Source organism: Strongylocentrotus purpuratus, unplaced genomic scaffold, assembly GCF_000002235.5.
Source record: "Strongylocentrotus purpuratus isolate Spur 01 unplaced genomic scaffold, Spur_5.0 spur5_contig_852, whole genome shotgun sequence".
Lineage (NCBI taxonomy): Eukaryota > Metazoa > Echinodermata > Echinoidea > Camarodonta > Strongylocentrotidae > Strongylocentrotus > Strongylocentrotus purpuratus.
The window spans coordinates 287,848-343,647 of NW_022145560.1; the positions used below are offsets into that span (position 1 = coordinate 287,848).

The window sequence follows — 55,800 nt, forward strand, 5'->3', positions numbered from 1 at the left end:
TGACAAGTATATTGATTTTGGCATCAAGGTTTATTATCCAAAGAGGGATGAATAGATTTTGAGTGACAACTTAATTATTCGGTAATGTAACTGCCATCATATAAAACGTATCCTGTGCATCGTTTCACAAAACCGTAGTAAATATAAGTTAGCCGACATTGCTGATTTTAATGCACGCGTTTCGATTGGATGTTAATTTGCAGAATGTACTTACGATGGTTTTGTGAAAAGCTGCTTATGCCCTCCTATTAAAGCGAAGACTAGTTGCATGATTAATACAGTGCGTCCCAGAAAAACCAAGAATTATCAATGTTTTATCGTAATGTAATCACAATTATAATTAATAAATGACAAATATTTGTAAAGCTTAGATCCACCTCTTTCATTTGATGCAACTCATATGATGCATATTTCACGCATGAGTGATTAACAACAATTTGAAGAGAGGAATCCAAAAAGACATTTGGCGGGCGGTATCTGAATTCCAAAGGGATAATCATTTTTCCAGAAAGTTCAGTGTTTGTCCGTTCATATGACACCTCGATCAGGAAAAATGAGCAAGGAATAACATAGTTCTGTTTGTTTCAAGTGATGCTTGCATTTCCATAATTTGATTTTAAAAGTTCGTTTTCACTGGCTGCCTGCCGTAGCATCAAGCAGAATTGACAAAAGACTTAACTCATTTTCGTTAACAATCAGCCATGCATGAAGTCTTTCGTCTTTGGCTGATCGTCAACGAAACGGAGTTAAGTCTATTGTCAATTCCGTTTGTTGTTACGGCAGGCAGCTAGTGAAAACGAACTCGTTTAATGAAATTATGGAAATGCAAGCATTACTTTAAATAAATAGAACTTCGCTATTCCTGGCTCATTTTTCCTGATTGAGGTGTCATATGAAAGAGCAGAAATTGGACTTTTTAGAAATGTGATTTTTTTTCCCCCTTGAAATTCAGATACCGACCGCCAAATGACTGTATAATGACAGATTCATCGGCTCACACAGAGGCCGTCGGCCCCCTGGTTGCTTTACTTACAATCATACACATGTTTCTTGAGCAGTCAGGTAAACCAAACGAAACATCATTTATTACCACGACTTCCTTAGCGCATCAAGATCATTAAATTTACTTTATAATAATCATGCAATTATCCTTCGGTTATGAGGTCATGGGCAGCTTCTCACAAAACCATCGTAAGTACGATCTGCAATATCTAATTCAAACGCGTGTATTAAAATCAGCAATATCGGCGAATTTATGCTCACGACGGTTTTGTGAAACGATGCACAGGATACGTTCTAGATGATGGAAGTTACAGTAGTTAAATTGTCAATCAAAATTTATTCATCCCTCTTTGGATAATAAACATAATAAACATGCCAACATCAATATTCTTGTCAAACTTGGTATTGTTAATAAGTCACTACTACCGTATACACAGTGCATGCAGCTCACACCCCGTATTGATTGGCAATTACCGACGAGGACCGGATGGCTCCTGTATATCAAGACGTAAAGAGATGGGATCATTTAGTAATGATGTCGGTCAACATGACCACGATGCCTTTTATGAACATTTAAGCTTAGACCTGCTGGATGGAGGAGTAGCAAAATATATCGTGTCAATTACTGCCACTGGAACGGGGAATGTTTGTGTTGTATGACTACAATATTAGTATTACTAAATAGCTAATTTGGCATATTTTTGACAGACAATCCTATTTAGCAATCGCGTTGAAGATGCAAGGAGCACACCGCCGATCCGGGCGGTAAATTAATCGCTTTGAACCAGAATTGTCTGTAATATACGGCGGAAAACATACGTATACGACTTTCATCCAATCTTGAATTATTACAATTTCTGGCAGTTCGTTTGAATTTGAATTTTTGAAATTTGAAATTTTGAATTTCTTGAAAATGGCTGAAACCGGAGAAACGATCAACATAACCAGGAATACGAATGCTGGCATGGACGTTGAGCATTATGCCTTGAACACTCTGACACTTTTCATGTGTGTGATCACAAACACCATCGTCTTGTTCGTAGTCCGACGGCAAAAAGATCTCCAAGAAGTGATGCGAGTTCTTTACCAAATTCTTTCTGTAACTAACGCCGTCTTGGGTATTAGTTGGAGCTTTTGGAACATTATGTATACAAACGCAAGGGGAGACAACACGATTTGCACCTTCATTAGCATGGCGTTTCCATTTGTTTTCTACAGCTCTTTGTTGACCAAAACCTGTTGTCTCTGCGGAATCAGCGTTAACCTCTACATCCTTGTCACAAGTCCTCTACGATATTACACGATTGTAACGAGAACGCGGTTTTACATCGTACTTGGAGCCAGTGCCATCACGATCATTCTGGTATATGGCGTATATCTGCCCATCCCAGCTTCGCCCTTCATAAATCTTTTGACTTACCGTTGTATTTCCCAAAATTTAGTCGTCAGCTCTCAATGGCCATCCATAGTCCACACAACATTTGCGCTACTTCCCGTTGGCGCAACTATGTTAGTTACAACAGCTATACTCTTCATTGTGCGCCAACTGAAAAACGTTGGCGCCGTTCCTGGATATCCTCGCCGCGTCTACGTCAATCATATCGACATCGATAGGCGCCCGACTCGCTCTGATGACCGTGGTCATGAAGAGCCACCCACCAATGATGTTGTTCGCGACCACGGCGTTATTCGTAATCGTCCACGTAGGAAGGGATTGAGAGGATTGGTCACGGTGATCCTCCAAACAGGCTCCTTTTACATCATATGGACACCTTACGTTGTATATTTTGTGATACCTGTTACATTGAAGCAGGGGCTTATTATAGATAGGGTGGTAGGACTCAACTCCTGGGTGCAGCCAATCATCTATCTGCTCACTAACCCAGAAGCGAGAGGGCTGTGTTTGAAAGCTATCCGCCAATGCCGTCAAAAACTGAGATAATAATAATAATAATGATAATAATAATAGGTCCATTTTTAGCGCCGCTACTGTATGAATATACTCTACTGCTCTTTAAGCCAATCTCTACTAATTTACAGGAGGGATTATTCCACCCTGCAAGGTCACTGACAGGTGGTTATCTCATCAAATCAACCCTCAATTAACATAAGAAAAAGAGGATCATTGGGGACCAATGGTCACCGATTAGGCATTGTTTGCTATATAGAGGGCGCAAGTAGCTTAAGTAGAGCAATGGGGCTTTCATACAAAATATCTTATTATTACTCCGGCTGTAGCTGAGCCGCTATGAAAAGGCGCAAAAGCATTCAAAGAATCCTTTCCTGCCGTGGACCCATTTACTTCACCTGGATGGAGAGTGGCAAATAAAGATTAACGTCTCACCAAAGGACATTCTGGCCGCGGTGGGACTCGAACCGCGAACCATTGTGATCCACAGTCCGGTGACATATCCACTAGACCACGAAACCTCAAGATGAATGATGATCGAACTTTGATCAAATCTTGAGCGAATTACATATTATAATAAAATCAAATTTATATGTGCAAGCTCGCTGATACTACATTAAAACCCATTGGTGGTGTCGTGGTTCATTCACTTGATTCTCAATCCATGAGTTGAGGGTTCGAATCACAGCCCGGCACTAACGTCTTTTGGTGAGATGTTCATCCACGTTTGCCATCCTCCACCCAGGTGTAAATGGGTACTTTGTAATCACATGGGTAATCGTATTGCTCCGATTGTCTCATTTTCGCTCGCGTGAACATTGCCAGCACAAAACACTGACCTCTACCTCCTGGACGGATCATCCCCCATTCCCATTCACTATACGTTACGTACTAAAAGGCTGTATTGTCTGACCGTTCATGAATATTCATGTTTTTGTTAAACTGGGCAAAATGTTTGCTTTTACTAAATGGAAAAATTACGGTGGGGGATTTGATGAAATGGACATAATGAACATAGCAGAAGTGATAATTGATAATTCATGCTTCTTATCATTCGTGTGCTTGACCTATAATCTTACAATCACTTGGCAGACTGAGTCCAAAGTTCGATTTGTTTCACATGACTGTGTATTATAGGCAATGGCGAGCTTGCAACCTATTTTGAAAAATTACGGTGGGTGAACTTTCAAAAGTCAATGAGACATGAGGGCTCCAATGAAAGAGCTAGTGATAACGTACGTCGGGTGGATGTGCTTTTCGTTTAAACAAAAAATGAACATTTAACGATTTAAAAAACAAACGTCCATAGGCTAACTTGTATGGCGTTGTGAAATGAATAATTCCATGGCCCTCAGGAAGAACAACATTACAGCTGATGAGGCCTTCCTTGGTTAACAATATTATTATCAGTAGTAGTAGAAGTAGTATTATTATTAGTATTATGGTATATTTTGAGTGGCTGGGTCAAAATAGTACTACTATGGTACTACTTTTATCGTGTTATTTTGAGAAAGAAAAACATCTTTTAAAAGATAACTGTTCGTCAGTACTATACGGTACTAACCTAAACAAAATTTCTGTATTACTTTTTTTTGACCTGAGAGCTTTTTTTCTTCTTTTTCATGCAGTAGTAGTTGCAATGTGAAATTATATATAATTATATATATGTTTTGTTGATTTGTTTACTTTTAATGATTTATTTTTGTATCTTTTGTACCTTTTTTTATCTTGTGTTTTATTGGCCCAGTGGAGGACCCGCAGCAACAATATACTGTTGCAGCTGATTTTGGGTTAAAGACGATGGTCCCGTACATATTATAATTGGCTAAAGATAAAATAGTAAAAATAGAACGAAAGCCAAATACATCGCGCAACTTGTGACACTTTTGCAGCAGAAACAGTTCCAATCACATATTGAGGCACGATCTTAGTAACGTTTATATTTTATGAGGCAATTGAATAGGGTTAATTGAAAAACAGATTATTATGTCTTTACGTCATACTGTCCGATTTATGTTATAATTTGAGTATTAAAAGGGGAGATACTCACATAATTAAGACATACGGAGATGGCCTCCCTAATGGCTAACTTTTTCACAAAATATCCCTAAACATGGGTCCCATTTTTAACAAAAATACCCTTTAAAATGGGTCTGTTTTTTCAAAAATTCAAAATTTACAAGAACTGGCACGATGCTTGTACACAAACATCGTAGCCCGTGACCTCCGACGATGCGCAACAAATCGTAGACCAATTTATAATACGGTGCCCGAGGGAAATGTAAACTACCCATAAGTTAATTGGTGCTGTTCTGGTGTGAAGGGTTCGCATACTAGTAAATGAAATAGATTTTTCAACCGCTATATTTTAGTACATTATACACATACTTTTTAATAAATGAGTTACAATTTTACCCCATAACATATTTTTCACCAAATGTAACTTTTACCTTCTCGACTATGATTTCCCCTCATTGAAAAGTAAAGGTTTTGTTATTGAATTAAAAAAGTCTTTCCAATTAAGCCTTGGGCATGATACATGTACAACTCCACCTGGTACGTCACATTTTCAAGAAAATGGCTGCGCCCATGTCATGCTAAAAGGCATTACATCATGCCAATAAATCTTCATTTATAAATCTCTTGTACACTTTCGTAAGATTTATTGTACACTGTTGCTCATAAAGTTAAAATTTCTTTTTGTTTACCCCAATTGATGGAATTATTTTGACAAGGATTTATTTCTAATATATATAAAAAATCCTTTGTACGGCCATGCATTATGGCTCAAGGCATGGCACACAGAAGATTTTTTTTCTGTATATCAAAAGGCAGGAATTCATCTCTTTAAAAAAAATACTTACACTTATTCTTTGGGGTTAGTTCTTTTTTAAAAGCCATTATGTGTTGCTTATCATTTCTCGATATACATGCAATTTTCGTAATTTTGGATAAATCTATAAGGCAGTGTAACCAATTTTTTTCGGGAAGGATCTACTTTCAGTTCACATCTAAATTCTTTTCTTATGATATCCCAGAGGGAGCCACCCAGTTCCGCACTTGAGCGAAACCCTCGTGATCAGACGAGCGGGTGTGTCAGGATGGTGCCGAATAAGAAAGGACGGGATAATAATAATTACATGTTTGTTATATCTTGGAAAAATAAAGGATACAATAAAAATTATGATAAAATAGAGCTTGAGGTGAATTCATTCTTTATTATTAAAGTTCATGAAAAATTAACAAAATATTAAATTTGGCTGATTGCCATATAACGCTAAACGCAACAACCAAGGGCGTATCCGGGTTTTTTCTTAAGGGGGGGGGGGGTTGCCCAACTCGTGAGAAAAAATTTAAAGGCGAATTAGCCGGGCGGTGAATAAGCGGGTGGGGGGGGGGGGGGGGGGTAAGGAGCATTTTTATTTTTGTAGCCCCATTCGTTATATAATATTTAGCGGCGATTCAGCAGCCGGCAAATAAGCGGGGGGGGGGGGGGGTTAGGAGCACTTTTGGGCTCAACAGAGAAGGGGGCGGGGGAGGGGAGTGAACACTCCTTTTTTCCCATCATTCGCCCCCACCCCCTCTTGAGCAAACCCCCTGTTTTTCCCCCATTTATAAACACCTGAAACACAGATAATGTGTGTCTTCTTTACAAAAAAATACCCCCTTTTTGACAGGGGGTGGGGGGGGGGGCCGGGGGGGGGGGCAGTGTTTGAACATCCAATACCCCCCCCCCCCCCCCCCCGCTCTATTTTGGAAGATGCTCCGCAGACCTTGCATTATGCTAACTTGGTGGTGATGCAGATTTTGTTCCGGTACTGGAACTTGGACCAAGTTTATTATTATGAAGAACTTTTTAGCATGATTATTCTATTCATCGTAACAAAACAACGAATGGAAAGAAGAAAAAAATACTAATGTCTTGATAAAGACTATAGCCTTGATTTCTTTACCACGATATTTACTCTTTGGCTGTGTATCGAGGCAACAAGATCACGCAGGTCTAGCTCACACACAGGAGAGCGAATATTTAGGAGAATCGCGAAAGTTCAAAAAAATATTTGGCCTTTAATTGTCCTCAATATTTGTGTCAACCGTGCCCTCGCGCCGCGCTGCTAGCCAGAAGGTACATGTGATAAAGTACTGCATGTACATGGAGCATTGGATGTCAACTCCGCGGTTCTGCCACCAATGCACGTTTCGTGTGTAGCCTGTACGTGGTCATTGTACCCATGCATAGGATGATGTAGCATGTTTTTCACGTCGCTGTGCCGGCGATTCACACGATTGCACATATACAATCACATGATATTAAACCAAAAGGTCTATGAACTGACGGCCCAAACTGTGCATATAGGGGTGTAATGAAAGGAATGACATGTCATATTCTCGGGTTGAAATGCAGTAGTCGCAGCAGAGAAGTGTGAGTGGAATGATGCAACGTTTTACTGAGATAAAATGGACATGCTTGACGCAGTACTATTACAATACTAATACGCACCACTTGTCATCTACAGGAGCATACATGTAACTTGTACGCTTTAATTCATCTCTAACATTGACGTTACTAGGGACTTTTAGATTTGCGTGGACTGATACGTGTGACGTCCATTCAAGGCAGTGCATCAAAAGGACGTCGATCGTACCATAGACCTATTGTCTTCGTGCGAATCTAAAAGTCCCTATTGATGAAAAAGCAATGACGAACAAGTCCGACTCGGTTGATGGAGGCTGGGCCTGGTGTGTTCTTCTTGCAACTTTCACAAATCAGCTACTCTATGCTGGGGCTGTCCCTTTAGTTGGGATATACTTGGTTGAATGGCAGGAATATTTTGGAGTTGGAGCAGGGTCTTTATCTTTCATTGCCACTGAACTTACCTTGGGTTTACCTGCTATTGGTAATTATTATTAGTCCTTCTTTATTTAAAGATGTGATCATGTATTTGAAACAAGATCTTAGTGAATTAACATAAACGCTTCTTTCAGAACTAACTCACCACGCTATGAACTGCATTATTAAGATGACAAATGGATAGTGCCAATGGAAATGTATTTGACTTGCACTAGCTTTCTACCATTTTAGTAATAAATCGAAGTTTGGCTTTTGGAATTAGATACTATATTAAAGGGTAGGTACAGGGACCCTTAAGCACATTTACATAATTTGTTTAAACATGAAAAATGTTACACATACAGAGAGTTTTGTATCCTCTTCAGTAGCTTTTTCTCTTTATTTGGTAACAAAATTGTGGGCATGATGTAACTGATTAATAAGATAACAATGATTAATGACGTCAGCACCAAAGGTCTCTCACTACCTTTATGTGCAGGTAATAACGGACAGTTCCAAATTAAGACATTTTAAATACAATTTGAATGAAAATGGGATTGTTATGGTTTGTTCAAACACTTTTTGAAAGAGATATAGCAGCCAATGAACTTACTGTAATTTTGAGACGATTCTAAAACAATGTGGCCCAACATATTTCTGTATACGGACATTAACCAACCAACATCGGGTCATTGATTGTCCTCGGCACACTCTACATTCACAACAAACGACCCCCATTTCTCTCTCTTCAAACTTCTCTCCTTCTTTTTTTCTTTTAACCTTCCCTTTTCTCTCGTCTAGCATGTACTTGTATGATGATTATTGTTGTCTCGCCGAAATCTGCAACTGATATCCCCCTTCTTTTCTTTACTTCTTCCTCAATTTTCCTTTCCTTTATCTCCTCTTCAGTGACTGGTCCCTCAGAAACTAGTGCTAATTCAGTCACAGAGAAATCATGATTTCAACTGATGCCTGTCAGTGCATTGTAAATTTGATTTTTCTACAAATTTCATTTGAAAATCTTTTCATATTTGATAAATATGGTGCATTGGCATGTGGGCTATGGTTGGAGCGTTGGATGCGTTGAACAGCGTTGGTGTATTATGTGGATTTATCATATTCATATTCTGAATATTTTCAGCGAATTGAATATTGAAAAGGATGCAATTCATAGTTGTACTCGATAATTCTCACTTAACATATTCTCTCTCTCTCTCTCTCTCTCTCCCTGTCTTGCATAAAGAAAATATGAAAATAATATTTTGCCTTGATTAAGAAAAATTGAAAATTTTATCAGTATTAAACAGGGAGAAGGAAAGGGGAGGAAATTAATCAAAACAAACATTGAAGAATCCAATTCAGTGTTCTTTCGTGATGCATAAGAATGAAAGTACTATGTGGCGGATACGATTCGCCACCTTCCCAGTCTGACACGTAGTATTTGTCAGGATGCCCGAGTCTGGCCTGGCGCTCCCCGTCGTTCGTTTGGACAAAATATATGCCCGCAGCTTGATGGCTGGAGTTCTTTCACTGCTCACGTCACAGGGCGTATTAACAATCATGCATCCTTCGACTGCAATCGGCCACCAATCGTTGTGCACAGCAACAGTCAATCGAACATCCTTCGAGCAATCAATCAATCAATCACCATGCCTTGTCAACTCCTGTCACTGATTCTCGATCTTATTGTCTAACTACGGTTTCACTGTTCTAAGAAATCAGACCAATCATGAGTTGCATGTTGAATTCCTTTAATGCAAACCAACCAACATTCGGGGTAAACTTGATCAACACAAGTACAAGTGTAGACTAGATGTAAGACTTAACTAAGGGTTGGGCCAGACCAACTATCAGGCCAGCCTCGGTGAGGCTGGCCTGTATCGGATACAGTGCAGTGGAAAGCCCTAGATACACAATCCTGCCCGTTCTAATAATTTCCCTATACATAACCGTAAAAAAGGCAATTATGTCCTCGTTAGTAAAACAACACTTCAACACAATATTTCTGCTAATCCCATTAAATCTTCACATATAATCTTCAGTATCACCCCTTATTTCTAATTAGATAACTACTATACAAATAATATCCCCAAAAGAAACATGATAATTGCACCAACATGATTGTTATATGTAATTTATGCTCATTTTCCTTCAGTTTGGTAATTGCTAAATCAACGATGCGCCATATTGCTATAGCGCATGCGGGTACAACAGAAAATGCTTAACCTTCGTCCAATACTAAAACCCTGATTTGTTACAGTACATTAAAAGATGAAATAATAAATTGAAGTGCGATGATAAATCAATTCTTTGACGTTGATTGATTGAATAAAAAATAATGAAACAATATGGTCTGAGGGTCATATATCTTCGAATATTAGAAAGTTTCATCCACCATCGTGTTGTTGAACACTATTTGCAATTTAATTTTAATGCGGTGACGTGTCGGTTACGAGCAGAAGGTCATATCAGGCTTCTATATTTTATAATACTATCAACAGATATCTGGATAGAGACACTTCGTCACATCAAGCTACGAGAAAGTTTATCATCATCTCACAGAATTCTACTCGAACACCGCATCGAAATTCTTTTCACCCTTTTTTTTTCTTCTTCCTCTTTTTGGTCCCTTTTAGCTCTCCTTTTTTCCTTTTCCTTCCTTCTCTCTCTCTTTTTTTAGCGGGGGCGGGGGGAGGCAAAGGCCTTTTGCCCCACCCCCATCCGCAACTTTTTGGCGGGAAAATTGCAACTGCATGATATCCCTCTTCTTTTCTTTACTTCTTCCTCAATTTTCCTTCATTTTATCTCCTCTTTTCCTTTTTTCTTTCCATTTCCTTCCTTCCTTCTCTCTTATTTTGTTTTATTGGGGGGAGGCAACAGCCTGGGAGGCAAGATCCTTTCGCCCCCCCCCCCCGATCTCCTAGCTTCCCCCTTTTCTTTTCTTCTTCCTCTTCTTTCTTTCCCTTTCTCTTCTCTTTCCCTTTCCCTCTTTTCCTTCTCTCTCTCTCTCTTTCTCTCTTTTGCGGAAAGGGGGGGGGGGCAAGGCCCGCTCACCCCCACTGGATCCGCGGCTGCATCTACCTTATATCTACTAACTTTAGACCCTAATAATGGATCTAGAAGATTGATTGACCTGGTCTCAGTGACGGGTAAACTTTTGTTTTCTCAATTACTTGGTCTAACCATGAAAACCGTCTAATTTTACTTTAAATTTTAAACAGTAACAGTTACGACCTAAATTACGGTACGCCCCCCCCCCCGGATCTGCCACTGATCACGGGGATAAAAGTATACAGCTATGTAACAAGTAAATTTCTAAGAGGGAGAATGCCGACTTAAATAAATGATAATGATAAAATACCAAGGAATTTAGGAGTTTCATGGGTACCAATCAAAAGGAAATTTGTATTAAAATAAGAGCCCCCGTCAGCACTAAAAGAGCCCCCGTGAGAAGGTTCACGGGGGCTATTTGTTTTTGGAAGAGCCCCCGTGGACAAAAATTTAATTTGAGCCCTGGTAAAGGTACACAATAATTGACGAAGAAAGATCAAATTGAGTGAAGTGAAGAAAAAGAAGGACATTTTGGCTGCACAGTGTATTCGTAGTCTGTGGCTAAACCAACTCTAAATATGACCCTTTATGTTTAGGGTTAGTGTGTTTGAATGTTAGGATTTAGGTTAGGGGTTAAATTTAGGGTTAGAATTAGGTTTAGTTTTCATCAGAAGAATTGGATACAGACCCAATAGATCGTAAGACCTGAGGGATGTGGGAATTAAGAGACAGAACCTTGGTATTACCTCGTAAGACTAGCGGAATACCTGCTTTTAGTGGTAGTGAATGATTTACAAGAGGGCATCACAATCACACACTGTTTCCCAAAGATGAATTACCATTATCGCATTTTGTACTATGAATACACAATTCTGTTTCTCTCCCAGGTTTCCTCGCAGGGGCGTTATGTCAACGCTTTGGATGCCGTCTTGTGATGATATTTGGTGGTGTTATTGGTATGATTTCTACCTTCTTTGCTTCATTCTCAACACAACTCTGGCATCTCCACATTTATAGCACACTCGCAGGTAAGTAATCTACAAATTTCGTTTTTAGAATTCCATGCTCCGAGCCGCGCTTCCACTGCGGTTTCGTTTGTTGGAAGTAATTTTTGGAATATGCTTCCTACTGATCTAAGAATTGAGAGATCAAGAACCTCTTTTCGTAAAAAACTTACAAAATTACTCTTAAGTGAAAACCACGAATCATATCCTCGTAACTATATAGTTGTACATAGTAACCAGTCTCATTTTAATATTATACACAAATCTTATTTATAAGATTTGGAAACCCATCATGTATTTTTAAATTAACTTTATTTTAGGCTTTAGATAACGAGAGTCCCCCCCCCCCCCCACTCCGAGAACGGACGGACCGCATGCGTGTTACCAAAATGTCCTTTCGTAACAAAAGAAAAAGGTCGACCCGTATTGACTTTACACACCGGACTTTTGTTGAAAGGGGGGGGGGGGGGTGCTGAAAAAGGCTCGTATAACAAAAGAAAAAGGTCGACCCGTATTGACTTTACACACCGGACTTTTGCTGAAAAGGGGGGGGGGGTCGATTGGAACACGCATATGCGTACCCTAAATAATACTGAGTGGGGGGGGGGGGCGGGCGAGAGTCAGACTCGACTAGCACATGTGCTATTTTTGACTCTATTTTACCATCGATCACAAAATCATTGTAAATAGTCATTTATTGTTTTACTCTTGAAGCAAAGTTTACTTTATATTTGTCATAATGTACATGTATATCGCTGTAGAACATGTATTTTTTTATAATTCATGTCAAGCATTTATGTTATATTGACATTTATGTTATATTGACATTGTCATTGTACATTTATCTTTTGTTTCAATGTTTTCAATGGTGGTGAATAAATCAATTCAATTCAATTCAATTCAAAAGGAAAGCGGCTTGATTACACTCCTTTCTTTCACCTTCCTGGTGGAGCGTAGGGACAATGCGAACACCTATAGCAACACACCGCTATTTGGGGGGGGGGGGGGGGGTCGGAATATCGCTATTGGTCGCGGGACGAAGAGACATGTAGACGAGATGTCACCGTCCCAGTAGGAGGAGAAGGCAAGTTAAGCCATGATCATCAAATAAACTTACTAAAACAACGAGAAGCAATTAAGGTCCCGAGAAATGGATCTTTTTTTGTAGAGCTCTATATAGGAGCGAATTTGACAAGAATCGTTATTTCTTGCCAAACAGAAGTCAATTTTTAGAGAAAAGTTGTCGTTTTGGGGGTCAGTTAAAAAAATTGTTTACTGAACGTATACATTTGAATGAATTTTTCCCTTTTTATTGTATATCACGTCTGAGATAAAGACAATTAGCCTTCATAATGTGATTTTTGTTCTTGGCCTTTTATATAGGTGTGTTTTACGGCGCCGCATACTTTCCCAGTGCAATCGTGATACGTTTTTATTTCAAGAAGCGGCTTGGATTCGCCAATGGGATAACATATGCTGGTGTGGGAGCTGGTTTCTTTGTGATGTCTCCCTTGCTAGAGACACTTTGCTCTGAGTATGGATGGAAAGGTGCACTGATGATTCAGTCTGCTATCAATGCAAATTTCATTGCCCTTGGAGTGATCTTACGACGGACTAACATGGAACAGACGATCATGACTGCATACAGATCAAAGCCGTTAACAGCCAGTCATCAAGTCTCGGATGCCAATGACTTGTCAAGGGCCGAGTCATTGTGCAAAAGGATCTTACGAAATATCGACGAGACCTTTGCCATCTCTCATCTGGTCAAGAATGCATATTTCATTACCTTATGTCTGGTGTCAATCCTATCTTTCGCCAGTCATATATCCGTGCTAATCTATACAGCGCCGAAGCTGGTCGGGGACCTTGGTCTCTCAAAGACCACGGCCAGTCTGGTGATGTCGGTATACGGAATCTCCAGTCTTCTTGCGAGAGTTCTCCACGGGTTTCTTCTTGATTTTAAATGGATCAGCACCACCAACCTGTACATTCTATCGCTGCTCATAGCAGGAATCCAACCATTGTTCAACCCTCTGGTCACCTCGACTGCGGGACAGTTTGCGTTGATAGTCGTCTACGGTATCGGTGCCGGAATGATGATACCCATGACGATGCTAGTCTGTAGAAAGTACGTTGCGATTAACATTGTTTCCAGTGCCATTGGACTGCTCATTACAGTAGGAGGAGTAGGAAATATTCTTGGCACACAGTTAATGGGTACGTATCATGCTCCTAGTGTGTCTTTCACAAAGACTAAGGTCGAATTTAAGTTGGACTCAAGTATGACAGGCCTTTCATACAACTGGTTGTTGTCACCATTGGTCTCTCAATTATGATATTTAGATAATATTTTCCACGATTCGTACCTCCCTTGAGAAACCAATGCCAGGAGTGGTTAGAGGAACTAGTGGCATGAACAGCCTGCCATAGTTTAGTCCAACTTGAAGTCGATCTTATTCTTTGTGAAACATTCCCCAGGTGAGGTGGTCCGACATTTACTCCTGCGACAATAATTGCTCATGGCTTTATTCCATCAAAGGTAAAGGGTCAGGGTCAGGGTCAGGGTTAGGGTTAGGGTTAGGTAGAGGGTTGGGTTCAGTATTGAAGATAGGAATTTGGTTTGTATAAGGAACTTGACACGGAGCGCTTGTCGCAGGAACAAGTTTCCTACAGCCCACTTGGTGATTTATCCCAAAGGAACCAACCAGACATCATCACAAACCGATGACGTCGTGTTCCAATTGGTAACATGATTGTCAATTTAACAGTTTCTTAAAGGCCCACTGCGCTACTTGTAGCTACTTGCGCCCTCTTACAACAAACAATGCCTAATCGGTGACCATTGGTTCCCCATGATCCTCTTTTTCTTATGTTAACTGAGAGCTGAGTTGATGAGATAACCACCTGTCCAGTGACCTTGCAGGGCGCTCTAATCCCTCCTGTAAACTATGGCAGATAAGCTTTAAGGAAAATAAGCATGCTTAAGTGTAAAGGGTGGATCCATATTAACATTACTGGAACAAATATCTTCCTTTTGAGCCTAAAGAAGGTAAAGAATACACCCACAAGAAAACAAATCGATGAAGAGTGTAGTACAAAAATAGTTAAGCACCCTCTTAGCGAAGCATAGTACGATTATGTTCTTGCCCCATTTTCTCTTACAATCACAGGACAATTGTCTGATGCCACAGGTTCTTATGCAGTTCCGTTTTACGTGTGTGGTTCTTTCTATTGGTTGTCGGCCATAGCAATGGCGTTGATCACCAAGTGTAAACGATTCAAAGACGGCAATCAGCATGATATAGCCGGAGCCATTCCGGACGTAGCTGCAACACAGACTGACTTTGATGATATCCCTAAAGACACCTCGAAGGCCACGACCGGTACAGGTTATCATCAAGTTCCTGGAGATATACAGGAAGGATCGGATAATTGGGAATCCGCGGTGTAGAGCACATTGTATCAAAAGGAGCTCTTTTAGTATGCAGTATACATGTACTACCACAGGACTACATGCTTTGGAAAGACTGGCAAATATATTTATATATATATATATATTCTCTGAAATATATTTTCATAACTCTTCACTTGGTTAAAGGACCATTATTGACAGTATTAAATTGATCATTGTGCAGTGTTGTAATCATCAAGATTGTTATCGATTTTGGGGAAAAAATTACTTAGAATATCTCGGTCTTAAATAATGATAATTGTTTCACACATTAATCTTGCCTTGCTCATGATGTGTAATCACGCTGCCAACAGCAAAGTTAACATTCAACCAAAGACAGATAATAAATTTACTTATATATAATTACATGTGTTTATGAATATCTCTGATCTCTGTGTAATTGAAAGTATAGATATTTTCATCGCTATGATATGCCTAATGCAGATCTGAATTGGTAAGCCGTGGCGTTTTTGTTAACACTGTGTACAACGTGTACAAAGAAGTTGAACTTTTCGAGTACATGTAGTAGTTGCGTTAATTCAAGTCCCTTCCACATCGGATCTGCGTATAGTTGCGTAGTGTGGCGTATGAAATTACGCTGCGCATTCATGAACGAAATGTTGCTTCGGCGTAGGGTTGCGTAGGTTTGCTTAGGCCTGGCGTAAAGGATCTAGGACGCCTTTATACCCTTTACTGCTTCGTCGGACTGGCGTAGGGTAGCATACCATTGCGTAGGCATGCCGTACAGTAGCATATAGTATTGCGTAGTTATGTGTAGACTTGCGAAAAAGTGCGTACTTCTGCGTCTAGTGTCTACGCCGAAAGTACACGAAAAGAATTAAACATGTTTAATTTGTTGCGTCCATCTCGCGTACCCTCTGCGTCCCCCAGCATATAGTTATTTAGGCCAGCGTAGGCGGCGTACGCTCGGCGTTGGACAGCGTAGGCACGGCGTTGTTAGCACGCAACACTACGCAACTCTACGTAAGGCCCGGTGTGAAAGGGGCTTTAGCTTTGATTAACCTATATACATTATAGTTTTTTCTTTTGTAAGTCTATAACGGCTACAATTAAGCGACTGAGGATATTTAACTAGATGTGTTTAATCGTATCAATTATATGTGTTGTATGTATCTCTTGTTTCAATCCCCATTTGACAATAATGTCAAATATTGTCATCGTTTAATGTTATATTTATCTGACAAATTTCTTTCCGCCCCCACCCCCCCCCCCCCAACAATAAACAAAATGTGAGTGAAGTGAACTTTAACTCATTTACAGTGCTAATGTCATTATTAAACCTGATCACAGGATACATTAATGGCTTTTGACGCATTAAAATATTCCTAGCATCGTGATTAGCGCTGTACAAAGGAAGTCGTTTATTTCTGGTTGATCTCTAAGACAACAACAATCGTTAAAATCGGCAAATCATGAGCAGACTACATGCAATATAGGCAATTCGGTGAAAGGCCATTTGAGGTGACTCGGCAAGGCAAATGCACAACCATAATTTGTACACGGCCCTATTGTATCGAGCATTGAAATCGTGTTCATATTACGAAATATGCCAGAGGAACCTATATTATACAAGCCCTGCTTTTTAATAGGCTCCTCGCATTCTACTTTATCTATTATATGAATTGAGAATCATTGACATGTGCTCATTTATACTACAATTGTAATGTATAATTTGTTACTTTTATTTTCGTATGTGGAACATTAAACTTGAACTTGAACTGTCGCGTTCGTCGTTTTAGTATGTGAAGCACTAGGCTTTGGAGAGCGGCTCAAGTTGATATTTTTCTCAAAGTTTTGCGATCGTCTACCACTATCATTTTCTCAGATAAAATTATGGCTGTGCATTTGCCTTGCGCACCTCAAATGACCTTTCACCGAGTTGCGTAAGGTCATATTTCACATTCTCCACCAGTATAATCTTGATTCTCGAACTTATCTGCCCAGTGCATGTTGTATATGGGATGTTTGCAGTGCGTAATGTCCCGACACTGGTCATGCTGTACAATTCTATTCAGAAAAGTGTTTGCCGGAATCGCGCCCATGTTTACCAATTTACAAATAACCTTTATCCGACTTTCTAAGCAAAGTTGTTTCCCGTGAGCCTCATATCAACACAATACATTTAACGGTTATGCGGTAACGTAACTTGGCGAAATGACCTTAATACAGCTATAAATCATGACGTAGTTTCTCTGTGAACAGGTTTTTGAGCAAAGGACTGCAGATACAGACCATGGTATGAGAATTATATTTGTTCCCTCGGGCAAAGGAAAGACTAGTCCAAGAACAATTTGCTGTAAATAAAGCAGAAACATCAAACTAACATAATTATCGAACAATTGATAAAAAGAGCTAATTATAGCATATGATTTGTTTTAATGACATGGAAAAACCATGGAAAACTACCGTCAACATCACTTTACAATTGGCGACTTGGTTGTGAGCTGGTAAATTCACTACCTTATTATATACAATTTTGGTTTGCTTTATCTGTTTTTCTGTTTACCAGTCCTTACCTTCTTTTTTTAAATCCCGAATTGCATGTGCCTTCCCAAAATCTTTCATGAACTTTCAAAAATCTGAGACTATTCACCTCCGAAATAGTTTAAATTAAAACAAAAATTTTTTTCATAATTTTATAGAAAGAAAAATACAGTGAATACCCCCTAATGCAATTGACTCTTACTGGTTTAAGCTACATGGAAAACCGTGACATATTCTTTGATAGATGGGCAATTATATCATATACATAAAACAATCGGTGAATACTGTATGACCGTGCCAGGTATATTTCACATCAACTTCTAGGGCACAACCTCGCATCCTTCCTACACATAAAACTTGTAACTAAAATTGAGAATCGTTGTTATTTAGAGTGGTTGGCCGGTACCGTTTCATGGACTTTGGAATGCCTTTCATATTGCTCCGATAATTGTCTCATTTTCGCTCGCGTGAACATTGCCAGCACAAAACACTGACCTCGACCTCCTGGACGGATCATTGGCCATTCCCATTCACTGTACGTTACGTACTAAAAGGCTGACCGTTCATGAATATTCATGTTTTTGCTAAACTCGGCAAAATATTTGCTTTTACTAAATGGAAAAATTACGGTGGGGGTTGGATGAAATGGACAAAATGAACATAGCAGAAGTGATAATTGATAATTCATGCTTCTTATCATTCGTGTGCTTGACCTATAATGATTATAATCTTACAATCACTTGGCAGACTGAGTCCAAAGTTCGACTTGTTTCACATGTGTATTATAGACAACGGCGAGCTTGCAACCTAGAAAAATTACGGTGGGTGAACTTTCAAAAGTCAATGAGACATAAGGGCTCCAATGAAAGAGCTAGTGATAACGTACGTCGGGGTGGATGTGCTTTTCGTTTAAACAAAAAATGAATTTTTAACGATTAAAAAAAAAAACGTCCATAGGCTAACATGTATGGCTGCTGACTCTAACGATAGGGGGCGTTGTGAAATGAGACTAAACGGAGCTATATGTCTATTCGCGCTGAACCTATTTGTGACCATGCATGTCGTATATATGTAAGAAGGGTTGGACAGAATTTACACATGGAGAGAGAGAGAAAGAGAGAGGGAGAGGGATAGATAGAGGGAGAGAGAGAGAGAGAGAGAGAGTGGGAGGGAGGGAGGGAAGGGTAGGCAGAAGGGAGAGTGTGTACATGGTGAGGACGTGGAATAAAGGAGGGGAGGAGAAATAGGCGTACAGAGAGAGAGAGAAAGAGGGAGGGGTGGGTGGGGTGTGCGAGATAGATGAAGGGAGGAAGGGAGAAACAAAGGGATGGATGGAGGGTGGCGAAAGAGAAAGAGAGAGATCGATGGAAGGTGTACGGCGAGAGAGAGAGAGAGAGAGAGAAAGAGGGAGGGGTGGGTGGGGTGTGCGAGATAGATGAAGGGCGGAAGGGAGAAACAAAGGGATGGAGGGAGGGTGGCGAGAGATCGAGATCGATGGAAGGTGCACGGCGAGAGAGAGAGAGAGAGAGAGAGATAGGAAAAAATAGGGGGAGGGAGTACAGAAGAACCCCATGAAAGCAAAGGAAAGTAGGAGAAAATTTTATATAAAGATGTAATGAAATATGATAAAAGATATTGAATTGAATGAGAGGAAAAGACATTGAGAAGGATGGAATGAAATATGATAAATTTCATCTGGGCGGTAAAATGGTCACACTTTCAAATATTGTATATGAGGCCTCAAGCAAAATACTTGTTACCATAGGAGTGTGTTTTTAAGAGCAATGTTGGTTATGGAGTACATAAATTGGACATATCAAGAAAAATACTTGTTATCATAGGAGTGTGTTTTTAAGAGCAATGTCGGTTATATGGATAACATAAATTGGACATATCAAGAAAAATACTTGTTATCATAGGAGTGTGTTTTTAAGAGCAATGTTGGTTATGGAGTACATAAATTGGACATATCAAGAAAAATACTTTTTATCATAGGAGTGTGTTTTTAAGAGCAATGTTGTGTTGGTTATATGGAATACATAAATTGGACATATCAAGAAAAATACTTGTTATCATAGGAGTGTGTTTTTAAGAGCAATGTTGGTTATACTTAAGGTACACAATAATTGACAAAGAAAGAACAAATTGAGTGAAGTGAAGAAAAAGAAGGAAATTTTGGCTGCACAGTGTATTCGTAGTCTGTGGCTAAACCAACTCTAAATATGACCCTTTATGTTTAGGGTTAGTGTGTTTGAATGTTAGGATTTAGGTTAGGGGTTAAATTTAGGGTTAGAATTAGGTTTAGTTTTCATCAGAAGAATCGAATACAGACCCAATAGATCGTAAGACCTGAGGGATGTGGGAATTAAGAGACAGAACCTTGGTATTACCTCGTAAGACGTAATAATTTAATAGCGGAATGCCTGCTTTTAGTGGTAGTGAATGATTTACAAGAGGGCATCACAATCACACACTGTTTCCCAAAGGTGAATTGGCATTATCGCATTTTGTACTATGAATACACAATTCTGTTTCTTTGCCAGGTTTCCTCGCAGGGGCGTTATGTCAACGCTTTGGGTGCCGTCTTGTGATGACATTTGGTGGTGTTATTGGTATGATTTCTACTTTCTTTGCTTCATTCTCAACACAACTCTGGCATCTCCACATTTATAGCACACTCGCAGGTTAATAATCCACAAATTTCGTTTTTAGAATCCAGGGCTCGAATCTATAAAACCTTACTTAGGCTATTTTGTACTATAAAAGCCTCTGCATTTAATTGACAACTAGCTTAGTAAAGTGTATGCATAATGGCCCTCGTTTATTAACTGTACGATCCAACTTGGGAAGAATTTACAATTGCATTAGATGAATATTCCAACATGTCCAATCATAATTATATGATACGGGCCCGACCCCCTCCCCCCACCCCTGGAACGCAGGTACGCACATGCGTGTTCCCAAAATCTCCGGCTCGTAACAAAAGAAAAAGGTCTACCCGTATTGACTTTACACACCGGACTTATGCTAAAAAGGAGGGGGATGCTGAAAAGGCTCGTATAACAAAAGAAAAAGGTCTACCCGTATTGACTTTACACATCGGACTAATGCTGAAAAGGGCGGGGATGCTGGGAACACGCACATGCGTAACCTAAATAACACTTAGTGGGGGGGGGGGGGGATACGGGTCATACAGACTCATAAGATCTTTTTAAGAACAATAAAATAAGATTTGTGGGGCAGCCAGGGAGGTGAAAGAAAGGAGTGGAAACTCTTGTAATTTATTCAAACGCATTCGTGAGTTCTAAAGCGTAACAATGGTATGTGTAACATTCCATTTGGCTTTGAAGTTTCATGCTCCGAGCCGCGCTTCCACCGCGGGGAATTTCGAAGGCCAGGCACCGGTTTCACATTAAATTACAACATATTAAATTACCGGCAAAATTGCAGTGTAAATTATAAACTTTATATGGGGATTGTATTGGGAATAGTGCATCAAACGGTCTTTTAAATTTAGTGCTCCGCCCTTCCTATAATTTGTGCGCCAAAGTTGGTATAAGAAAAATTAGATCCTGAAAAAAACTCAATATTTAAGACAATGCGCTAATTTGTGCATGTTTTAATGTCCCATTATTGAATCCATGAGTTACAATCTTCGATAAATTTAAGTTTGCTAATGCGTGTTTTCGCGTGTTTTTCGTATTTTTGCAGTTGAAAAAAGGATGAAATTACACAAGTTTGTGTTCGCTTGTTCTACTCATCACACATGCAACAATTGATGAGTAATCATTGAGAGGGAAAGCGAACAATTGCTGGGATACTATTTTCTGATGTAGGAATTATAAATCCTGAAATTTCATGCGCTCTTTTATCTCACCACCTGGTCAACAGTTGCAGATTAGCGCATAACTTTTCGGCGGCTTGGAGCATGGGGTCAAAGGAAAGCAGCTTGATTACACTACTTTCTCTCACCTTCCTGGTGGAGCGTAGGGACAATGTGAACACCTATAGCGACAAACCGCTATTGGGGGGGGGGGGGGTCGGAATATCGCTATTGGTCACGGGGTGATCGAAGAGTAGACGAGATGTCACCGTCTCAGCAAGAGGAGAAGGCAAGTTAAGCCATGATCATCAAACAAACTTACTAAAACAACGAGTTTTTCTTTGCGTACACCTTGGTAAAACTTGGTACACCTCAGTTATAAGTGTACCAATGACGTAACTAATGCGCATCGCCAGAAAATTCTGCATGAGTGGAAACGGGCCTTTGTTTGATACCTTGCAAAGGAAAAATGAGATTTTATACTAAGTTCTCCTTCTAAATTCTGTATTCATAATAATAATAATACATAAGATTTATAAGGCGCCAAATCCACTTGACAGTCAAATGCTCAAGGCGCAACCGGAATTATAATGGAGTGGCAGCTTGTGTTCCGCACACGAGCCCTCCGCTCCCCATCTCTATTTTAATGCATTCTTCTAATAAAGTTTTTGTTTTCGTTTCTCCTGTATATCATTCTCTCTCTCTCTCTCTCTCTCTCTCTCTCTTTATTTGCTCTTCTCTCTCTGTTTTCTTCTTCTTTATTCTCACTCTTAACCCCTCCTACCCTCCTCTCGCGTGGTCTCTCTAATTAACAGTTTCTTACCACTCTCCGTTCACTGTCTTTCTGTTTATAATACACTGTTGCCCATGAAGTTGGAATATTAGTTGCTTACATCTTTTCATGAAGCGATTGCGACATTATGGTTTATTGTAAATAGATAATGTTTATCAGTTTCTCAAGACTTTACTGATCATTCTTAATGACTCTTTAAATTATCTACACAGTTCTGGAAAGATAAAAACTTATCTACAAAAGTGAACCGTAATTGTGAGAATGCCCTCATAATAAGAGGTAAGAAAAAATATTATAACTCTGTGGGCAACAGTGTACATGCTTATGTGTATGTGTCGCAGCTCTCTTACCCCCCTCTCCCTCTCTCTTTCTTTAAAGAGGGGGTATTTGTGTAGTATTATCGATTTCATGAAAACTCTCATCCATCTTATTTCCCACTCTCTTCACTTTTCTTTTATTTAGGGGTTGCATCACGCACACAGTCTTATTCGAGTAACAATTTTTTGGATCGACTGAGACTGGCAACTGAATCTCGATAACAGTTAATAAATTTCTATAGCTTTCAAGACTAAAACTTTATTGAGAAGAAAAAAAATCATATATAAGGGATTCATAAATACTTCACACAATATTTTAGGACAATCCCACAAAATCAATAACCCTAAATAATGTTATGGCACAAACAGCAATATCTAACCTTCAAACCTTTGATTAAGAATGTTTTACAACACGACAGAAATGATTATTATAGTCTTTCAAAAAAGATTTTCTTGAATACAGTTTTCTAACTGAAAAGAATTGTGTTGAATACTCATGTGATCAAATTTCTTAAGCAAATATGACTTAGCAAGCAGCGCCCACATCATTTAATATTAATAACAACAACGACAACAATAATAATAGTTTATTTTATACAGCGCTTAATACGATTTGCAGAAATATTATTATCCTAGTCATCGGATTCAGGCATGTCCGCTCGCATTCCAGCCAAGCGTCATTTTACAGACGCTCACAATGCTGAGCAATGTACAATGAATTTCGCATTCTAATGGGATTCGAACCCTCAACCCTTGATTTGAGTGTCAAGCGAATGAACCGCAATACCAAGACACCTCCACATGAAGGTCCATTAAACAATCAATCCTCTATCTCGAATTGATGTTATCTTTACCAGCAAAATTTGAAATATACAAAAAAAAATGACTATAGCGAATTTTGTAAACATTTTGTTCATAAAAAATACACACCAAGATTAAATTCCTATTTGCATGCTTCATTAGTTCAGTTCAAGTTGTTCCACACACAAAAGGAATCAAAGCTTATGATGATTCGTCAGGAATCTGTTAAAAAGCATAAATATAAATTATGTATAGACTATACGTATTCATCAGAACCCTGAACTTAAAGTTTGAACTATAACCAGTAACATTGACACATGGATTCACATGATTCACAATCAAAGTTTACCTATATAGGGAGATCAATAATTTTTTTTTTTTTTTTTTTTTTGGGGGGGGGGGGGGGGTGACAATCGACGAGCAGAAAAAGGGATGTTTTTACTGTCAAATGCATTACTCATATTTTCATTTATTTTTCTCATAGGGATCAGATTTACTTCCATTAACATTTTTAAACTGAAATTTTTTTCATTAAAAATTAAAATTTCATGATACATGTACCAACCAATCATTACAAATAAAATCGAAATGAGTTTATTTCAAGGTCAAGCACCGCCCCCCCCCCCCCATGAAGGCTAGTATCTTTTACAGGAATATTGTGTTTAAGTATTTATATTTCTTAAATCCGTAATATTAAACTTATTAAAAGTTAAAAAAAAAAAAAAATATTACAATTCTTTTTTAATCTAAAAGCGATTGAGAAACATACTAAGTGCAAGTGCCATGATAAACAGTGCCCTCACTGGTGAGATGGTAACTGCACATGACTGCTGTAGTAGATTTTGCGGCCATTCAGAGGTTGGATGTAACGGTAATTGTCGACAATTTTGTAATTGCCTTGTGCGTTCAACTTATCGCCGTACAGGGTGCGGAACATGTCAAGCTGTTAGAAGAAAAACACACGAATTAATTATCGAACTTTCAAGAATGAGTCATTTCCAAAGGTCCCTTTTTTTGGCCGTTTTTTTTTTTTTTTTATTAAAAAAAAATTGAGGGGGGGGGGGGGTCCTCCAAAACACACACATAAAGAAATTGAGGAGGGTTCGACCCCAACCCACCCCCCTTCTGCGTACGCGTCTGGGCCAAACCTCAGGGAGGTATCTGCATTTGATTACTGTCAGATGAGCTTATTTTGATACCTTATTCGTGACACTTGCGGGTCACGAATTTGCGTGAGGTACAGGGGGCAGAGCCCCCGGAGGCTCAGGGGTGTTAGGCAATAGATTACGGTCAGATAAGCATATTTTTATACCTTATTTGTGACACTGGCAGGTCACGAATTGGCGTGGGGTCCAGGAGGCGGAGCCCTCGGAGGCTCAGGGATTGTAAGCATGTAATTACCGTCAGATTAGCGCCCAGCCTCCCGCCTTAGGGCCCTAGGTGTGGCCCTGGGGGCAGTCAAGGGGTTTTCGGCATTTTATTACCGTTAGATGAGCATCCAGGTGCCTGACTTTGGGCCCTAGGTGAAATCCAGGGGGCAGAGCCCCCGGAAGCTTAGGGGTTTTAAGGCATTTAATCACGGTCAGATGAGCACATCTTTATTCATTTTTTTTTGGGGGGGGGGGCACCGGAAATTAGAAAATTACGTCGTCAGATATTTCGTTCAGTGGGGGGAAGGAACACTTTTCGTTGTTTCTTTCTTTAGCACACACACACACACAAACACAACAACAAAAACAAAAATCTTTCCCCTTTCCCCCCTTTTCCCCCCTTTTTTTTGCCAGGGGGGGGGGCGGGCCCCCGGCCCCCTGGATCCGCCACTGACTACTTCTACTTCTTCATCTTTACCTTCTTCTTTTTCTTCTACTACTAAACTACTACTTTTACTACTACTACTTCTTCTGCTACGACTACCTCTACTACTGCTGCTACTTCTATATTTACTTCATCTACATTAAGGGGAATATTAATTAAAGAACAAGAACAATAAAGTGATGGAACTTGAAGTGGGGCTAGAGGCCTTAGGTCTGCCAAGGTAGTGCAGATAGGGGGTGCTTCTCCTGTAACGGTTTGTGGATACTCAAATGTAATACTCATCAGTTTAGTAGGAGCATCAACCAAACATTTGAAAATAAGAGTATCATGCTATTTTATAGCTAAACTAATTAAAAAGGAAGTAAGAGACTGACATGATCCCGAGGTGTACAAAGTTGGTAAAAAATAAGGATCGTTGGGTGCATTAGACAAAATGGTATCCATAGGGTTAGGGTTAGACGATTTCGTCATCTTAGAACACCCCCCCCCCCCCCCCCTCGCCGAGACCCCATCCCCTTACTCACCTGAGCCTGGGAGATAGAGATCGGGTCTTTAAAGATGTTATAGATGATGGACTCGTCGCAGTTGGGCAACGCCTTGGAACCATTGTAACGGTAGAACTTGGATAGGTCAGTTGGCAAGACGTTGCGGATTGGGAACGATGGGAGGTTGCCCTGGCCAAGGGAGGTGTTGCCCGAGGAGTAATTGGCGATCTGGCTGATGTAACTTAGGAAGGGATCGAAAGCAGTGTTAGATTCGCCAACCTATAGAGGGAAAGCGGGAGAGATAGAAAGAGAGAGTGATATGGAGAGATAAAGAGAGAGAGAGAGAGGGGGGGGGGGGGGGGGGGGTTTGATTGGTTGGTTGGTTTTATTTACGATCATAAAATATGGGATACAACCATCATAACGCATACAAAACCACGTTAAAAATATTTAACAAGGACTATTCTAGAAAAATAAAATATTCAAAGTAAAATGAAGATCGAGGGATCACCCGCTTCAGATTAACCGGCAAAGTTGATCTGTTCTATCTCGGGGTGTCACACTAACTACAATAAATTGATTAAATAAATATATTTACTATAAGCATGAAACAGAGTGCGTAAATATTAATAATTATTATCATAACAATCTATTCCCAGAAACGTTAACTGGAGGCCCCATAAGTAGGAGAATCGCAAAGAGTAGGATGTAAACCGTGTTTAGTGCACCGGCCTGACCGATTTTGATTGTATGCTGCATGGCCCATTGAAGAAGAAATGATAAGAAGAAAAAAAGAACACGGGGAGCTCTTACCTCAATCATCACAACCAGTAGGGTGACTGCATCCCATTGCGAGCTGGCCAAAGCTGCGGGGCCATTGGCGTATTTGGATTTGTCATAGTGAATCATGTGCATCTAAATAAATGAATAATGGATTCATAATAATAATTGTTATATACCTCTCTTTAAAAGTCTAGCCATCTGATTGGTCGAAATTGCAGTCGTAATTTTAGCCATTTCCATAAAGAGCCGAACATGCCAGTAATGGTCAATAGAACTGTTCATGAGTGATATTCTTGTAAGATTCCGGGTACCAGAAAAATAGTTGCGATTCCCATCGGTTTACGTGTTAAAACTTAGTTTGTGCGCAGCGCGGCTACGATACAGTTTTTTTAAATATAATTTGGTCACTACATTTGCACACAGCGCAGACTCAAAGATTCAAATTCAAATGGTACCTAAATGTACTGGGAGGATTACTCTATCAAGACATATCATGAAACCCATGATTAAATATTCATACCTCAAACAATACAACTTTTAAAAAGTGGGAATTTTTTTCTGACTCACTTTGTAGACATATATTCATTTATCCAGTATGAAATGTTAGCCATGTGTTTTTCTTCTGCCAACTTTGGTCTATGAACAGTATATGGTCTATTCCTGAAACAAGAACCTTTGGAAGATAATTCCTATGATCAATTTATATAGGAATTCTTGTTATTGGGGGTACAAAATTAAAGGCTAAAATTCCAATAAAACACAATTTCAAAATGATAACACTTCAAAGTGTCAGGTTACCAGCGACAATTTTTGTACAAAAGACATACAGATAACCTCGCGTAAGTCGATCTTCTCGGGACAGAGGGAAAATGTCAACTTACGTAATCTATCCACTAAGTAACAGCCCTCAAAATTGTATTTTGAGCCCTCTATTACCATTCTCACACAGCCAACACACCTGAAATTCAAACAAAAGTTGCTGCTGATGAAGAACTCATATGGTCTAACTTTTCATGTAACAAGACATTCGATTAAACGACTTTGTGTTTCCGGGAGAGATGAGTAACACTGTGGGTAACATAGTTGCACCCTGATTGTGGCTATATCGACTACTTTATCTTCTTTTCCTTCATTTTGCTGTTCTATTCGTGATTATCATCATTTAAGGTAGTTACCTTTTATTTATATTTTACCCCCCAGTGGCGGTTCCGGGGGGGGGGGGGGGGGTTGAAACGGCCGCCCCATTTGCAACCTGCATTTAATTCATCGCTTAGATATTTACAAAACTAATTTATATTTAACGACCTTTGTTTGAACATCTAACATATCTAAACCACCTTCTTGAATACTATTTAATACATTTGACCTTTTAACCTTTGCAGATCTCCCTTTCCATAGGAAATCAAAAAATAACTTATCGAGCTCCTTAATTATCTCTTTAGGACAAGACAAAACTTGTGATGTATAAATGATTTTCGAAATTATTAATTATGGTATTAATATCATTATTTTCCCTTTAAGCGTGCGGTTTCCAAATATTTAACAGCTGAACATAAACATCTATCCATAACATATTTCCAATAGTATTTGTTGGATTGTTGGTTCCCAACCAGAGCAATTTTGTCTTGTTTTCATGTAATTGAATTCCAGAATACTTTTCAATTATGTTAATAATATTTATAGCTGTATTACCTGACATAACTTTACGAACAAATAATGTCATCTATCTATCTATCAGGCTATAGTTCATCCAGACATTGGACAAAGCCCTCCTCATGAAATTTCTATTCTCTTCTGTCTCTAGCTGTCCTAGTCCAAGCGGCCGTTCCCATGTATGATGTTAGGTCATCTCTCCATCTTCTCATAATGTCATGTCATCTGCTAATTGTACTATTTTAAATGTTTTCTCATTACAACCAACACTCAAGCCTATGACATTGTTATTTTGTCTAATCTCATTTGCAAGAGCTTCAATGCTAAGGATAAATAATAATGCAGATAGGCGACACCCCTGTCTTATACCTCTAGATGGTTTTATATCTTTTGTCAACCAACCGTTTATTAGGATATTGAGATGAGGATCACAATACATCACCGAGACACACTTCCTGAAGTTATCATTAAAACCATAGCTCTTCAAACATGTATCAACAAATTTCCATTCTATAGTATCAAAAGCCTTTTTAAAATTGGCAAATATGATTGCACCATCATTCTAATTAAATGCACTATAATCTATCATATCTTGATTAATCTGGCATTCACTGATTAAGTGTGTTAAAACTTTTTGGAGCCTGTTTGCCAACACAGTTGCAAGTATTTTATAATCGGTATTAAGCAATGTAATGGGCCGACAATTTCCTAATTCTATCGCTTCAAATTACACAATGGTTATTATCTTTCTCCAAAAAAATATTAACACAAATTGGGTAGCATTATATTGACACCAACTTTGATATCTGAATATGCATTATTATTATTATTATTATTATTATTTTTATTATAATTATTATTGATACCGTGGTGTGATGGTTGTTAATTTCTTGTCTTTCCTCATTTAAAATGCAGGTTATGTGCACCCCCCAGGTTGTTCTCAAAACTATGTATATAGTTCAAAGATCTACACCATTAAAGGTATAGCCCCGTTTTGAAAACGACCCCTCCCAAGAAATGAAATGGAAGTTCTTATTACCAATCATGTGAAAGAATACGTTTTGACTAGTACGTGATGATACAAATTTTGCCGGGAAACCGCCTACTAATTCATATATTTGGTAAATTATCATATCGATCCGGCCTGAATAGATACCGCGAATGCACATCAACATTGAACATTTGGGAATATATTTCTGCTTTATTGCGAATTTAGGTTAAATTATTGCCATCTAAAACCTCTGAAGGCAACGTTTAAACAATATTGAATGGATATTGTGCACCCAAAACCTTTGAACCACAATTTTACCACTACCGGTCTTTTACTTAAACAGAGTACGATCCCCATCCAGCCAGGCACCATTTAGTAATATTATTCTCTGTAATGGTTTATTTAGGAAAAGTGGAAATTTAATACTGGTAAGTTGTTAAATAACATCACTTAGTTTGTTTATTTATTTTTATTTATTTTATTTTAGCACGGTAGCATACTTCAGCCAATGGCTGTTCTTCAGCATGGCCGTGATTTGATTGAAGATATATCTCATTAATGAAACAGTGTAAAGGTTAACTACAACCATTAGGCCAGGCGCCAAATTTAGTAATCTTCTTTTGTGTATCTAAAGACCGAGGTTTCCCAGATTTATTTAGGAGAATGGAAGGTTGATATTGTTAAATTGTTCGATAACATCACTCAGTTTGATTTGATCGGAGAAATATCTCATTGATGAATCAGTGTTAAAGCTATATATTCCCAAACAAACCTACATCATTAAACTTAGTTCCACCTCTATTAAAGGGACTTGGTAACATCGTTCAGATGAGAGAAAATGGCGACTTCGATGCTAAATGTATAGATAATCTCAAAGTTTGAGTAAAAATAGACCATTATTAATTATTTATGATACAAATTGGGAAAAATGATCTGATCGATTTCTTAAATCTCCCAACTCTATTATAACAATTTAATTACATTTTAGGTTAATTAAATTGTTACAAAGCAATGCATTAAAAAAAGCCTGTTATGTGTGTTATTTTTATGGAAAAACGGTTGGGAAAATTCAAAAATGGTTGGGAGAATTTACTATTGAAGGGTGTCGCACAGTGGATTTTTCAGTTTTGTTTTTAATGTTAGAGAGTTTTGATATGTTGATATGTTGTAGCTAAGATAATTCTCTACAAGCTCAATCATAACCATTTTTCATTTTGATGACGTCATCAGAGTGAAAATTTCGATTAAAGGCCTCATGTCAGAAATTCATAATTTACAGGAATTATGAATGTTTAAATTTAACAGATAGGACATACATGACATATCGTCCCTATTTTCACGAAGTGACGGTAGTGAATGAAAATCGCATACAATTTGCCTGCGGATTTTCCTCCTACCGTGAAAACAGGAACGATATATTCATAATTCCTGCAAAGTTCTACAGAAGTTGATGTTTTCTGCAAAAGGAGGAGAAACATCCTGAAACTTTAACATTTATCCCCAAAGGGGTCACCCCCTCCCTCTGGCGACGCTCCTGCACATGACTTACCTCAGCGGGGTAGGAGGTTCCGTCAATTAGATGTTCTGAGCCTTGTGAGTTGATAGACCCCCAGTGGAAATGGAACTGGACAGCTGTGTAGGTAGTAGGGAGACCGCCCCCAGAGAGCTTGTATAAGTCCTCCACTTCTTCATGCAATTGGATGGCTACTACATTGAGAGGAGAAGATTAGAGAGGAAACAATCGTTACATTTTCATGGCTATTACACGTATAGCTTGTAGTCATTCATCGTAACAAATTCATTGTATAGTCATGCTGTTCATCATTATAAAGACATTTTATTCATCGTAATATAGTCATTTTATTCATCAAAATAGAGTAATGTTGCTTTATACTAAGTCATGTTATTCATCAGAATATAGTAATTTGATTTTGTTATCCTTACCTCCACGCCCGTTGTTTACCAGATCCATGTTAGTATTTTCGTCGGTATAGCCATCGAGCACGAAGGGACCGAGATCAGTTGTGATGGCGATGCTGGAGATGATATTGATGGGCGACTGGGAGTTACCATTGCACTGGTTACCCGGAAGGAGATGCCAGGTATCTTGGGTTTGGTATGACCAGCCTGTAAAGAACAACCACAGAAATAGTTCATAGTCAAGTTGTCGTATTATCATCATTTATCTTCAGTTAATTATTATAGTATTAATGACTGCTTTGAGAGAAATAGTTGTTTTTATACGCTCAAGGGAAGGTTAGAATTGTGCTATTGCCCGAGGCGTGCCGATTTTTTTTTTTTTTTTGCTGACTAGCTCCCCCCCCCCCCCCCCGGGTCCACCCCTTGGATCCGCCCTGACCCCATCAAATAAAAAAAATGGGTCACCAGACCCGCAAATATGCCGTAGACCCTGGTTGTCCCATGAATTTACCAGAGAACGGCGGAAAGAATGGTGTCCATACGATCGTGCCCTATATAGGCCTACGTTGGAATTGAAAGAATTTGTCTTTAATTGAATAAAGAGGTGACGAAAATGTGCGGGAAAATCCATTTAGGCTTAATCTATAAATAGGAAGTTTCATGGTCAGGTGGCGAGCTTAATTTATCACTTTCTTGAAGATATTATTTTTTAGATTTGCGATTGGATGAAAGTTTTTTTGGCATATATTATGCTGTCCTATCAGATTGATGTGATAATGTGTTTCATAATAATTGAAATGAGGCAAAGTCACTTCGATGTTCGTGTTCATCCATTAAGCTGGTGATACTCCTACGATCAGCCTACATGTCATTTATCTTCCTCCCACCTAGCTTCTCTCTTCTTTACTCTTCTTTTTTCTTCTCCCTCTCTATCTCTCCTTTCCTTTTCTCTTTTCTTTTCCCTCTCCATCTCTCTCTTTTTCTTTCTTTTTTGTTGTTGTTGTTGTTGTTTAGGCTGGGAAGCGGTACGGTCAATCCCGTACCAACCAAAGCGGCTCCGACGGATGGTCTCAGTCAAATATAAATACTGTAAGCATGCGTGACCAAGAAAACGCGTATAAAGGGGCGTATTTTATATAGATTGGACGCGGTCCGCACGGTGCCGCGTTAAGGGAGGTCAAAATAAACGTCCTTTTTGGGCAATTATCAATAAAAAGGGTACTTTTTCAAAATCCTGCTGTAGGTGTACACGATTAGGGATATTTTTCTAGATCCCGACTCAGAATTGAATTTCCTCGGAGAAAGGATGGCTGTGCATTAAATTCACTTTTTATTGCTTCTCTATTGAAATAAATGTTTACATTGTGAATTTGACATCAGAAGCGCAATTCGATTTACTTTACATTGTCAACAATTTAAATGATAATCCGACCCTATCGTTCTTCAAAATGCTCAAGGGATTACAATTTGACAATACTTGTTTAGGAGTAAACTTGTGTAAAATACCCGTTTGGGGTGTGAATTCGGGGAGAAAAACACGCGAAATCCTCATTTAGGGTGTATTTTGGCTTCAGAAGAAATCCTCGTTTAGGGGGTGTCTAGAAAACCTGTGGTCACACATGCTTACACTATTTCTACATGACTGAGACCCCGGGGGGGGGGGGGGTTATAATGACAAAGGCGTGGAGCTGATGGTGACAGCCAGAAACAGAGGGATAACATGACCGCCACAGCTCAGAGAGAGAGAGAGAGATAGAGAGAGAACAACGAGAAAAAAAAACGTAAGTTGAAATCAGATCCATTTTCACGATTCACAATCACGTTTGTGCTAAAATTATGAAGCTTAAAAACAATGTATCACTTACTGTCACCAAAAACAGCAGGTACCACCGCCAACAGAGCAACGCATACACACAACTTCATCTTCAAACTTATTCAACTTTTCCGCCAGGCAAGGAGAATTTCGTTCCAAAATTGGATTTTGTCACAAACCGTCGTAAATAAAGGAGTTACACCTGTTTATACCCTTGGACCAAGGTGACGAATGTCAGGTAGATGATAAGGGATGTCGTCCTTCTACGGATGAAGGGAGGAGCTGTGAATGAAGGGAGGAGCTGCTGCAGCTGCGAATGAACTGCGGATAAAATTCGGTCGGTATATATATAATTTAGGTTAGAGGTGCTATGCGTCACGATCCACGGATATCGATCTCAATCAATGTCGCCAGACTGTAGTCTGTACTTTGTTCCAATATGTTATAAATTATAATATGTAATAGGGATACTATAGTACTGCAGAACAAAATATAGAGGGGGGGTTATAACAATATTAATTCATTCAATATAATTGAGATTACTGTATTTTGTACTCTGTAATTGATGTCAATATGTTATATATTACAATTTGTATGAATTAATATTATTTATTGAGTGAATACAATAAAGAATATTACAAAACAAAAAAAAAATCAATCTTTGTTGAATGTTAATCAAATATTTATTTGTAACATTAGCACCTGTGAATGATGGAAATAAAATACCACGTAAAAAAAAAAAAAAAAAAAAAAATCCATAATTCATAATAATTGCAACTGCGCATGCGTAAGGCAAATCGTCGGTGTCGATTTTGTTTCTTTCTCCACCCCCCCCCTCTCTCTCTCCCTCCTTCTCCATCTCCCCCTCTCTCTCTCCCTTCTGTAAACGTTATATTGTCGATTCACCTTATGTGCTCCAGCAGGTAGCAAGTGGGTAGTTAACATCAATGCGTGTATCTTTTCCTTTCTTTTGCACACGGGCGGAGTAGGCCTAAAAACATAGTAATGACACCCCCCCCCCAAAAAAAAAAGACAACAAACAAACAAACAAAAACACACACATACACACAAATTGTGGTACATAATTAAAAGTTCAACGTTAAGTTAAGCAATCGAGTAAATCACCAAGGCGCAAATCCTCTATGAATATGTAAATCAATATCTTATGCACAAATGTCTCTTTGAATGCAAATTATTGAATAAAACTTAAAAGAAACTAGACATATAATACTTGTTTGGAACAAGTATAGGTGGGCTGGTCAACTAAAATTTGAGACAAAATAGAGCAAAAATAAGCGAGATACTGCTTAAAAATGTTTAAAAAACAATATGTAGATTCATGACGTGAACGAAATTCATCTTCTTTAGGCATAACACGCAAATTATGAAATTTCCGATATGTGCCCGTTAATCGTAATTTTCACTATGATGACGTCATCCAAATGAAAAAAAAGTGTTTACTGAGCTTGTAGAGAATTGTCTTAGCTACAACAATCGATCAATATTTACAGAGATACAATCAATTTTACATAAATATGCTGACGTCATAATATGCAAATTCGTATTTTGAGTTCCAAGGCCATTATAATGATGTCACGATACACTTTTTTGGCCAAATGAGACATGAAATCATATCTCCGACACATACTCAATCTAAATATGAAAAAAAAAATGAAGATCCCGGTGCATTCCAAATACTATAATGGATAGTGTATAGGCCTGTTTTCCCCCATGTATGCTATGTATTAAAAGAGCTCGCGAGCACGGACATTTATCTTGAATGGATGCTCATCCTGTTATTAATGGTCATAAAGAGATAAACATTGTATCAAATTGTTCTAAAAAATATGAGAAATATCTTGAAAAAAAAAATGACGATTCTATGTTGTGTTGTGTATGGTGTGACGCGCGAAAACGCACGCACATGCGCGGGTGCGCGATTTTTTTATAAAATGCTTAAAATGACCTGAAACGTATGCAAAATAAATTTGAGACGATTTTGAGCATTTAACAATTTTGCGCGCGCTATGACGTTTTTTGACCTAAAGTTGACCGGACTGATATTGACCTTGATTATGATAAATATGAATGAGACATAACTTTTGGTTGTGAAGTTATGATCATATTAAGTATATTTTCAGAAAATTTCACAAACTGGCGCCTAGATGACGTCATCAGTCAATGTCAAGGTTGAAAACCTTACCTTGTCTTGTCCATATGTCTATACTTATGTGTGCCAAAGGAATTTGGTTGAACCATTTCAAAGTTATCTTGTTAACTAAAAAGTGGGTCAAAATAAGAAAAATAAACTAGATTTGTAGTACTTGTTTGGAACAAGTATAGGTGGGCGGCGACGTACCCTAGCCCCCGCTGCGTACAGTCATTATTTATTGGCTAAGCAATGACCTCGTTACTGTGAGGCCCCAGAATAAAAACCGTGTCGATCAGCTATATTAGTGCCCTTTTGTGAGGCATTAATCCTCATTACTATCAGTTATGACTTAAGGACGTAGGTCCCGTAGTTGATTAATATAGTAACACACACATGCTTTAGGAGTCACGCTAAACAAACACTCGCAAATTATTATTTAATAACATTTGAGAATGTATACTATAATCTAGATCTATTACGAATAAATCGTTGTCAAAATCATTCCATAAATTGGGGTTAATATAATTATTCCACCTTTATGACCAACATTGTATATTTAGCATATGAATATTAGTAAATGAATTATCATCGTGTGAATGAAAATAATAAAGAACAAGTATACACGATTTTGTTACCTTGGTATTTAAAAAGTTGTATTTATGTTTTGTTTCTATTCTGCTTTATGTCGCTTTTATGTTAATATTGTAGTGTAAGGACCCCAAGGAAGAACAGTAGTGTTCTATAAACACTGCCGAATTGGGTTATCCACCGATTTTTGTTTATGTACATATATAAATATTTTACTTTGTATTTTTTACTATGTATAATATTTTTATCTGATTTCGGAAATAAAAAGAACAACAACAACAACAACGATCACCAATCGCCGCCTTCTTAGATTTTATATTGTCCAGAGCATGAAAAGATTATGACAGTAATTATGATTGTTATTCTTAATAGATAGAAATCACATCCACAACCAGGCGCGGATCCAGGATTTCTTAGGGGGGAGGGGGGGGGGGAGGGGGGGGGGGGCAAGTTGAAATTATGCGAGCCAAATATTGGTAAGCAATTGAGAGCAACAGTGGCGTAATGAGCGAAATGTTAGAGAGAGGGGGGGGGGGGGGGGGGGGGGGGGGGGGGGGGTGTTTAACCCACAAATGTAATAACGCCCACTAATGTAATAACACTTTACCCACAAATGTAATAATTTCACCCACAAATGTAATAATTTTGAATCACCCACAAATGTAATAATGACTTTACCCACAAATGTAATAAATTTGAAGGGATATTTTGTCGAATTTGTTCAAAACTAAAACCCTGTAATAAAGCATGGGTATAGCGCGCAGTCTTTACTGCAGGACCGTATATTTAGAAAATTTAAAAAGTCTTCAAAACTAAGACCCCATAATACTTTTCCTGTGGAATAACATGAGAATCGAGCGTAGTCTTTCCTCCAGACCCGGTTATTCAAAAGTAAAAAAAAAAAAAAAAAAAAAAAAACTTTTAAACTAAGACCCCACCATCTTCCAAACTAAGACCCGGTAATAAAGCATAGGTTTAGAGCGTAGTTTTTCTTCCAGACCCGGTTATTTCCAACAATTTTTTTTCTTCAAAACTAAGACCCCATCATCTTATTCCTGTGGAAGAACTTCTTCTTCTTCTTGATTTGATTTTGTTTGGTAATCAGTCACAGTTGACTATTTTTGCCACACGATATTTTATGAATTATTTATATACCGGTAGGGTCTATATACATTATGTACAATTTCATGTCATAAATGACTATTTTTAGGATTCTTTCTCTTTCCATCCCCTTTCCTTATGCTTATTTTATTTGTATTCCTTTTTTTTTAGAGAAAATTCAATAAATTAATAAATAAATTTGGAAAGAGACGGCCTGTTATTACATTTGTGGGCGTTAATACATTTGTGGGTGTAACACTCCTCCAAGCCACTGAACGACGACGACGACGACGACGTAATTTTTCCAATTTTCGGGGCAAAAAAAAAATGTGGAGAGAAAGGGGGGGGGGAAGCGAAAGAAGAAAGGTAGGGTAGATCAGTTGCGATTTTTCCGCCAACAAAGTGTAGATCAGGGGGGGGGGGCGGGGCACTGGCGACTTGATCGAGGAGGGGTTTTATTTCTGATTCCATAACCGTTACGGTGGTTTACACATAATGCTGAAATGACATAATTTTCCGAGATTTTTCCTCATTTTTTAGTAAATTATACATTTTATGCGTTTGTTGTAAAATGACAAATTCATAAATTTACAGCCAGTAAATCCTCCCTCTCGTTCAAAAGCGTCTATAGTTTTTTTTGTTATTAACAAAACATTAAAAAGTTACGCAAAACGTTGTTTAAATATAAAGCTAAAATCTGTCCCAACGTTGCCTGCCCCAGATATCGATTTTCACAATCATGGATTGTATGTACTAATTCCAATCATGTTTTCACTCAGATGGATTGATTATACCCCTTAGCATATAAAACAAGCTACAATAAACACACCGTTTAGAATAGTAGAATTGTAAACAGGTTACCTTGTGTTCTTGATTATGTGCATGACAATCAAACCTTTCTGATTATCATAGTAATTAAAACAGCATATGGAATAGAGTTGTAAACAGGTAACCTTAGGTCCTTGATTAGTGCACGGCAATCAAACCTTTCTGATTATCATAATAATTAAAACAGCATATGGAATAGAGTTGTAAACAGGTAACCTTAGGTCCTTGATTAGTGCACGACAATCAAACCTTTCTGATTATCATAATAATTAAAACACCATATGGAATTGAATTGTAAACAGGTACTAGGTATCTAGCTACTCTAATAGAATCGTAAACAGGTACTAGGTATCTAGGTACTCTAAAATGCATTGTTGGACACCAGTGGTGGATCCAGGGGGGGGGGGGGTGCCTGAGCGGATTATCGGCCGGCACGATTTTCAAATTTTCGGGAGCAAAAAATAAATAAATTATTGCTCACTACCCCCCCTACCCCCTTTAATGAAACGTCAAAGCTTCCGCGCTTCGCGCAGGAGGGGGGGGGGGGACTGAATTCATACAAGAATTAAGAGTCGAGAATGGTAATACGAATCGTCTTCTTTCTCTAATGATTTAATGAAAGTAAAAGTTTCATTAAATCGCGCAGGAGGAGGGGGGGGGGGGGGGGGGGGGACCGAATTCAGACAAGAATTAAGAGTCGAGAATGGTAATACGAATCGTCTTCTTTCTCTAATGATTTATTGAAACGTAAAAGCTTCCGCACTCTGCGCGGGAGGGGGAAATCGCCCCTTCCTGCACCCCCCCCCCCCACTACGTCAATGCAGGTCACCATTACGTACCGATATTTGGCTCGCATAATTTCAAATTTGGGCCCCCTATGAAATCCTGGATCCGCGCCTGGTGTAGAGCCTCTTAAGCGTTGGGAGCCCCAAAAGTTTAATGGTAAAATTTGCCTAAAAATTGTATCATAATGCGAAAGAGGATCTAATTTAAAACATATTTCTGCGAGGGTTTTAAAAACAAATGCGTTTAAAGTCGAATATTGATGAAATAATACAAAATTTAGATTTTTCTGCGTACAACAGAAAATCCTAATTATTGTTCTGCTTCTAATGAAGCTAACTTAATATCAGGGTGGACTTCCCCTCCCTGTATCCAATAATAAGCAGAAAAGTGTATTCTATTCCTTTTTCCATTAGACCATTTTTCTAAAACATGTCTCAGCAACAATTTTGTTATATTCTCTCAGCAAAATAAACCAACATTTCAAATATATAAACGGCGTCTATAGTTTTTTTGTTGTTAACAAAACATTAAAAAGTTACGCAAAACGTTGTTTGAATATAAAGCTAAAATCTGTCCCAACGTTGCCTGCCCCAGATATCGATTTGCACAATCATGGATTGTATGTACTAATTCCAATCATGTTTTCACTCCGATGGATTGATTATACCCCTTAGCATATAAAACAAGCTACAATAAACATACCGTTTGGAATAGTAGAATTGTAAACAGGTTATCTTGGGTTCTTGATTATGTGCATGACAATCAAACCTTTCTGATTATCATAGTAATTAAAACAGCATATGGAATAGAGTTGTAAACAGGTAACCTTAGGTCCTTGATTAGTGCACGGCAATCAAACCTGTCTGATTATCATAATTAAAACACCATATGGAATTGAATCGTAAACAGGTACTAGGTATCTAGCTACTCTAATAGAATCGTAAACAGGTACTAGGTATCTAGGTACTCTAAAATGCATTGTTGGACACCAGTGGTGGATCCAGGGGGGGGGGGGGTGCCTGAGCGAATTATCGGGAGCAAAAAATAAATAAATTATTGCTCACTACCCCCCTCCAACCCCCTTGAATGAAACGTCAAAGCTTCCGCGCTTCGCGCAGGAGGGGGGGGGGGGACTGAATTCATACAAGAATTAAGAGTCGGGAACAGTACAACGAATGGTCTTCTTTCTCTAATAATTTAATGAAGTTTCAAAGCTTCAAAACAAAAATAACTTAGTTCCTGGCCTCGGGTTTATAATTATAGGGTTAAATTTGAGGACATTGGAACATTGGCGTTAATATATTTGTTGGTAATTGGTGGCTAGTTCTGTCGGTAATCGGTGGCCTTTACACCCACCCCCCTCCCCCCACTGAAAAAGGTCTAGCGACGCCCCTGATAACAACACAATTCATACACTCGAGATAATTTTTGCAAGTACTACTGGCAAAGTACCAGACCAATGTCTTTGTCCATTGTGCAGCAACGAAGCATATACAACATCTCGCGACGTGACAGATCATTTTCCTCTAACTTCTAACCAATCAGAAGGCCTCGTTTTTTCAGAAAGTGCCGATGGACATTAATGCGCCAAATAAGGTTCACAATTGCAAAAGATTCCTACTCTTGGAGGGGGTAAGAGAAGGCAATTTTACGTCATATTACTCCAGGAAGTGCCTGAAAATGCGCCTAATGTGGTTCTAAAATTGCAAATGCTTCCTACTGTATTATAGGGGATTCTGACCCCCTCCCAGACCCATCCCCAACGCTCGCTTCGTCTTTCATATATTTCACCCCGTGTGATTTTGACCCCCCCCCCCCCGGTAAGAAATTCCTGGATCCGCCACTCTCACTATAGGTATGGGTTCTTCACATTGACTGAAACGCTCTAAAAGTATATAATTTGTAGAGCAATACAATCCACTAGAGCATTGATCATGCCACAAAAGGAACTATTCACACTACCATGCACCACTGCATTCAAGGCATGCGAAATTGAGGAGATGTGTAAACAAATTATGAAGTTCAGATCGAGACAGTTTAAAAAGAAGTTTAAATTTAATGTGAATAAAATATGATTTATTTTTCCTAGTGGAATTCCATTACTTCATAACAAACCTTTATTTCCACATTGTCTCATTTCCCACCCCACTTTACTCCAACTCTATTCTCTCTCCTTATTTTTTTAGCTCACTATATTTCCTATATAGAGTACCGAAGCTGTGGAAATTATTCATATCCATACCCTATTTTTGTAATATTTCAGTATGTGAAAAATTGATTTGTCCGGACTGATATTTCTTGAGGATGTGGCATATCAACCCTTTGACTACTGAATTATCTCATTCCCATAGGCTATACACAGGGACCAGGAAAGACACTTAAAACATAAATTACAAGGGTTATGAATAATATAGTTATATATATACCGTGTGAGTCCAAAAAAAATGTTACACCTAGAAAATTGCTATTTAAAAAAAAAATCATCACTTTCTTTTGACTCACACTGTATATATATATATAAATATGACGGATTCGTTGGTTCATGGAGAGGACTTAAATAATAATAATAATAATTACAGTGCTTATATAGCGCCTAACACTTATTTTGTCAGAAGTCTCTAAGCGTTCTACAATAATGCAGCATAATTACCCTGGCTTTAGCAGTGCAGCTGTTACGCGCGCTGCGTTTCAAGGAATAAATTCCTACCAGGTACCCATTTACTTCACCTGGGTGGAGTGTGGCAAATGTAGATCAATGTCTTGCCAAAGGACATTAGTGCAGCGGCGGGACATGAACCGCGGACCTTGTGATCGACAGTCCGGCGACGTATCCACTCGACCACAACACCCATCGGTCCCCTGGTTGCTTACTTACAAGCATACAGTACACATGTTTGCCTAGCAGTCAGATGGACCAAACCAACCATCATTTATTACCACATGTCGGCGAACTTATATCAACGACGGGTTTGTGAAACGATGCACAAGATACATTCTAGCAGTTGGACGTTACAGTATCGTATTATTAAGTTGTCACTCAAAATCCACTCACTCCTTTTTGGATAATAAACATTGATCCCAACATCAATATACTTGTCAAACATGGTATTGAAAAGCCACTACTACCGTATACCACAGTGCATACAGTACACTACCTCGTATTAATTGGCAATTACCGACGAGAACCGGATGGCTCCTGTCTATATAAGACCTAAAGAGATGGAAGAAATTAGTAGTGATGTCAGTTAAAATGAGCACGGTGCCTTTTAGTAACTTATATAAGCTTAGGCCTGCTGTATACATGGGGTGGCGAAATATATCTTGTGTCCTGCGATGGAATAGAGTTAGTGTAGGAAATTTAGTCAACTATTGCCACCGGAACGGAGAACGATTGTGTCGTATGACTAAGATATTATTATTATTACTCTATCCTATTTAGCAATCGCGTGGAAAAGTCAAGGAAAACCACATTTCCGGGCGTTAAATAAATCCATTTTAAACTATGTAGGATTACCTCAACTTAATTATACGGCAAAAAATATACGCAAGACTTTGTTCGAATCTTAAAATATTATATTTTATGGGAATTCGTTTCAATTTCAACCATATTTCTTGAAAATGGCTGAAACGATCAACATAACCAGGAATACGAATGCTGGCATGGACGTTGAGCATTATGCTTTAAACACTCTGACGCTTTTCATGTGTGTGATCACGAACACCCTCGTCCTTGTCACAAGTCCTCTACGATATTACACGAATATACACGAACGCGGTTTGAAATCGTACTTGGAGCCAGTGCCATCACGATCATGCTGGTCTATGGCGTATATCTGCCCATCCCAGCTTCGCCCTTCATAAATCTTTTGACTTACCGTTGTATTTCCCAAAATGTAGTCGTCAGCTCTCAATCGATATCCATAGTCCACACAACATTGGCGCTACTTCCCGTTGACGCAACTATGCTAGTTACAACAGCTATCCATGCGCGCATACTCTTCATTGTGCGCCAACTGAAAAACGTTGGCGCCGTTCCTGGATATCCTCGCCGCGTCTACATCAATCATATCGACATCGATAGGCACCCGAATCGCGTTAATGACCGTCGTCGTGATGAAGAGCCACCAGCCAATGCTGTCGTTCGCGACCACGGCGTGATTCGTAATCGTCCACGTAAGAAGGGGTTGAGAGGTTTGGCCACAGTGATCCTCCAAACAGGCTCTTTTTACATCCTATGGACGCCGTACGTTGTAAATTTTGTGATAAATTTACCATTGAAGCAGATGCTAATTCTAGATAATGTAGCAGGATTCAACTCCTGGGTACAGCCAATCATCTATCTGCTCACTAACCCAGAAGCGAGAGGGCTGTGTTTGAAAGCTATCCGCCAATGCCGTCAAAAACTAATATAATAATAATAATAATAATAGTAGGTCTATTTATATAGCGCCGCTACTTTATGAATATACTTCACTGCGCTTAATACAAAGTATCATATTATTACCCCGACTGTAGCTGAGCCACCATGGAAAGGCGCTAAGTCATTCAGAATCCTTTCCTGCCGTGGACCCATTTACTTCACCTGGGTTGAGTGTGGCAAATGTAGATTAATGTCTTCCCAAAGGACATTAGTACCGCGGTGGGATTTGGACCGTAGTCAATGTGATCCACAGTCCGGTAACGTATTCACTAGACCACGGCACCTCTAGATGCAAGATGATTGAACCTTGTTCAAATCTGGTGCAAAGTATAATTATTAATAATCATAAACAAAAAAATCAATATCAAACAGGAAAATTTAGCTGTGCAAGTTCACTGAAAGTGGATAATAACCTATAGGAGGAGGAGGTGTTGGGTTCATTCACTTGACTCTCAATCCATGGGTTGAGGGTTCGGGTCTCAGCCTGGAATTAACGTCCTTTGGCAAGATGTTCATCCACGTTTGCCACTCTCCACCCAGGTGTAACTAGGTGTTCTAATGGGTACCTTGCAGTCGCTTGGATACTAGTAATTACAGGGCACTCAGAAAGAACATCGTTAAAACTGATGAGGATTCCCCGCGTGAACAATATTATTATTATTATTATTATTATTATTATTATTATTATTATTATTATTATTATTATTATTATTATCATTATTATTATTATTATTATTATAGTAGATTTTGAATAGCTGGGTCTATATGAAACTACTATGGTACTGCTTTAAGCGTCCTATTTTGAGAAAAAAAAACCACTCAGTACTTACATTAGCCTCAACAAATATATATAATTTTTCAGGTAATTTGTTTTTCTTTCCCCTATTTTGTAGTTCCTTTTGTAGTTACGGATTAATTAATTTAATTACTCATTATTCCTTAGTATCATTTGAGGTGTTCACACTTGTACAAGCATTGCATTTTAGTGGACCCCTCTGTTTTCAACATGTATTTTTTACATTTATTTTAAATGCTTATAATTGATTTGTTGGAAACATGAATAAATTGAAATTTGAAAAATTTGAAATTTAATACTTTTTTGATCTGTAGATTTTTCCCTTCTTTTTCATGCAGTAGTAGGTGTCAATGTAAAATTATATATAATTATATATATATATATATATATATATATATATGTATATATATATATATATATATATATGTATTTTTACTTGTGTACTTTTTAATGATTTATTTTTAACCTTTGTATCTTTTGTTTGTTGCCCCCGTGGAAGACCAGCAGCAACCAAATACTTTTGCAGCTGATTTCGGGTTACCAGCGTTTCCATTAAACCTTCTTGTATTTGATTTCGTTTTCTTTTAAATTGCAATTATTTTGTATATGTGTTTTGTTTTTAAATATACGGAAAAAACAAAAACAAACGAACATTAATTTTTCCCTAAACTGTCAAACATGAATATGTGATATTTGAATTTAATTTCTTATTCGTTACGTAAAGAGTTCACAAATACATTCGAATGAAAAGATACATTTCGTCACCAATAATATGAAGCGACGAATCTGTATATTCATATATGTATATAAAGTTAACGGCTAAGTTATTCATACCCTTACCATTTTTTGGAATATTTAAGTATGTGGAAAAAATTGTTTTTAAGAATTTTTAAAGAATGTGACATAATTATTCAAGCTTTACATCTAAAAGTAATCAGAAAAATCCCTTATTCAACACGGTTCACCTTTATTTCTTAAAAAACACAAAAACTTCAAATTTACAAGGATTAGGAATAATATAGTATATCGGCTCGCAGAGAGAATTTAAAGCCATTGGTCCAATGGTTGCTTATTTACAAGTATACTACAAGTATATGGAGTCAGGTAAACCAAACAAACCACCATTTATTACTACGTGTTCCATGGCGTACACAGATCATTACATTTAATTTATATTAACCATGCAATTAGTATTTGCTTATGCCTAGGTCACATATACACCGGGACCCTTACATTTTTCCCAACCCGGCGGCTTGCCGTGGATTTTAGAGACCGTATGGGACCCTTCCGATTTTCATTTCTACGGCATGTGTGGTCACATATTCTCGAGTGAAAATGCAAGGCGCCCGTAAGGGTGCCGGTCGGCTTCTGGCCGGGTGCCGACCGGTTAGCTTACGGGCTCCGTCCGATGAACAGGCGAACCCTATGGCTCCCGGGGACCGGCCGGGGTCCTGTAGGCGCCCGAATGGGTGCCGTGCAGTGCACTGAACTATTTGGCCTCTGACATCCGCGCCTCCATTGAGAATTGACATAAAAAATCGTGGGGCCGTCCGGGTACTGTCCGGAGCCCGCACGGGACCCGTACGATGCCCCACGGGCCCTTTACGGGCTTCATACGGCATAACGGTCAGATGAAAACACCGGGAGAATTGGGAGCAGCCAACTCAGCATCCCGTATGGAGTCCGTACGGCTGGTGAAAAATGTCCCGGCGCCCGCAGGGACTGTACGGGAACCGGCCGAAAATTCCGAAAATTTTTGTTTTTACTCGCCGTACAGGCCCCGGAATATAAACATGTCTTCTAAAAAAATCCCATCGTAGGTCTAAGTACAATCTGCAAACATCCTTTTGAAACACGTGTATTATAATCAACAATGTTGGCGAACACGACGGTTTTGTGAAACGATGCACAGCATACGGTATAAAGTGCGTTTATCATCTCATTTTTGGCCTAGAATCAGCGTATTCAAACGTGTTTCAGGCAAATTTGCATGTTGATAAACGCAAGCCTGTTTCAAACGTCTTTAAATATGGATATATTTAAACGCGGAAAAAGTGCGTTTTGAACGTGAGAGTGAGCCAGAATCAAGTTTCTGAGAGATGATAATTAAACGGAAAGCTGTTTTGAAACACACATACAAATCGTACCTTCCAGGACTACCTTCCGGTACAAAAAAAAATAGCGCGCCATGTGCCCAGAGGTCTCAGTCATGTAGAAATAGTAAGCATGCGTGACCACAAGTTTTCCAGACCCTCCCTAACCGAGGATTTCTTCTGAAGCCAAAATTCACCCTAAATGAGGATTTAGCGTGTTTTTTTTATACCGAATTCACACCCTAAACGGGTATTTTAAAAACGTGTACTCCTGAACAAGTATTGTAATATTATGACCCCTTGAGCATTTTGAAGTGCGATAGGACTTATCATATGAGTTGTTGACAATGTAAAATAAATCAAATTGTGCTTCCGACCGCGTCCAATCTTTAAAAAAAACACACCACTTTATACGCAATTTCTTGGTCACGCATGCTTACTGTATTTATATTTGACTGAAACCCCCAGGGCCATGTGCTGTATCATGTTGTTGTACAAGCAGGGAATTGTAAAAGTAACTATCTGGTATCGTTCAATGTTAACGTATTATTACCATTGTACTGTCATCGCATGCATGTGCTAACATACTACTACAAGAAGATCGACAACATTTCGCCATTTTGTTATCCTTAACCTCTACCTTGTACCAGGGAGACCACTCCCCTTGGTTGTACCATATAATTATGTCTGCGAGTGCGAGTTTAAGAGCAAAAGGGTCAGATTGGGATGCCGATGAACTCGGGTGTTTGCGGCTTCTATCCAGGGAGATGATAAAGAAGGAGTGGAAACTCTTGAAATTTAGTCAAACGCATGCGTGAGTACTAAAGCGTAACGATAGGATATGTAACTTTTCACTTGGCTTTAAAGTTTTATGCTCCGAGCTGCTTTTCCACTGCGGGGAAATTTGGAGGCCAGGCACCAGTATCACATTTATTACAAAATATTAAATTACAGCAAAATTTCAGTGTGAATTATAATCCTTATATGGGGATTGTATTAGAAATAGTGCATCAAACAATTTGTCAAATTTAGTACACCGCTCTTCCTACAATTTGTGAGTTGGTAAAAGAAAAATTAGATCCTGGCAAAACCCAATATTTTAGGATAATGCGCTTATTTTCACATGTTCTAATGTCCCGTCATTTAATCCATGATTAACAATCTTCGATAACTTTAAGTTTGCTAATGCGTGTTTTCACGTGTTTTTTGTATTTTTGCAGTTGGAAAGAAGGATGAAATAACACAAGTTTGTGTTTGCTTGTTCTACTCATTACACATTCAACAATAATTGATGGAAAATCATTGAAAGGGATAGCGAACATTTGCTTGAATACTATTTTCTGATGTAGGAATTCTAAATCCTGATATTTCATGCGCTCTTTTATCTCACCACCTGGTCATCAGTTGCAGATTAGCGCATAACTTTTCGGCGGCTTGGAGCATGGGATCAAAGGAGAGCGGCTTTATTCCACACCATCTCTATCACCTTCCTGTTATATTGATGGGCAGAACTAGATATCTAAGAAGAGCAGAAATCGAAAGTACGAAAAAGAATGGCAATTTAAGGTGAGCACATATTATCGCCAAGACATTTGTCAAATATGAACAAATTTACTCCCGGCATGTTTACAAATACACGCAGACAGCAACCAGCAACCGCATTAAAAACGAGCCAGACTTTTTAAACTTGAAAGAACTACTGGTAGTTAGATCGAAAATAAGATGAGCGTGCCCTAGTTGACATCTGAGCGCAACTCTCTGCTTCCCGGGTCAAACGGCGCAAAGTGACAAGGCCTTCATTTAAAATCGTGACGAGTTGATAAACGTGACATTCCGCAAATCACGTTCGTATAGTGGGGTTCGATATGAATGTATAGAAGCGCTGATTCTGAGTGGCAAGAGATGACAAACGCACCCCTAGATGATTGAAGTTACAGTACAGTATAATTAAGCTGTCAATCAAAATCTATTTATCCCTCTTTGGATAATAAACATTAATGCCAACAACAATATACTTGTCAAACTTGGAATTGTTAAGAAGCCACTACTATATCACAGTGCAAGCAAACCACCTGTGTTAACCGGTAATTACCGGGAAGAATAAGATGATAGTCGTGTATAAAACATAAAGAGATGAGAGCATTTAATAATGATGCCGGTTAACATTACCACGATGCCTGTTAGGAATGTATAAGCTTAGGCCTGCTGTATACATGGGGTAGCGGAATATATCTTGTGTCTTGCGATGGAATAGAGTTAGTGTAGGAAATTTAGTCAACTATTGCCACCGGAACGGAGAATGACTGTGTCGTATGGCTACAAAATTATTATTACTAAATAGCTTATTTGGCAGATTTCTGAGAGACATTCTAAATTAGCAATCGTGTGGATGATTCAAGGAATACCACGTTTCAGGGCGGTAAATATATTAATTTCAAACCATGTAGGATTGCCGGAACTAAGACAGTTGAAAATATACGCGCGACTCTGATCCAATCTTAAAATATTACACTTTCCGGGAATTCGTTTCAATTTGAAGTACTAGTATATTTCTTGAAAATGGCTGTAACCGAAGAAGCAGGTAACATAACCAGGAATACGAATGCTGGCATGGACGTTGAGCATTATGCTTTGAACACTCTAACACTTTTCATGTGTGTGATTACGAACACCATCGTCTTGTTCGTAGTCCGACGGCAGAAAGATCTTCAAGAAGTCATGCAGGTTCTTTACCAGATTTTTTCTGTGACTAACACCGTCTTAGGTATTAGTTGGAGCTTTTGGAACATGATTTACGCTAACGCAAGGGGAGACAAAACAATTTGCACCATTATCAGCATGACGTTTCCATTCATTTACCGGTCGTCTTTGTTGATCAAAACCTGTTGTCTCTGCGGAATCAGCGTTAACCTTTACGTCCTTGTCACAAATCCTCTACGATATTACACGATTGTAACGCGAACGCGGTTTTACATCGTACTCGGAGCCAGTGCCACCACGATCATGCTGGTCTATGGCGTATATCTGCCCATCCCAGCTTCGCCCTTCATAAATCTTTTGACGCACCGTTGTACCTCCCAAAATGTAGCCGTCAACTCTCAATGGATATCCATAGTCCACACAACATTGGTGCTACTCCCCGTTTGCGCAACTATGTTAGTTACAACAGCTATCCATGCGCGCATACTCTTCATTGTGCGCAAACTGAAAAACGTTGGCGCCGTTCCTGGATATCCTCGCCGCGTCTACGTCAATCATATCGACATCGATAGGCACCTGAATCGCTTAGATGACCGTGGTTGTGAAGGCCCACCTGCCAATGATGTGGTTCGTGACCACGGCGTAATTCGTCATCGTCCACGTAGGAAGGGATTGAGAGGATTGGCCACGGTGATCCTCCAAACAGGCTCCTTTTACATCCTATGGACGCCTTACGTTGTATATTATATGATACCTGTACCATGGAAGCAGATGCTTATTCTAGATAGGGTAGCAGCATTCAACTCCTGGGTACAGCCAATCATCTATCTGCTCACTAACCCAGAAGCGAGAGGGCTGTGTTTGAAAGCTATCCGCCAATGCCGTCAAAAACGGATATAATAATGATACGAATAGTAGTATATCAATTTATATAGCGCAGCTATTTTTTATATATACTCCGCTACGCTTAATACAAAGTATCATATTATTACCCCGACTGTAGCTAAGCCGCCATGTAAAGGCGCTAAATCGTTCACAATTCTTTCCTGCCGTGGACCCATTTACTTCACCTGGGTTGAGTGTGGCAAATGTAGATTAATGTCTTCCCAAAGGACATTGGTACCGCGGTGGGATTTGAACCGTAGTCAATGTGATCCACAGTCCGGTAACGTATTCACTAGACCACGACACCTCTAGATGCAAGATGATTGAACCTTGTTCAAATCTGGTGCAAAGTATAATTATTAATATTCATAAACAAAAAAATCAATATCAAACAGGAAAATTTAGCTGTGCAAGTTCACTGAAAGTGGATAAAAGCCTATAGGAGGAGAAGGTGTCGTGGTTCATTAACTTGACTCTCAATCCATGGGTTGAGGGTTCGAATCTCAGCCTGGAACTAACGTCCTTTGGCAAGATGTTCATCCACGTTTGCCACTCTCCACCCAGGTGTAACTAGGTGTTAATGGGTACCTTGCAGTCGCTTGGATACTAGTAATTACAGGGCACTCAGAAAGAACATCGTTAAAACTGATGAGGATTCCCCGCGTGAACAATATTATTATTATTATTATTATTATTATTATTATTATTATTATTATTATTATTATTATTATTATCATTATTATTATTATTATTATTATAGTAGATTTTGAATAGCTGGGTCTATATGAAACTACTATGGTACTGCTTTAAGCGTCCTATTTTGAGAAAAAAAACCACTCAGTACTTACATTAGCCTCAACAAATATATATAATTTTTCAGGTAATTTGTTTTTCTTTCCCCTATTTTGTAGTTCCTTTTGTAGTTACGGATTAATTAATTTAATTACTCATTATTCCTTAGTATCATTTGAGGTGTTCACACTTGTACAAGCATTGCATTTTAGTGGACCCCTCTGTTTTCAACATGTATTTTTTACATTTATTTTAAATGCTTATAATTGATTTGTTGGAAACATGAATAAATTGAAATTTGAAAAATTTGAAATTTAATACTTTTTTGATCTGTAGATTTTTCCCTTCTTTTTCATGCAGTAGTAGGTGTCAATGTAAAATTATATATAATTATATATATATATATATATATATATATATATATATATATGTATATATATATATATATATATATATATATGTATTTTTACTTGTGTATTTTTTAATGATTTATTTTTAACCTTTGTATCTTTTGTTTGTTGCCCCCGTGGAAGACCAGCAGCAACCAAATACTTTTGCAGCTGATTTCGGGTTACCAGCGTTTCCATTAAACCTTCTTGTATTTGATTTCGTTTTCTTTTAAATTGCAATTATTTTGTATATGTGTTTTGTTTTTAAATATACGGAAAAAACAAAAACAAACGAACATTAATTTTTCCCTAAACTGTCAAACATGAATATGTGATATTTGAATTTAATTTCTTATTCGTTACGTAAAGAGTTCACAAATACATTCGAATGAAAAGATACATTTCGTCACCAATAATATGAAGCGACGAATCTGTATATTCATATATGTATATAAAGTTAACGGCTAAGTTATTCATACCCTTACCATTTTTTGGAATATTTAAGTATGTGGAAAAAATTGTTTTTAAGAATTTTTAAAGAATGTGACATAATTATTCAAGCTTTACATCTAAAAGTAATCAGAAAAATCCCTTATTCAACACGGTTCACCTTTATTTCTTAAAAAACACAAAAACTTCAAATTTACAAGGATTAGGAATAATATAGTATATCGGCTCGCAGAGAGAATTTAAAGCCATTGGTCCAATGGTTGCTTATTTACAAGTATACTACAAGTATATGGAGTCAGGTAAACCAAACAAACCACCATTTATTACTACGTGTTCCATGGCGTACACAGATCATTACATTTAATTTATATTAACCATGCAATTAGTATTTGCTTATGCCTAGGTCACATATACACCGGGACCCTTACATTTTTCCCAACCCGGCGGCTTGCCGTGGATTTTAGAGACCGTATGGGACCCTTCCGATTTTCATTTCTACGGCATGTGTGGTCACATATTCTCGAGTGAAAATGCAAGGCGCCCGTAAGGGTGCCGGTCGGCTTCTGGCCGGGTGCCGACCGGTTAGCTTACGGGCTCCGTCCGATGAACAGGCGAACCCTATGGCTCCCGGGGACCGGCCGGGGTCCTGTAGGCGCCCGAATGGGTGCCGTGCAGTGCACTGAACTATTTGGCCTCTGACATCCGCGCCTCCATTGAGAATTGACATAAAAAATCGTGGGGCCGTCCGGGTACTGTCCGGAGCCCGCACGGGACCCGTACGATGCCCCCACGGGCCCTTTACGGGCTTCATACGGCATAACGGTCAGATGAAAACACCGGGAGAATTGGGAGCAGCCAACTCAGCATCCCGTATGGAGTCCGTACGGCTGGTGAAAAATGTCCCGGCGCCCGCAGGGACTGTACGGGAACCGGCCGAAAATTCCGAAAATTTTTGTTTTTACTCGCCGTACAGGCCCCGGAATATAAACATGTCTTCTAAAAAAATCCCATCGTAGGTCTAAGTACAATCTGCAAACATCCTTTTGAAACACGTGTATTATAATCAACAATGTTGGCGAACACGACGGTTTTGTGAAACGATGCACAGCATACGGTATAAAGTGCGTTTATCATCTCATTTTTGGCCTAGAATCAGCGTATTCAAACGTGTTTCAGGCAAATTTGCATGTTGATAAACGCAAGCCTGTTTCAAACGTCTTTAAATATGGATATATTTAAACGCGGAAAAAGTGCGTTTTGAACGTGAGAGTGAGCCAGAATCAAGTTTCTGAGAGATGATAATTAAACGGAAAGCTGTTTTGAAACACACATACAAATCGTACCTTCCAGGACTACCTTCCGGTACAAAAAAAAATAGCGCGCCATGTGCCCAGAGGTCTCAGTCATGTAGAAATAGTAAGCATGCGTGACCACAAGTTTTCCAGACCCTCCCTAACCGAGGATTTCTTCTGAAGCCAAAATTCACCCTAAATGAGGATTTAGCGTGTTTTTTTTATACCGAATTCACACCCTAAACGGGTATTTTAAAAACGTGTACTCCTGAACAAGTATTGTAATATTATGACCCCTTGAGCATTTTGAAGTGCGATAGGACTTATCATATGAGTTGTTGACAATGTAAAATAAATCAAATTGTGCTTCCGACCGCGTCCAATCTTTAAAAAAAAACACACCACTTTATACGCAATTTCTTAGTCACGCATGCTTACTGTATTTATATTTGACTGAAACCCCCAGGGCCATGTGCTGTATCATGTTGTTGTACAAGCAGGGAATTGTAAAAGTAACTATCTGGTATCGTTCAATGTTAACGTATTATGCGATTACCATTGTACTGTCATCGCATGCATGTGCTAACATACTACTACAAGAAGATCGACAACATTTCGCCATTTGTTATCCTTAACCTCTACCTTGTACCAGGGAGACCACTCCCCTTGGTTGTACCATATAATTATGTCTGCGAGTGCGAGTTTAAGAGCAAAAGGGTCAGATTGGGATGCCGATGAACTCGGGTGTTTGCGGCTTCTATCCAGGGAGATGATAAAGAAGGAGTGGAAACTCTTGAAATTTAGTCAAACGCATGCGTGAGTACTAAAGCGTAACGATAGGATATGTAACTTTTCACTTGGCTTTAAAGTTTTATGCTCCGAGCTGCTTTTCCACTGCGGGGAAATTTGGAGGCCAGGCACCAGTATCACATTTATTACAAAATATTAAATTACAGCAAAATTTCAGTGTGAATTATAATCCTTATATGGGGATTGTATTAGAAATAGTGCATCAAACAATTTGTCAAATTTAGTACACCGCTCTTCCTACAATTTGTGAGCCAGAGTTGGTAAAAGAAAAATTAGATCCTGGCAAAACCCAATATTTTAGGACAATGCGCTTATTTTCACATGTTCTAATGTCCCGTCATTTAATCTATGATTAACAATCTTCGATAACTTTAAGTTTGCTAATGCGTGTTTTCACGTGTTTTTTGTATTTTTGCAGTTGGAAAGAAGGATGAAATAACACAAGTTTGTGTTTGCTTGTTCTACTCATTACACATTCAACAATAATTGATGGAAAATCATTGAAAGGGATAGCGAACATTTGCTTGAATACTATTTTCTGATGTAGGAATTCTAAATCCTGATATTTCATGCGCTCTTTTATCTCACCACCTGGTCATCAGTTGCAGATTAGCGCATAACTTTTCGGCGGCTTGGAGCATGGGATCAAATGAGAGCGGCTTTATTCCACACCATCTCTATCACCTTCCTGTTATATTGATGGGCAGAACTAGATATCTAAGAAGAACAGAAATCGAAAGTACGAAAAAGAATGGCAATTTAAGGTGAGCACATATTATCGCCAAAGACATTTGTCAAATATGAACAAATTTACTCCCGGCATGTTTACAAATACACGCAGACAGCAACCGCATTAAAAACGAGCCAGACTTTTTAAACTTGAAAGAACTACTGGTAGTTAGATCGAAAATAAGATGAGCGTGCCCTAGTTGACATCTGAGCGCAACGCTCTGCTTCCCGCCGGGTCAAATGGCGCAAAGCAGTTGCGCAGTGACACGGCCTTCATTTCGAATCGTGATGAGTTGATAAACGCGACATTCCGCAAATCACGTTCGTATAGTGTGATTCGATATGAATGTATAGAAGCGCTGATTCTGAGTGGCAAGAGATGACAAACTCACCCCTAGATGATGGAAGTTACAGCACAGTATAATGAAGCTGTCACTCAAAATCTATTCATTCCTCTTTGGATAATAAACATTAATGCCAACATCAATATACTTTTCAAACTTGATATTGTTAAGAAGTCACTACTATATCACAGTGCAAGCAAACCACCTGTGTTAACCGGTAATTACCGGGAAGAATAAGATGATAGTCGTGTATAGAAACTAAAGAGATGAGAGCATTTAATAATAATGTCGGTTAACATTACCACGATGCCTTTTAGAATGTATAAGCTTAGGCCTGCTGTATACATGGGGTAGCGGAATATATCTTGTGTCTTGCGATGGAATAGAGTTAGTGTAGGAAATTTAGTCAACTATTGCCACCGGAACGGAGAACGACTGTGTCGTATGGCTACAAAATTATTATTACTAAGTAGCTTATTTGGCAGATTTTTGAGAGACATTCTAATTTAGCAATCGTGTGGATGATTCAAGGAATACCACGTTTCAGGGCGGTAAATATATTAATTTCAAACCATGTAGGATTGCCGGAACTAAGACAGTTGAAAATATACGCGTGACTCTGATCCAATCTTAAAATATTACATTTTCTGGGAATTCGTTTCAATTTGAAGTACTAGTATATTTCTTGAAAATGGCTGTAACCGAAGAAGCAGGTAACATAACCAGGAGTACGAATGCTGGCATGGACGTTGAGCATTATGCTTTGAACACTCTAACACTTTTCATGTGTGTGATTACGAACACCATAGTCTTGTTCGTAGTCCGACGGCAAAAAGATCTCCAAGAGGTGATGCGAGTTCTTTACCAGATTCTTTCTGTAACTAACACCGTATTGGGTATAAGTTGGAGCTTTTGGAACATGATCTTTACTAACGCAAGGGGAGACAACACGATTTGCACCATCATCAGCATGGCGTTTCCACTTGTTTTCTACAGCTCTTTGTCGATCAAAACATGTTGTCTCTGCGGAATCAGCGTTAACCTCTACGTCCTTATCACGAGTCCTCTACGATATTACACGATTGTAACACGAACGCGGTTTTACATCGTACTTGGAGCCAGTGCCATCACGATCTTGCTGGTCTATGGCGTATATCTGCCCATCCCAGATTCGCCCTTCATAAATCTTTTGACGCACCGTTGTACTTCCCAAAATGTAGTCGTCAGCTCTCAATGGCTATCTATAGTCCACACAACATTGGTGCTACTTCCCGTTGGCGCAACTATGCTGGTAACAACAGCTATCCATGCGCGCATACTCTTCATTGTGCGCCAACTGAAAAACGTTGGCGCCGTTCCTGGATATCCTCGCCGCGTCTACATCAATCATATCGACATCGAAAGGCGACCGACTCGCTTTGATGACCGTGGTCGTGAAGAGCCGCCTGCCAATGATGTCGTTCACGACCACGGCGTGATTCGTCATCGTCCACGTAGGAAGGGATTGAGAGGATTGGTCACGGTGATCCTCCAAACAGGCTCCTTTTACATCCTATGGACGCCTTACGTTTTATATTTTGTGACACCTGTACGTATTCTATTTAGGGTAGCAGGATTCAACTCCTGGGTACAGCCGGCTATCTATCTGCTCACAAATCCAGAAGCGAGAGGGCTGTGTTTGAAAGCTATCCGCCA

The 55,800-nt window shown here is 38.8% G+C and overlaps 2 protein-coding genes across 2 annotated transcripts; one reads left to right on the forward strand and one right to left on the reverse strand.

The window, feature by feature from the left end:
* Positions 1 to 6,873: 6,873 nt before the first annotated feature.
* On the forward strand, positions 6,874 to 16,609 carry LOC590958 (monocarboxylate transporter 13). The gene is made up of 4 exons (XM_030995066.1): positions 6,874 to 7,809; positions 11,681 to 11,821; positions 13,181 to 14,017; positions 14,971 to 16,609. Exons 1-4 carry the CDS (start codon positions 7,611 to 7,613, stop codon positions 15,249 to 15,251), a joined length of 1,458 nt encoding a protein of 485 aa, XP_030850926.1. The 5' UTR covers positions 6,874 to 7,610; the 3' UTR covers positions 15,252 to 16,609.
* A 7,616-nt stretch (positions 16,610 to 24,225) lies between these two features.
* LOC763149 (carbonic anhydrase 1-like) lies at positions 24,226 to 33,153 on the reverse strand. Its single transcript, XM_011681537.2, has 6 exons — positions 33,003 to 33,153; positions 31,162 to 31,344; positions 30,767 to 30,924; positions 26,604 to 26,705; positions 25,830 to 26,069; positions 24,226 to 24,433 (listed from the first exon to the last, which is right to left on the reverse strand). Exons 1-6 carry the CDS (start codon positions 33,058 to 33,060, stop codon positions 24,290 to 24,292), a joined length of 885 nt encoding a protein of 294 aa, XP_011679839.1. The 5' UTR covers positions 33,061 to 33,153; the 3' UTR covers positions 24,226 to 24,289.
* Positions 33,154 to 55,800: the final 22,647 nt, after the last annotated feature.

Coding starts and splice junctions, on each gene's coding strand:
- LOC590958 (XM_030995066.1), top strand. CDS start 7,611: ATGACGAACAAGTCCGACTCGGTTGATGGAGGCTGGGCCTGGTGTGTT. Junction 7,810..11,680: donor CTTGGGTTTACCTGCTATTG/GTAATTATTATT, acceptor TTTCTCTCCCAG/GTTTCCTCGCAGGGGCGTTA. Junction 14,018..14,970: donor TCTTGGCACACAGTTAATGG/GTACGTATCATG, acceptor TTACAATCACAG/GACAATTGTCTGATGCCACA.
- LOC763149 (XM_011681537.2), bottom strand. CDS start 33,060: ATGAAGTTGTGTGTATGCGTTGCTCTGTTGGCGGTGGTACCTGCTGTT. Junction 31,345..33,002: donor ACCTGCTGTTTTTGGTGACA/GTAAGTGATACA, acceptor TGTTCTTTACAG/GCTGGTCATACCAAACCCAA. Junction 26,070..26,603: donor TACTGGTTGTGATGATTGAG/GTAAGAGCTCCC, acceptor TTCCCTCTATAG/GTTGGCGAATCTAACACTGC.